Raw genomic sequence first — 72,089 nt, 5'->3', positions numbered from 1 at the left:
CTCAGAGACCTTCTCCTGGGGAAGGCAAGCCCTCCACAAAACGGAGTCCAGCTCGATCCCCAAGAACGTCAAGCAAGAGCTAGGCCCAGCCGTCTTCTCAGGCGCCAAAGGGACCCCAAAACTCTGCACCATGTCCTGGAAATGTGACAGGGCCCTGTCACAATCCCCTGCCTTCTCTCTTCCAATGAAAAGGAAATCGTCCAAGTAGTGAGTTACAGCCCGGTGCCTGCTAATCTGAGTAAAAGCCCACTGCAAAAATGTACTGAATACCTCAAAAAGCGCACAGGATATGGCACACCCCATGGGCAAGACCTTGTCCTCGTCGATAGCCCCTGCAAACTGCATGCCCAACAAAGAAAAATCCGCCGGTTGAATCGGCAGAAGGCGGAAGGCTGATTTGATATCACACTTAGCCATCTCCGCCCCCCGCCCTCTCCTTCGCACCAGGTGAATAGCATCATCCACCGACGCATAAAGGACTCGGGAGTCTACGTCCGCTATGAAATCGTTAACGGACAGGCCTTCTGGCCAGGACAAGTGATGTATCATCCTAAACTCCCCTTCCTCTTTCTTCGGCACCACACCCAACGATGAAACGATCAGGTGCTCCAAGGGCCATTCCACAAAGGGGCCCACCACTCTGCCTTCCGACACTGCTTTCTGTAGTTTAGCTGCCACTACCTCCGGCAATTCTTTTGCTGACTTAAGGTTATCTGCCCATCTACCTACTCTCGGTCCTTGGTAGCCCACTCTAAAACCCTCCGTGACCCCCCACTGCAATTTTAACGCAGCCTCCCTGTCAGGGTAACACGCCAGCCAGTGGGCCATTGCCTCTACCCTAACCGGAGTAGGCGCCCTTCATGCCAGGCTGTCCCCTACCCTTTGCATTGGAGTTTAGCCACTGCTCCGAAGGCGTGGCCAGGGTGAGACATTGAGTGACCGTGTGACGGCCGCCACACTTGGAGCACTCATGCTTGAACTTACAAGGGTATCGGGAGCAATAACCCTTGTTGTAACTCCAGCAGGCACCGGTCGTGGCAGTGCCTGGTTTAGCCCCAGGGGCAGTGTGTCCTGCCGGGGTAACCACCCCTACCACCCCAGATTGGGCGGGCCGCGCTGGAAAAGACCGATAAGGTACCGGCTAACTACTAGCCATGTTCGTCGAGGCGGACGAGTGCGTCAACGCCATCCACTGCATCCAAAGCTCCTGATCAATCTCCCCCCATGGCTTGTCAGGATTCACATTAACCCGCACCCTAAATTCTTCGTCATAGCTCAGCCATGCGAAGCCTCCAAACTGTAACTGTGCCTTCCTGATAATGTTCATGTACTTGAAAAGGGGGATAGCCCTATCCACATGCTTCTCGCAATAGATGCTGGGTATTACAAAAACGCCGATGTCCAATTTTCCATATTGACAGGGACCCGTGGCCTCCTAGTCAATTCCCACTCCTCTTCCTTGGAGCCCTCCTTGGCCTGCACCTCCCTGTGTAACAGCTTGAAAACATCGACATATTTGTGTTTCCAAATCCTACTCTTAATCTTCTCCGACAAGTGAGAGCCCAAAGGCATGGCCAAACCCATATAGGGCAGCTTCTTCTGGTGCTTGTCCCCCCCTTTCTCTTCCTTGTCCTCCTTCCCTTCTGACTTGTCCTGTAACCCCGGCTTGTCCATCTGCACCCCTGCAGTCACTACCTGCTTACCTGTCAACGCAAGCACCCCCACCTTAGCCCCTTTAGTCCCGTCATCCCGCACAGACCCCTCCCCAACGCCAACAGACCTACACGCCTTCTTTCTGCCACCTTTCTGTCCCTCCTCCGAAGCAGCCCACCAAGCACCCTCACCTGTCAGCGTGGCTTGCGACGGTCCCGGCCGACGGTCCTTACTGCTGGGCTTCACTACAGCACTACAGACCCCTTCGTCTTCCCGGTCTTCTTCTTAGAGGCCTGCAAGACACCAAAACCACTGTGGCCCATCACCCCGTCAGCCGTATTGTCCGCGTCATCTCGCACTTCACCTTCTTCCAACTCCTCACTCTCAGCTCCATAATCCAACTCCAGCTCCCATTCATCCTACACCGGCTTCCACTCCACCTCACGTACTGCAAGCGTCACTCCCTTCTGAACTGGCACACTGCTCCCCGACTCCTTCTCCACAACACGCACTGATGCCCGGTCCCGCGATGGAGGGAAAGCCGCCGCCGACTCCCCTACTGCTTCATGGCGGCGTCCAGGAGCTGTCTTGCGCTCTGCCGAACCACCCTATCCTCTGCTGACCTCCGCCAGCTGGGATCCCCCTTTACCCCCGGCCCGCTCCAACCCGGGCGAGCTCTAGCATTGCTGGCCTCGCTGCCATCCTGGCCATCCCTAAACGCCCCTGCCTGTCACTCTCGACCCCTTTGGGCCCCCCGAGCCCTATCCCTCCTCTCAGCCTCCTCTCAGCCTCCTCCTGTTCAGCCCAAAATTCCTCTTCCGACGTGGGCGTAGGCGGGCCCTCCAGGTCAGCCCTCCAGGCAGCCCCTGCCCTCATGTCCTCTAGTTCCAACCACCTGACGTCCGCGTCCTGAATCAGCAGCCTCGGCTCCCTGATCTTGGACTCCACGTCCATGGAATCCCACCTGCCCAGCAATGGAGGGCAGTAGCCCCGATGCCCCACCCCCTGCATAGACCTCCGAAGCAGAACCTCCCCAGGGCCCCCAGTCCCCCCAGGCCTCATCTCCAACGTCACCTGCCCAGTGGACGCCCCACCAACTCCCTGCAGTACCGGGGTGCTGGCCCTGGAACCTACAGACAGGTCCAGGGGGCCACACTCTGCAGAGCCCCCCCACAGCACCTCACACGCTGCCTCCTCGCCCTCGCTACCCCCCTCCCTTTCCAGAGCCTCCACCACAGGTCCCCTTTGCCCCACGCCTCCCAGGTCGCCCAGCCCAGGCCCACCAGCAGGCAGCCCAGGAGCCATGCTCCCTGTATGCCCCCCGAGTCCCCTCCTGTGCCTACCGCCATACCAGTTCCCGAGGGGGCAACATGCCCCCCCCCCGAGATGTCCTGCACCTCGTACACGTCAGCCGCCTCAAAAAACTGATCCTGGCCCCCCCCACCGGCCCGCCCCCCCCACCGGGCCCCCGCTCCTTGCTGATTTCGAGCACGGAGGCAGGCTCTTACGCCAACCTCCACACTGTGCTCCTCTCGCGCCGGCGCCACGCCCCCAGCCCGACACCGTCTTGCCTGCCGGAGCCGCATCCTCCTGGCAGGCAAGCACCGCAGCGCTAACGCCCGCAGCAGCCGCCCGTGTAGGGTGTGTAAAGCCCACCCAGGCCTGCTCCAGTATGCCCGGCCGCAACAGGTCCGCCCTCCCGGCCCTCCCCAACACCCGTAAGGCCTCCCGCACCGCCTCCGCATCCCCCGCCATACCTCGCCACTGAAATACTGCTGCCAGCAAAACCCCGGCCAACGACCAGATGGCCCATGACAATGACCGGCACCTGCCCAATGCAAACCACCGGCCGAAAACAAGCCGCCGCTGCTTCCAAATCCAGAAGGCCCTGACCTAAAAACTTTTCCCACAGAAAACTATCCCACCCAGCAATGCCAGAATGCAGGAAGAGGAAGTCGCCTTCCTTCCCCTGCATTCTAATACCCACCCCCCAACCACGCCCCCCACCCCAGCCTGGCCCTTCCCTGCGCGAAAGACCCCGGGGGAAGATTAGACTGCGTCTTCGCTTCCCCCGGGGCCCTCCATTCCGAAATACCGGTTCCCAGCAAGCCCCCGAGAGGAGAGAATGGAATAGTCCGAGGACCTGCGAAACAAAATGTTGGGAAAGGAGAATGAAAGAACAAACCGGCAGCATCTGTCTCTTCTTTGACAGAGCTTCCAAAGGAAACCTAGAAATGGAGGCACTCGCTATTTAGAGTAGTACCGGTTTGCCCCTGACACGGGCCTTTACTCTACCATTAAATGTATTGCAGAACTGCTGAGAAGAGCAGGGACTCTCCCTTTCAAATTAAAGAAGTGCAGGTACTCTCCCTTTCAAATTAAAGAAGTGCAGGTACTCGGTACCAAACAAGTACTCAATCCCCTGGAAGAAGAGGATGTGGCCAGTCACGTATATCCTATAGGGAAGAGGTGTGGTGCAGCGGCCAGAGCGGTTGACTTCGGAGCGCGATTCGATCCCGGGCAGCAGCTCATCTCAGCATCATATGACTCTGAGCAGTAGCTCACTTAGGGGCATATCATCAAGGGCCTTATCTCCGCTTTTCTTGCTTTAAAAGCCCGAAAAGCGGAGATAATGTTTTCCTCCTATCACCAAGAGGGTGCTAACATACATAATCGCATGTTAACACCCTTTTTTCCTGTGCCTCCCTTTGCATCTCTAATGAGATGCAAAGTGGGCGTTCCTTCCCAGAATAACTGGAGAAATGTCGCTAACCAACATTTCTCCAATTATCAATGGGCACGCTAAGCATAGCAATAAGACAAGTAGCGCTAACTGTGGTTATCGCTACTTTCCTTACGCCTGCTTGTAGTTTGACTTAACCATGATTCCAATGGAAGGTGGATATCATGGTTAAGTCTGCCCTGCCCTATCACTAACGTTTCGCCAATCATTGTGCGATTATCGCTAGATTTCCAGCGATAATCGCACAATATGTAGCTATTGCTGATATTTCTGTCGCTTTTGAGATAAGCGTCGCTGATAGCGCGCTATCTCAGCGATAGAAACCAGGGATGGCCGGCAATAAATATCCTAGTGCTAAGTGCGCTTAGCGATAATTATCGCCGGTTCTTGGTGATATGCCCCTTAATCTCTCCAACGTCCCCTAGCACCTTGAAACCCTGGAGGGGTGATATGTTTGCGCTATACAAATGTATTATAATTATAAATCTGCTGACCCCACAGAACTAGAACTCTTCCAGTGTTGCATATCTACACGCGAAGCACATTTTATTTTCTGATCTGTATGTAACATGCATCCAAGCACAATTTACATGCAGATCGACAGAGACAAAATAGCTGAAGGACACACAGAATGCTAAATGCAGAAAACATTGGACCTCATGTGGGAGGTTGGTAATTTGAATATTTACTTGCATTTTTATACAGCACAATATACCCATTGGGCATCAAAGACCTTTATGGTATAGAAAGAAACTCGGATTCTTAGTCTTACAATAATACACTGTACCGCTAGCATTGGTAGACTGCATTCCACTCTTTAAATATAATCAGTTTATCCGAATGGATGATTTAAGGTTATACGTATTTAGGAGCTTTATGTAACAATGGCATAGCTTAATGTATACCAGGGTTTAACACTACGTAGTCGGCCTTTAGATAATAGAAAACCAGAGTAATTGGCAATCGCTCACAATGCCTCTGCTTATGAGTTGTTCGCTGTTTTCCAAATCCTGTGCAAATCTCTGCTTGCACAGGGGTTAGAATTCCAACTTGTGAGGTATTTACCTCACTCGGTAATTATCGAATGCATTAAATAACTCACGTTTTGTTAGAATCTGGCAGGTCAAACCTGCCAGAATATGGGGGCATATTATCAAGGGGGTTTATCTCCGCTTTTTTGGCTTTAAAAGCCAAGAAAGCGGAGATAAAATTATCTCCCTATTACCTAGCTGCCGCTACCACCAGTTAGCAACAGCTAGTAGGAGATAGCGACCATCTTGGGCCCCACTTTGCATGTTAGTGATATTTATCACTAATGAGATGCAAAGTGGGCGTGCCAAGATGTTAGCGACTGAAAACAGTCGCTAACATCGCTATCTCCTATTACCAACATTTGGAGATATTCGCGCTAAGCGGGAATATCTCCAAAAGCTAACACCTGCCCTGAGCAGTTCTTAGCCATGTTATCCAATGGGAGGTGGATAACATGGCTAAGAGCATTAGCTCGCTAATGCATGAATATCGCTGACTTTTCAGCGATATTCATGCTTTGCGGCGATTTTTACCGCATTTGCGTTAAACCTTGGTAATACCAAGGTTTATTGCGGTAAAAATCGCCGCAGCAATGCGGTAAATGTTTGTCTCTAACCAAGCAATAGCGATAATTATCGCTATTGCTTCGTAATATGCCCCACAATTTGGAAAAACATTACAGTATTTACGGTTATTCTCCCAAACCTTGCAATAGATGCTGTTTATCACAACCAATCCATTACATTTCTACAATTGCATCTATGGAACTGCACAGTTGGGAATGAATGAAGTATAAAGTGCTGCTGTTACCCAGCAGCGTGTTCTGTTGCTCGGTTCTAGCCTGGAAAATAACAGACATCCAACACAGCACGGAATTATAGATTATTTCACCAATATGTTACCTTTTTTACATAAGTAAGGTTCTGATTCCATAAGGGGAAGTGCAGAGGCAACGATTTCCAGGTCATGGGAGATAAAAAGGCAAACAGGGTCCAGCTCCCTGGGTGTGCTTCCCTTTGGGGATGCAGAGCACAGAGATAAGGTTTGATCAGTTTATGGGTGTGAGAAAGACCTTTACTGACTTATGCTTTTAAAACTAAGCAAGTGGCCTTGAGCATGCATCCCTTGTGCATCCCTTGTGCATGGTCAACCAGTGTAGGTCCTTTAGATGATCAGAAACTGATTATCAGGAGGAGAGGTTCAATATTAGCCACGCAGCAGAACTCTGGACTACATGAAATCTATGAAATATGTAGCTTGGAAGTCGTAATTTCAGTGAATTCCCATATTAGAATCCTGATGTAATGAGGGTGTGCACCTTTTTTCTGTTTGAAAGAAGAATGAGTGGTGACTAGGTTAGCCCCCAGAGGGTTGTTTCACATATAGCAGACTCTCTGTCTCGACCATTTCAAGTTGAGACAGTTTCTATTCATCCATTTTGGCTCAGACGAAAGACAAGCACAGATGTTGCCATGAATGGAGGTTCGAGATGGCAACCACAAGTTGTGTGTCATCCATGTAGGAAATTATATTAAACCTATAAGCTCTAAATAATTGAACCATGTGAAATATGTAAATGATAATGAGGGTGGGTCCGAGAGATGTGTCCTGCATGACTCCCTTAGTAATCATAACCGAGGCAGACATGAAAGGTGGGAGAGAACATGATAGAGATTTTTAGGAAAGGAATGTAGCCACTTCAGATCAAAGTTGTAGAGAAGATGGAAAAGATTGGTATGGGGGATAGTGTCAAAAGCTGCTGATAAGTTTAATAATATCAAGGCAACTTACATACCTGGTCAAGAACAGCTCTTAGCCCTGCAGGGCAGTTTTGATAGCATATTGGTTTCTATCAAAATAATCATTGGCCTCAAGATATTGTGCAATTTGGGAATCTCTATGCTTTTCAATAATTTTCGCAGGAAGAGGGAGAATCGAGATAGGGCCATAATTGTTCAGCCAGTTTGGGTCTGCGTTTCCCCGAAGCGGTCACTATGGCCGATGAGAGACACAAGTTGAAAATGTTGTTTTCCACTCATGTATAAGCCTCTTCCATGTATGTAAAATTATATTTTTCTATATACAATAAAGAATTTCAGAAATAAAAAAAAAAAAGAAAGGATATTGATGCCCAACACAAGGATGTGCGAAGGACATGGATCAATCAGTGATTCTAATGTGTTAATTAAGATCACTACATTTGTTTCAGTAATAGACATAGGAACAAAACTGGCCATGGAAACTCCTGAAGGAAAAGGGGGGATAGTGTCATTGATTCAGACAGTCTAGTAAAAGCTTATCTGGAAAACTCGCGTATATTTCTGCAGTTTTACCATGGACAAACTCATCAAATTCTAAGTAGGTACTCTACTTTTGTTCTAAAGCTCTGCATTACATTTTAGCTAACAGCTTCAGTGAACCAGGGAGCTGAAGGCGCATTCCTATGAGACTGTGGATGTTTTAGAGGAAGAATCTAATGACTGTGTTATTGATTTTAGGGGACTGCGCAATTTCGATTTCTCTAACTGTTCTTGAAAAAATAGTGGTGTTTAAGGTGCACCACATCCTGATAAGTTTAGAAAGGTGAGTAATGCCCGTCAGGAATTTATAAAGGTAAATAGCAAGTGTTATTGCTAAATGGTTGCTTCAAGTCTTAAAAATCAGGGTATCAATGAGAATCCGTATAAGTGTGAAGACGCACTTGTGGCTACTTCTGGAGGTAAATGTCCACAGGATCCATGGCACTACATTGATGTGGAGGATAATCGTGGGTCCAAAATATATGAAATTACAGGACTATTAGGCAGAGTAACAGTGAGAAGAGAAATACTTGTGTTCTCTCTAAAACCGAGGGGCACCAGAAAGGAGAGCTCGCTATCCCCAATGCTCTCCGTCATTGTGATTGAACCACCGGCAGAATGGTTCAAAGTGGATGCTCAAGTGAAAGGACTTGAGCGGAAGAGAGGCATATGAGGCATGGTAGCAGAGGCACAGATGATGGCCTGCTGTTCCCTGCAAACCCAAAGTGGACCTGTCCCAGTGCTCTGCAGATTTATTGTTTTTATGGGGAGACCATGGTGCTACACTTAAATAAGCCGAGACACCACTCTACTCGATTGGCATTCACCCCCAAAGCCATGTTTGGGCTTGTGACTTGCAAGAATCAAAAGTGGCATGGGAAAGCAAGATCTAGCGAAAGGGGCTGATTATGAGTTTTCCGGTCCTCCTGTAGCGCTGCTACTACTCTGTCCACAGGAGTACAGCCAAACCCATAAAGCACCCACCTGCCGCATTCAGAGTTGAATCCAGGTCAGGTGGGCGGTGGTGCAGCAATCTCACAGCGGCAGCCGTGTTAGGTTCATAGAAGTGTATGAACAGCAGAACGCTGCCATGACAGTTCCTGCAGCACTTTTCTGCATGGTATGGTATGCACCATGTGGTGCATGCCACACCATGCAAGAACGGGGTGCAAATCGAGAGGGGCGCAACATGTGCCCCCCTGTGTGCACTCCAGTCCTAGGAGTTGCGGTGGGCCCTGTTGGGGTCCCCTTAGTTGCCTCTCTGCCACCCTTTTCATCGCATGCTCACTGCCATGAAATGGGCGGTGGACAGGCAACTCGCAATATGCTAAGCTGTCATGCAGCTGCACCACCAGCATATTACTGCCCTGTTTTCTCTGTACCACTGCCGGGGGATCCTGGATCCCAGGAGAGGTGGCAGTCCTGTGCTACCACCACACTAAAAATTCTGCAGGTGGACCCGCAATGGTGGCGGTGGTTGGACCGCCAAAGTGAGTACTGCGGTCGTGAGGACCACCGAACTCATAATGAGGCCCTAAGTGTTGACAAATTATGTGAGGATGTGAAATTCTGGACAATGCTCCTGCTGTCACTCCTGGGTAGATCTGTACTTTTCAAGATAGTCATCCCTCCCTCCCTTCTGTACCACCTTCAGAATTTCTCTTTTGGCATTCCCTGATCCTTTTTTTGGTACACTTACTCCATACATCGAAGTCTCTTGTGGGACCAGAGGTCCTCTGAATAGCTCTCGCAAAGTGTTGTAAGTTCATGCACAAAGAGGGAATTGCTGCTGATGACATTTAATCCTTCTACAGAGGCTAACACACCAACAGATCATTAAAGGATGTTGGTATGACACACAAGGGTACCCAGCACATGCATCAAACAAATTGGCTATGTAACGGGTATCAATCTCACATCTACTTTTTTTAGAGTGAAGATAGATCCCTGACTTCCATCAGATACCAAATTGGGAATAAAAATCTGTAAAGACACACTTATGAACTTGGGCTGTATACAAAGTCTCACAAAGGAAATGTTTCGGTGGGCTGGGCCTAAATTACAGCAGGTAGCAGCGCTGCAGGGTTCTAAACAATGGAACATGCTCAGGATTTCCTATTTGGCAGATGGGATGTCAGGATCTGTCTTGGAATCCCCCCAAGGCCTACATGTGGAGTACAGCCTTCACCATAGCCGATTCTTTAGCTACCTACAATTGCAACCTGCATTTGCTGTATATGTCTCAGAGCTGGAGGAATTACCAATTCCTTGGAGGCAAAACTATTGCTAGGGAAACTGGGTAACCATAAGATTACACAGACTCTCTGGTTTTTCATGACTAACTCGATCAACTCCTTTAAGATATTGCCTCAGGCGAGGTGATGGGATTTGGACACACTTTCTGATGAACACTGAGGGGGAGGCTAAAGCCTCCCAATGATAGGGGATTGTGTCAAGGTATCGCCTAATCCCTCTTAAAAACGTACACATTGTAGGTTGTGGAAGACGGGAGATGTGGCCAAAGGTGCACTTTTCAAGTTCTGGATTTACTGCATAAGATTTGGTATTTGGAAGGGGCGTGTTTAGGGTGTCACTTCCAAATAACGCATCTGAATGGGATGTATGAATGTTTTGAGAATTAACTATGGACCTCTCCTCCTTTGAGAATGGAAAACAAATGTTTTTGAGAGCAGGCAATGGTCCAGAGGACTTTCATTTTTTTCTTTATATACACCCCCCATTTTCCTTTGAGGAAAACGGGCTGCATTTAAAAAAAAAAGATTGCTTTATTAAAAAGCCATCATGGACACCATACCTGTGATAGCTGTGATTCCTGATGGCTCGCAAACCGAGATCTACCTTATTAATATTCATGAGGTAGAACTATTTGCCAAACCACTAGGAATCTCTAATGAGACTCAAAAGAGTTTCATTAATTTGCAATACAGATTTCCTCATTGCAATTTGAAAAGCACTGCAATTAGGAAATCGGTATTCCTACTGTTAGTACATTTGGCCCTTACTGCTATGGATTGTGGTTTGTGACTTGCACAAAATGATATAGTAATGAATGCGAAATGCTGCAGGTGACTCAAAAAGAGTAGTACATCTTCATTTCCAAGCATAATCCTGAAATGTTTGTATGGTTTCCGTTTTTAAAATGCTCAAATGTACATGTGCATTTACTCACATGCATTTATGCAGCAGTAAAAAAAGTATGATTTTTTTGGCTTCCTCGAACAGGAAGTAATTTTCCTCAAGGAGAAATCCTTTCCGCTGCACACCCCCCATTTTAGGTACGATTGCTTCCTTCTCCTTCGAACTCTGCAAAGGGATTTACTCCTTCCTGTGGCAGGATGGTTTACTTACATGGAAACCTCTGAGTAAATCCTTTTTTGAGTGGAAAACTGAGTTCTCTGAATAACAGTAGTTGTTTTGCAATATAAAATAGATTGGATAACATTTAATAGACTTTCCAAGTAACACAATAACTCACTGCCACACCTTTATGTGAATAGGTGGATGCAACAAAGGGATCTCCAGTTACATGGAAGCAGAAGAAAAGTATTGATAGAGGGGTGAGCAGAGAACTGTGGCCAGAAAAACCTTACACCAGCTTCCCCATCTGGCCAATGTAATCTGAGCTAGCTGTATTATTATTGAATATAATCTCTCTATCAATCCCCAGTCATGTTTTTTTGCTTTTTAATTTGAAAACATTTCACCTTGTCCCAACACAGTACGAGTCACTGCTGAGTCTGATTGAGATCTAACACTTGTGCGCAGGGTTGGTGCAAGGATGCTAGTTAGACGCCTGAGAGAAAGTGGAGAGAAATCTGACTAGTTTTGCTACCTGGTGACTTCCTAAGTGACTGTCCATGATTATTTTTGCTGTAAAAGTAGCTTTGTTTGCAATACTTTTCACTTCGAGTGCACCCATGGAGTATAATTTGACTCAGATTATAGTTGGATAGAAGGTGGCAAGATTAAAAAAGCACAAACAAGTCTGCTCATCCTTAGATAGACTGGACTAGGTATCTGTCAGACCATGAATATATTTGACGATACATAGGGCTTTTCATGACTTTGGCCTTTCTTCTCTGACGGGATAGTAAAGTATAGATATACAACAGAACGATACCCATTTCTATAGGTCTTTTACATCATCTGATAGAAGATTTGCATACATTCCAGGTTCTCAAAGGAAGTCGTAAATATGCACCGTTTGTTCTAGGACTATGCACGGGTGTAGATTTTCAATCTTCATAAATTCACTAAAGTTGCCGGAAGTAGACTTGAATCTTGCGATAGTAACAGGTTTCCAGGAAAGCATTTGGGCAAACTGTAAATTTCTTTTTATGCATGACCCACTATGCACATAAATGCCAGGAGGAGGACATCACCTTGGTTACTAATGATGTGTCTAACGCAGGATGTGGACTTGTTACAGACGGTGAGCTAACCTCCTCAGTCCCTATGAAGTGGATGGGTGCATGGTCCAATCAGGACAGATGTTGGTATGGTACTGGTGATTTTTACTTTTTCTTACTGTTATAACTTCTTGCATGAAGTACTGGCAGCAAGCAAGATTCATTTCTGTACTGGACAACAACATATGAAGAATGTCTGATTCAGGGGCCATTTACAAGATCTGATGGTCAATAAGTACGCTAAAAGGGGATTCGGATTTTGAATGTATGATGTCAAGTCAAGTCAAGTCAAGTCAGAGAATTTGTATAGCGCACTACCTACCCAGAGAGTCTCAAGGCGCTTAGAAAGGTGAGGAGCATTACTTGTCAAATATCCACGTTTTATTTAATTGCATCAAATACGTTGTGGGCCCTATGCAAGTAAGTTACTAAAAGTAATTTTGGAACAAATTTCACGGATACACCAATTGACAAATGTTTACGTAGCCAAGCCAGAAATCTCTGTCTTAGCTTTGGAGAGCCCTGAATGCTCAAGAATAAGGAAACAGCATTCACCTGAGGTACATTACACACACCTAACATATATAAACCCTGTATGCACATACATTCAGGGGAAGAGGGAACCCCCCCTCCCAAGCTCTGCCCATTTCCTCTTGGATTGGTAGACTTTCCTGATGCCACACTAGGACTTCACTTGCAGCCTACAAGATGCAGCCACCGCATACCAATGGGAAGATGAACTTCAATGAGCAGGAGACAGCCCTTGTGACACAATGTGCTGTACATCATGACAAAGTACTACTGCATAACATCTGCATCTATACACACTCAGTAGAGTGGAGAAGGTGGCCATATGGTAGGAGATCATAGACAGAAGTGGCAGGACAAGAAGAGGCAGCTGAAAGAGATGGTATTTACGAAACAAGTTGTCAAAGTTCTTCCTGGAGGTGTTCAGATCCAGCCTCTGTCCCCCCCCATGCAACACTAACTCATGAACATATTCTTGTCGGCGAGGTAGGAGAAGGATCTGCCACCGGAGGTCATTAGTTGGATGCGGCGGACAGTGGGGACGGCGAGGCTGGAGGAGCGGAGCTGGCAGGTGGGGGTGTAGAAGCTGAGTCTGCTGTTAAGGTAGGCTGGTCTGGCGTTGTGGAGTGCTTTGTGTGCGTGGGTGAGGATCTTGAAGGTGATCCTCTTGTCGACAGGGAGGCAGTGTAGGTCTCTCAGGTGGGGGGTGATGTGGCAGGGGCGGGGGACGTTGATGATCAGTCGGGCGGAGGCGTTTTGGATGCGTTGTAGTCGTCGTAGGTGTTTGGCTGGGATTCCAGCGTGGAGTGCATTGCCATAGTCCAGTCTGCTGCTGACAAGGGCCTGTGTCACCGTTCTTCTGGTTTTGGTCGGAATCCACATGTAGATCCTGCGGAGCATGCGGAGGGTGTTGTAGCAGGAGGAGGATGACCTGTTTAGCCATGGAGAGAGAGGAGTTGAGGATGAATCCTAGGTTGCGTGCATGGTCAGTGGGTGTTGGTGCTGTTCCCAGTGTGGTCGGCCACCAGGAGTTGTCCCAGGCTGAGGGGGTGGGTCCGAGGATGAGTACCTCCGTCTTGTCCTAGTTCAGCTTCAGACGGTTGCTCCTCATCCAGTCCCGTCGGACTTCATTCCATCGTGGAGGTTGGTTTTGGTGGTGTGTGGGTCCTTGGTGAGGGAGAGGATGGGCTGGGTGTTGTTGGCATAGGAGATGATATTGAGGTCGTGATGGCGGGCCACTTGCGCGAGGGGGGCCAGGTAGATGTTGAACAGCGTAGGGCTGAGGGATGAGCCCTGGGGGATGCCGCAGATGATATCGGTGGCTTCGGATCGGAAGGGTGGGAGGCGGACGCTCTGGGTTCTGCCGGAGAGGAAGGACGCAGTCCAGTCAAGGGTCATCTCTTGGATTCCGGCTTCTAGGAGGCGTGTCTTTAGAGTGCGATGGCACACCATGTCGAAGGCTGCCGACAGGTCCAGGAGGATGAGGGCTGATGTTTTGTTGTTGTCTAGTTGGCGCCTGATATCATCTGTGGCGGCGATGAGGGCTGTCTCGGTGCTGTGGTTTCATCTGAATCCGGACTGGGACTGGTCCTAGATGTTGTTGTCTTCCAGGTGGCGGGCCAATTGCCTGTTGACAATTTTCTTGTTGACCTTTGCCGGGAACGGGAGCAGGGAAATGGGCCGGAAGTTCTTGAGGTCCTTGGGGTCCGCCTTGGGGTTCTTGAGGAGGGCATTGATTTCGGCGCGCTTCCAGCTTTCCAGGAATGTCGATGTTTCGAAGGAGATGTTGATGACCTTCCGTAGTTGGGGTGCGATGGCTGCATCTGCTTTGTTGAATACGTGGTGTGGGCAAGGGTCTGACGGAGATCCTGAGTGGATGGAGTTCATAACCTTGCATGTCTCGTCGTCGTTGACGTTGGACCAGGAGGTCAGGCGGATGGCGCTGGTGGTGTTCACAGGGGAGGTGAAGTCTGGCGTAGTCGGGTGGTTGTGGTGTTGAAGCTGTCGTGGATGTCAGCGATCTTGCGGTGGAAGAAGATGGCTAGTGAGTTGCATAGTTCTTGTGAGGGTGGTAGGTAGTTGGTGTTGGCACTGGGGTTGGAGAGTTCCTTTATGATGCCGAAGAGCTCTTTGCTGTCATGTGCGTTGTTGTCCAAGCGGTCTTGGCTAATCTGATGAGGTGGTGATGTCTGCGGGTGGCGTCCTTGTGGGCTGCATGGTTGTCTGGTGTACGTTCGTGGAGCCGTATTTTCTCCAGTTTCCGGCATGCTCGTTTGGAGGTCTGGAGCTCATTGGTGAACCAAGTGGCTCACTTGCTGGCCTGGCTTTTTGAGGGTTTCTTGAGCGGGGTGAGGGGTTGGCACAGTCATCGATCCATTGTCTGAAGTTGCGGTCTGCGGCGTCTGGGTTGGTGGGGTCGGTGGGTGGGTACTGGGCAAGGGTGGTGATCAGCCGGTCATCGGTGACTTTGCTCCAGCAGCGGCGAGGCAGCTGTTGGGTGCGGTGGTGCGTGGTTGGTTTCTTGAAGGTGAAAGGAATGCAGCGGTGGTCGTCCAGTGGAGTTCGGCGGTGTGGTTGAAGGCGACGTGGGTGCCTGTGGAGAAGACGGGGCCCAGCGTGTGGCCAGCGGCGTGGGTGGGTGCATGATGAGTTGTTTGAGGATGAGGTTGGCGGGGTTGTCGATCAGGGTGGCGGAGTTCGCGTCGTTGTTGTTCTCGAGGTGGAAGTTCAGGTCCCCGAGGAGGATGTAGTCCGTGGAGGCGAGTCGCTGATCTGAGCCCGTGGTCCGGGGGGTCTATAGATGAGTGTTCCTCTGAGGGTGGTGTTGGGGTCGGTGTGGAACTGGAAGTGCAGGTGTTTGGCGGTGTTGAGAGTGTCGTCTGTGTGGGTGGTGACCTTGAGGTTGGACTTGTGGATGATGGCTATTCCTCCTCTAGTTCCATTGGTGCGATCCCTGTGGGTGACCTTGTAGCCATCCTGGATGGCTATGGCGATGTCGGGCGCCGAGGAGACGTTCCACCAGGTCTCGGTCAGGAAGGCTACGTCTGGGGCAGAGGTGTTGAGCAGATCCCAGAGCTCGACGGCGTGTTTGCGTGCAGAGCGAGTGGTGAGGAGTATGCAGCGGAGGTGGTTGGGTCCAATCCTTGGGGGTTTGGTGGTTCTGTCGCAGGAGAAACTGCAGGTGCAGCAGGAGAAGGGTCTGTGGGTCCGTTTGGGGGTGGCCTGGAAGCAGGTGTGGTTTCAGCCGGCGTTGAGTGCGACGGGCTTGCCTTAGGCGCTCCAGCGGCGTGGCCGCGCAGCTGCCGCCATCTTAAGGGGATCTGGGAAGGGAGGAGCTGCTGGGTGGCGGGAGGCAGGGGAGAGTGAATGGGGGCAGGGGGCGGGCCGCAGTGGCAGCAGCGACGGGAAAAGAGAGAGCAGTGGGCATGGGGGGGGGCGAGGAAAACAGCTCTCAGGGATAGTCAGGCAAACCAAGCAAGGGTGCAGGGCACAGCGCTGGTGGAGCTGCAGCGGGGGAGGAGTGACCTACCTGGCAAGGTCAAGGGTCGCTTGACCTTGCCAGTTTCAACACTGTCCTGAAAGAGCACATATCTACCCCCTCACAGATAGGCACACATCACACTTGTTAGTAACACACATTTTTAACTCCCCCTTTATAGTGAAAATGGATTATATTAATCTTCAGGCATTATAGGTCTCTTTTATGCATGCCCCAAGTCAGGTTCATTGCTCATGGCAGCGCAGCAGTAGCCTCTTCTGTGACAGTGGCAGGGCGACAACCAGTCCACTCTTCTATCCATATGTTACAAGTATATAATACTGCTGTCATTGTCTTTACCGCAGTCTAGTGAACAATATTTCTTAGTTTACTGTACTTCAGCACTGCCATTAATGTATCTTCTGTTCATATGATGAGTCAATGAACCCAGCATATACTTATAATGTATTTGAATAGTCCTCAAATATGCTCATCCACATCATGTCATCCTTCAATTTGGAGTGTCAGGCCATCTGCCACCTTCCAAGATGCCCAATGGTGCTTCGGAGCCTGTGCCGTTCGTATCAACTGGCCACAGGCACCTGAAGGATGCTTGAGTGTTGTAGATCTATACCCAGCTCTAACGTGATGTGTCTAACCATATCCCTCTCTGCATATGAGACAGGATATTAAAAATAGTATTTTATTACACAAAAGTGGATCCCAGGTTCATTAAGTCTCAATAATACGTCTAATGGGTGAATGTATAGTTATGATATCTTCATTCGTATGTCACAATATCAATATAAAACTTTACATTGTGCTATCTCATTGGTAGGAATATGTTTGTGTTTCTTGTCACCCTTTCAATCCACCCTAGTCCCTATTTTATTTTTAAATATTTCTTTATTGGAGTTTAGACATCATGGCAGTACAGCTATAATCAAGGCAGTGGCATAGTGTACAAGGCATATCGCCCACATAAGTACATGTAACATCAAGAACACCGTCTAACAAAATATACTTATAAGGTATCTCAAGGATCATATATAAAGAGCAATGTTCCAAGAACTCACATTTTGCAATTCGTTCCAACCTAGGGGAGGGGGCAGTATACAGTACATTTACTCTATATAACGATACCCGCAAATGGTACTCACATGGTCACCATGACCAGTAAGCTGTGTAAGACAAAACAAACAACAACAATCAAGGCAACAGGGGGCGGCCATGGCAAGCCAATAGCATTGGTCAGATAGAGGGTGGGGAGAGAGGTGGGGGACAGCAGGTGCCTAGAGGATGCCCAACCACTGCTTCTAAACCCTCTAAAGGTCCCCAGGTGGTACCAGCCATGTAAATAAGGATATTAGAAATGCTCTCTGATCCAGCCATATTCAAGCGGTGGCATCCATTTTATCCTGTAACTTAAGCACATAAGTGTCGCAAAGAGTGGCACCCCTCACCCCACCTCTCACACATTTTTCCTTGGCCATATAATCCGCCTCAGCTGACACCTATTTCAGTACAACCCTGAGCCAGCAGGTAATCAAAGGTGGCTGCAGGCCTTTTCATGACATTGCCCGCAGATCTGTATCGGCGGAGTGAGGGGTTCCCACACCATATGAATAAAAGTTGCGTCACGATGACTCCATCTAGGACATGCTGGATTCACCCCCAAGGACATTCTGTGGAGATATGGTGTGGAGTGAGGTAAGTGTGATGTAAGTAATTAAACTGGGTAAAATTCAAGCAAGCATTGCGGGAAGCCATTTTCACCTGTTTAAGTGCCATTCCCCACTGTTTAGAGGTCAACTCAGAACCTAGACATGCGTCGCACTTGGATCACAAATGTGTGCATACAAAAATGGCTTATAACAGCATTGTTTTTAATCACAACGTGTATCATACAAGAATCATTCATAAAAATAAATATGCAGTAAATCACATATAATGCCCCTAAAGGAAAAGGGAAGGGTAGTGCTGGGATAGTGAAAGTATAGATAATAAAATATGGGTCACTAAGACCAAGATACACCAGAAATAATGATAGGTTAGCACAATGAACCAATTAATTTAACAATTGATTTAGACAATCATACCTCTGATAAAATCACAAATGATGAGTCAGGGAAGAGGCTGAACATAAAAGGAAGTGTCTACGTTTCGACCCAAAATCGGTGCAGGCGTGGTATAAGCCTTGCTAGAGGGTCTTCATCAGGACAGGGGTTGCGGAAGGTGGGGCAATGGATCTTAAATTGATACTACAATGTAGTGGGTATGACTCAATAGTGGTAGATTTCTGAAGATGCAGTAGTGAAGTTACGTTCTTTTAATAAAAATTGCTGTCGATAATAGGGGATTCAACACGTGGCTGTATTAGATGGTGACTACTAGGCGCTGCCTAACTGTGAATAGCAAAAATGCGGCAGAAAACAGGGGGTTCAGCTGTGGTTTTAATCAAGAGCGGGCATGGGTCGCCACTAAATAAATTAGACAGGATGTCCTAAATGGCACTGCTCATTCTAGCGAGGAGCAGTGCCATTTAGGATATCCTGTCTAATTCACGACTTTCCCTGCAACACGACCCTCTCTTTCGACATTTACAAATCAAGGAAGCAACTAGCGGATATTTTTCTCCCGCGTTCCTTGACACTCCAGCGTCTGCTAGATTCAGCACTGTGGAGAACACTTTATTTAGCGGCGACCCATGCCCGTCTTTTGTTCAAAACCATAGTTGAACCTCAACTCTCCGCCCATTTTTCCTGCTGAATCTCTGCTTTTTGCAGCTGACGATGAACGCCACCACTTTCGATTCAGCCGTCAACTACAGAAGCTCTTGATTAAAACCACAGCTGAACCCCCTGTTTTCTGCCGCATTTTTGCTATTTACAGTTCGGCAGCGCCTAGTAGTCACCATCTAATACAGCCACGTGTTGAATCCCCTATTATCGACATCAATTTTTATTAAAAGTACGTAACTTCACTGCTGCATCTTCAGAAATCTACCACTATTGAGTCATACCCACTACATTGTAGTATCAATTTAAGATCCATTGCCCCACCTTCCGCAACCACTGTCCTGATGAAAACCCTCTAGCAAGGTTTACACCACGCCTGCACCGATTTTGGGTCGAAACGTCGACACTTCCTTTTATGTTCAGCCTCTTCCCTGACTCATCATTTGTGATTTTATTTGAGGCATGATTGTCTAAATCAATTATTAAATTAATTGGTTCATTGTGCTAACCTATCATTATTTCTGGTGTATCTTGGTCTTAGTGACCCATATTTTATTATCTATACTTTCACTATCCCAGCACTACCCTTCCCTTTACCTTTAGGGGCATTATATGTGATTTACTGCATATTTATTTTTATGAATGATTCTTGTATGATACACGTTGTGATTAAAAACAATGCTGTTATAAGCCATTTTTGTATTCACATATTTGTTGTCTTGATTGAGTTAATTGTGTGTCTATCTGGGACCGCTTTGTCTGTATCAATAGTCCGCCCAGGTCCCAGTGACTTCTTGGGTTAACCCGTGTTTCTGTAGCACATGCATCCCACTTGGGCTTACTTAAAGTAGGCTGAATGAATCTATTTCAGCACTTCTTCGCAATGCACATCAGTCTGTTCATTCCCCTAGGGAAACCTCCAGCTGACACCAACTACGCCAATATTCAGATGCCGCAGATTTCATCACTAATCAGTTTACCGTCGCAAACTGTGTTGCCCGCCAACCATCGCAGGGGCCATTGTAATTACATCGCAGCAAAGTAGCGTTCTAAGGCCCAGATGTAGGTAAATCTGATTTACCGACTCTAGAATACCAAATTTTACAGATTCGGTATTCTAGATTCGGTAAATCAGATGTAGGTAAAAATTCAGTAATTTTTACCGAATCTGTATGATTCGGTAATTACCGAATCGGTATTTACCGATTTGGTAATTGCCATTGATTCCTATGGGCCTACAGGCCCATGGAAATCAATGTCAATTACCGAATCGGTAAATACCGATTTGGTAAAATTACCGATTTTGCAAGGGTGACCGGGTGTCACTTTGACTCCCTGTTGCACCCCTGATTTTGCCTTGTGTGCCATGTGACACACATACATGCCCTTAGGGCATGTCTGTGTGCCACCTGGCACAGGTGTACATGCACAGATGTGCATGTACACTGGAATTCATTATTTTGCATGTAATAGTGTTACATGGTAAATAACGAATCGGTAATGGCCTGTGGTACTGTTTTCAGTGCCACCTACATCTGTATTTACCGATTCGGTAAATTTATCGATTCGGTATTTTACAGAATCGGTAAATTTACCGAATCCGTAAATATATTGTTTCTGTAAATTAAGCATACCTACATGTCAAATCCCAAATACCAGTCGGTAACGGCCGAAATCGGCCGTTACCGACTGGTAATTGATGACCTACATCAGGCCCTAAGTGTGGTACTCTCAAACTACCCTCCATCAAAGGATGCTGCAGTGTGCAAATGCGTGCCCCTCCCCATACTAAATCAGCCAGGAGACATCGACAGTCCCTAGAATGGGCCGTCGTAGGAACCTCAGGCACCACTGCAAAGAGATAAAGCAGTCACGGTAATGTTAACGTATTTTTAATAGAAGCCTGGCCCATAGGGGACAGGGGCAGGCAAGTTTAAAACCCCACCGACTGTTGTAAAGCTAACAAGGTCCTACCATGATTACCGTCGACGAGGTCTCTATATGTGTGATATACATTAACCTACAGGTACATGAACTTTACCGGACGACACAGGAGACGGCCATGTTCCATCTTCTCCATCTCCTCCTGGCCTACCACTGGCAGAGGAAAGATACATGACTTGCCCCAAATGAAACTGATGTCCCGTCATCTCCCAAAGATGTCCAACAAGCCAAAGATACCTGGGAGGTCCCGTACAGGATCCTGCGGATATACCAGAACATCGTCCACGTATAGTGATACCATGTGCCACTAAGGGCTCACTGCCCCACCCCAGTCCAGTCCCCTGGCTCGTAGCAGGGCGGCTAAGGGTTCCATAGCAAAAGCAAAAATTATGGGTGATATTGAGCATCCCTGCAAAGACCCCCTGCCAATAGGAAACTGATGAGAGATATAACATCCCGTCCTGTCCACACCCTGGCCCTGGGCAGCGCGTATAGCAGCCTAACCGAGCCTAAAAATTCGGGGGCCATCCCAGGGCCTCCAGAGCTAGCACAGATAGGACCACTCCAGGGTGTCAAAAGATTTCTCGAAGTCGAGGAAAACTGCCATCGGAAGCCCCGCGGTGCCCCCGACTGCCCCCATGATGTGACACAACCTACGGACATTGCTAGAGGTGGCCCTGTGAGGCATTAACTCCACACAAGTCCACATTACAGACAATCATTGAGAGATATATCTTTTGTCACAGTTACTAAGACTCACATAATGTCAATGTCTGTGAAAAATTGCAATTCTTGACCAATACCTATCACCCAGGAGAGGACTCTGTGGATGCGTAATTACTGCATAGCATTATCATGCTACCATCTGTTGTGATATTTCATTAGTCTTTATATTTTTTCCTGACAGCTTCAGGGATTCAATGGGCCCTGGTTTCCATACTACTTTTCAAACTGCAGACATTAGGGAACACCCTGGAAGCAGAAATTCGGCCCTCCGCCGTTTCTTGATCAGATATATCTGTAAGCAGACTACATTTGTCTCATCTACCACAGTTCTCCTCAGTCACAATTTTGGATTTGTAAAGTTTCATATTACTGTTTTCTGTAGCTGCTGGAGGAAGGGACAAATACTAAGGGGCATATTACCAACAACTAGCGATAATTTTTGTCTCTAACTTGTTTAGAGACAAAAATTATCGCCGCACATCGGCGATTTTTATCGCAGATAAACCTTGCTATTAACAAGGTTTATCGCAAATGCGATAAAAAACGGCCGAAATGCATGAATATCGCTGAAAAGTCAGCGATATTCATGCATTATCGAGCAAATGCTCTTAGCCATGTTATCCACCTCCCATTGGATAACATGGCTAAGAACTGCTCAAGGCAGGTGTTAGCTTTTGGAGATATTCCCGCTTAGCGCGAATATCTCCAAAAGTTGGTAATAGGAGATAGCGATGTTAGCGACTGTTTTCAGTCTCTAACATCTTGGCACGCCCACTTTGCATCTCATTAGTGATAAATATCACTGACATGCAAAGTGGGGCCCAAGATGGTCGCTATCTCCTACTAGCTGTCGCTAACTGGTGTTAGCGACAGCTTGGTAATAGGGAGATAATTTTATCTCTGCTTTCTTGGCTTTTAAAGCCAAAAAAGCGGAGATAAACCCCCTTGATAATATGCCCCTAAGTTCCATATTTGTAAACATCCCTTAACTGACCTATAGGGGCCCAGCCACAAAAAAGTACAATCGATGGCAGTCTCTGGTATAATGTTACTATATCTCACATGTATGAACAAGACTAAATCAATAAACACCATTATATACTTATCTAATGTTTTATTTATTCATGCTAAAGTGTCATCTGTGCCTTTGAGCTACCGTAAAAAATGTCTGGTTTGTCCGCTACGTGCCCTTTAATGTCTAAATAATAAATCAAATTAGCATTATCTTGCTGCATCTGGGGACTAAAAGCTTCAAAGTGGTGCCAGCTAGCCATAAGTGGACAATGGCATTCACTCCTGGAAGAAAATCCTGCCCACTTCCAAAGCTGCCCTCTCCACCGCTTCCATTGCTAAAGTAAGAGCCATATTATCAAGAAAATTATCGCTGCTTTAGCTGCCGTTTTCTGCCGAAAAGCGGTGATAATTCTATTGCAGTATTAACAAGGACACGCTAACAGGCTTTAGCGTGTGTTTCCTTGTGTTATCACCTGTTTCACTAACGCCCTGCATCTCATCGCTAATGAGATGCAAAGTAGGCGTTCCTCACATTCACTACATCGGAAAACATCGCTAATACAGCTTTGCGCTATTAACAACGCTGCCCCATACACGCGTTGCGACTATCAAATTCACGCTAAGACCCCATTAACGCTGGTTTCTAACGTCAGGTACATTTCTGACTTAGCCATATTGCCTTATCGGATGTGAATTGTCAGACTAAGTCTACCATGGCCTATTAGCAAGGAATTCACAATCGCTGACATTTTATCCCTGGATTACCAGGGATATTACAGCATTTTGCCGCTATAGCTGGAATTTTTATCGCTTTTGAGATAGCCGTTGACAATAACGCGGTATATCAGTGATAAAATCCAGCGATAGTGCGCTTAGCGATATTTATCGCTGTCAGTTGCTAATATGCCTCGAAGTAAGTAAGCGGTTTATAAAGCGCTCGATTACCGAGATGTGTTGGTGCTGGAATCACTTATATATGGGAAGAGCACAAGAAAGGGCAAGTTGTTACTGAGTGAGAAAGAGCCAGGTTTTCAATAAGGCCCGGAATTGTGTACAGACAGGTTGGGATCTAATTTTCATAAGCAACATTGTTCCAGGGCTTGGGAGCTAGATGGGAGAGGCATCTGCCTCCCCATTTTATCTTCTTGATTTTCTGGACATCAACAAGTGCTTGCTTTGCTGATCTCGGAGAGCGTGGGAGGGGAGGGAAATTGTGGCCTCATACAGGAGAAAGCCTTTAAGGAATATTTCTTAGGTAATTCTTCGACTCATAGATAACTCTTATAATTTTACGGCATCCTAGAGCCATGGGACAATCTTGTCCTCTGAGCAGATTCGTTTTTTCAACGATAGTCCTCACTCTATGAAGATATTTATGATATGGCATGGTCTTTAAAAAACATATCTACTCACCTGAAACAACTCCAAAAAGTTTCTAGATAGGCTGATCTGTGTCTTGGTGAACATGGAAACATGTCTCCAGGACATGAATAAATTTCACTGGTAACATTGCACTAAGTTGAGGGCATGACAGCCTTGGCCACAGAGCTTACACAGAACATGTAACCGAAGGGCCTGTCTCAAGTTGCAGGACCAAGTCAGGCGCTTCAGGCAACTGGGGATCAACAAAAAACTTCAAGGCTCGCCCCAAATGCTACCAATTGCCCACACACATCTCCCAACCCGACTGTTCACACTTCACACCCCGATCCTCCACCCGTCTGCTAATTATGAAGCTTTGTACATGGGAAATATCTCTTTAGTCATGGTCATCAACCATCACGCCCATAAACAATTCACCCGCCAGTGACTAATCCTTACGTAACAAAGACAAACATTTTAATAAACAAGTATTGCACATGCATTCCACCTATGTGTCATTTCTTGTGTGAGTGGCCTTGAAGATAGGTGTATACAAACAACACAATGGATTTTGTCAGAGGGTATGGGTAATTTACAGTTGATCCGTAGATCAACACATTCACGTCTGCCTACTGGCATGCACACACACTCAGAAAAGAGTGACAACACATTGGGCCCGATTCACAGAACTAACTTAAGACAAAATCCTAAACTTACTACTTTTGGTATGCACAGAAGTTAGGATTTTGTCTTAAGACAGACTTAAGACAGACTTAAGTTAGGATACTGTCTTAAGTCTGTCTTAAGCCAAAATCTTAACTTCTGTGAACACCAAAAGTAGTAAGTTTTGGATTTTGTCTTAAGTTAGTTCTGTGAATCAGCCCCATTGAACTTAGTTATAAAAATTAAATATTTTCATTTAAATCCTTTAAAAAAATGAAAATATAGGTTTTTACTTGGCAGTAAGTGATGAGAAGTCAACTGATCTTTGGAAGGAGAAAAAGAACACAAAGAGTGCATGAGTCTAGGGAGGAACAGTCAACCTGTACTTCTTCTCTAATGTAGGCACTGGGGTTGTGGGAGATGAACCACAAATGCCACAGTCCTGGCTCGTGCTGTAAGGTTTAATGACTCTCGGTGGTCTACACAGCCCGTACTCGGCATCTCTTGCTGTGCTGGGGTGCTGGGGTCTCAGTCCTCCCCCTCCGTTGTCGCTGTCTTGTGCCCACCTGAGGCTGACTTCATTTATGAAGATGAGAGAAAAAAAACATGTGTGCATATTTGCACTCCTTCATGTACATGAATGACATTTTTCATCATTACAATAGTGAGTGTGACAAGGAGTGATATTGTCACTTACCCCACCTCCCTGTCTCTTAGGTTCGAGACAACAGCTTCACACACACGCAAGGTCAGGACTTCCTCAGAAGTCCACGAACGTGGAACAAAGTCATTAGCATTTTGAGATTTTTATTATTGGTTTAAACGTCATGTAATCTGTCAACACATCAAAAAGTGCCTGTTTCATGGCAAAGGACCCACAGCTGCTAATTCTATAGAGCACAGCATTGCTACTGAGAGTTTTGTACAATTATGAGCCATATCTGACTTAGCCGAGGCTGAGATTGCAGCACCATGATCAGGTTCTCAACAAGAGGAAGGCCATGGAAACTGAGAAAAACACAAAATAACCCCATAGTTTTAGTCATGATGGTTATTTTAACCATGCCAAGGCACCTCAAGACAAAGCACAAAAAGAATTTGATGAACTCCTAACTGAGCCTCTCCAAAAGAAGACAGAGGAGAACAGGCCACCAGACACTGTTCCGACAGTGGGGTTTTAAAGAGAATTGAGGAGCCAAGCAACCCTCTTCACAGCATCTGTGTCTAGTATTGGATGCATGACGAAGAGCACTAGAAGAAAAGTCACCAGTAAAGAAATACATGTTGTTTCTAGTTATGAAGTGGCTAGAGTTCCAATACAGTGCAGCGCAGTAAACCGAAAAAGATCTATCTATCTATCTATCTATCTATCTATCTATCTATCTATCTATCTATCTATCTATCTATCTATCTATCTATCTATCTATCTATCTATCTATCTATCTATCTATCTATCTATCTATCTATCTATCTATCTATCTATCTATCTATCTATCTATCTCTCGCTCTATATCTATCTATCTATCTATCTATCTATCTATCTATCTATCTATCTATCTATCTATCTATCTGTATCTCTTAATCTCTCTATCTATCTATCTATCTATCTATCTATCTATCTATCTATCTATCTATCTATCTACCTACCTACCTACCTACCTACCTACCTATCTATCTATATCTATCTATCCATCTGTGTGTCTCTCTATCAATGAATGACGGATGATAAGTTTGTAAAGTACCCAGCTGCTCAGCAGAGTGTGCAGGCGCTGACATCGTCCAGAGGTCAGTGGCTATGTCACCCTTGTCTAATGCAAAAAGATAGGTTTTTAATTTCTTTCTAGATATGTGTTCCTGAGAGCTGGCGTTCAGGGAGCAGGGACGCTAATTCCATTCCTTTCTTGCATGCAATAAAACTGAGTGACCCCTGTATTTAACTTTCCGGAAGTGTGGTACCCTAACTCTGAGTGCTGACATAGAGTAATGCGTTCGGGGGCATAATAATATTATATCCTATTAATCAAGTACTGCAGGTCGCATTTTTTGAAGGCCCAATGGATAAAAGCCAGTTTATAGTAAATAATCCTCTGCTCAATTGGAAGCCAGTGCAACTCATAAAGGTCCCTGGTGCCCGATTCCCGTTTGAGAATGCCCAAAATAAGGCGCATTGCACAATTTGGATGGCCTAAAGTTTTTTTATCTATTTTTTAAGGGTACCCAAATACAAGACATTGACATAATGCAGCTTGGCTGGTATTAATGAATTGACCACTGTCATGGGAGATGCCAACAGGAGAGGATCAAGAAATGTTCATTTAGGGTGCAGTCAGGCAAACAGTTGCCGGCTACTGAGAGGTTCTGATAATGGAAAGAGAGTCTTTCATCAGTCCTGACTCCAAGGTTCTTAGTTACTGCAGTTGAAGAAAGAGGAGGGGGCGATCTTCAGGCCATCATTCATTAACCTACTTCTCACTCCCTTGTCCAAATAACAGAATTACAGTTTTACCTCCATTGTATTGTAGATGACTCTCTTGTAACCCTAGAGACGGTAACCTCCCCATGAGATTCCAGAAAGTAGCTAGAAGTGTCATATAGATGTTAAACATTGTAGGGCTGAGCTAAGAGCCCTATCCCCCCATATGGTAACTGCTTGCTAGATACCTCAAAAGGAGCCAGACAGATATCCTGCTACCTTTTTTCAAAAATCGATGTTATCCAGCTCCAGGCCAGCCCTGCGATGGCTACCTCCAACATACACTGGAGAAGAAGAATAAATGCCGCGGATAGATGGGACAAGATAAGTGCAGCATCCTTGCCTTCATCCGGGGTGATGTAATGACCTCAGTTAGCTCAAGCAGAGCTGTCTCCGGGCTGTGCTGTGGAGGAAAGGCCAATGTAGTATAATGGAAGGGCTAATTTTCATCCAGATAGTTGGATAACTGAGAACTCACCAGCTTTTCCAGTATTTTTGCACAAGCCAGAAGAAGCGAGATAGAACAAAAATTGGACATGATAGTCAGGTTGACTGATTATTTCTTCAAAAAATTAAGTACTGTAGCTCTTTTCCATCTGGGAGACCGGGCAACCATGTCCACAGAGCTATTAAAGAACTTTATAAGAAAAGGCAGTAGACCTTCTGCTGGCAAGGCTAGGAAGGCAGGAAGGCTGGGGTCACGGGGTAAAACCGGTTAAGTTTGTTGAAGGACTTATTCAGTTAAGTGGTAAAAAAAGGACCAAATGTGTCCAAGCAGCCTCCAGCCATCACAGCTGGCTATTGTGTCACTCCCAAAATCGGAACTGAGTTCGACTCTAGGGCCAGCAGCAGACCAGAGCAGTCGCTTGTGGTTTTTATCTCTGAAAAATCTAGCTTTCACAGAGAACCACCGAGTCTTGGCCTTAGGAGTCATATACAGTTAGTGATTTTAAAGATCGCCCTAAATGAATTCTCAACCCTACAAATTTGATGGCTGTTGAAAGTGTGTGTCACATTGTATTTTACTATGTATTTATTCGACAATCTACGTTTAATATGCATTTTAGAAAGTATTTTATGTGTAGTATTTATTGTATTAGGGTTAGGTGAATGCTTTTATGACAAATGTCGAATAAAGCTTTAAAAACTGAAAACTGTGTGTCACATTCTTGATCTTCTTATGGTGGACTTTCAGGGCTGTCTTTTAGTTCTTATTGTCAATCTAGCAGTATTGGAAGTACCAAATGGCACTCCAGATGTTTGCTGTGTTTCTTAATCATCAGAAGATGTGGGTTAAACCTGGGGGTTGTAGTACCTCTACTTTTCTTCGGGCCCTTGGGTTGCCGGCCTTAAGTAACCAGGAGGTAAAACTTCAGCTTCTTGAATGGTGGCATCAATAAAGCAGGATTGTATCTTGTAAGGATATTTTGTGAAGTTGAACAGGATGACTTTACCCCAAGCTTTGACTCCCTCACAAGTCCTCTTGCCTCAAATGTTCCCCTCACTAGCGCCGTGCCAGTTAATGGGCACCAGGTAGTGGTCGGACCAATGCGATGGGTCGGCCTGTCTACTGAGAGAGGGAGATTGGAAAAAATTATATCTAAAGTGTGCCCAGCTTGATGAGTGGCATGCACAAATGCCATGCACAAATTAGGTGTCTGGCAGGGGTCAGCTAAATCCTGGCCCAATATAGCAGCTGGCACATCCACATGCAGGTTAAAGTCACCTAATGCCATGAAGCAAGAATATTTTAAGACCACTGGATAAACTGTGCACCCCAAAGAAGTCCCAAATTCAGTAGCTTGACCCAGTAAATGATAAATCAGAGCTCCAGCGAAGGTTCTTTTGGTCGAAAGGGAGATAGAGACACCAAGGTTTTCTGTTCCCTTTAATTGATTGATTTGAAAAGTGGAGCAGCGGGAGTCGATTCGGACTATGATGTCAATCCCACCTCCAGATTTCAATCCCCAGTCTCAGTGCCAGCCTGAGGCTATTTCGAGCCCTGTGCAGAGTAAACTGACACAATTCAAATAGTTTTTCTTTGATACTCATTTTATATTAGTCCACTGCTAACAAGTGCAACCAGTAAAATGTAACTGTACAAGTGCTCTACTAGAATAATTTATAATGCTACTTGTTCACAAAAAGGGGACTTTCCTTGCTTTCTGTCCTGTAAATTCTTTCATCAATTCAATGTAGTCGAGTTTGTCCAATTTCATGTTCAGTTTATATCAGTGCCAAAACAGTTAGCGTTTCCCAGGCTACAAAGTTAAAACACCAAGATCTGCGTCATCCCGGATGCACGCTAAAACAAGTTGCTTAAACTTCTCATGTTTAGATACTGGCGAACGGGGAAATGTTACTGGATATGAATGATTTGAGAAATGCATTCATAAATTGGTCTGCCCCAGGGCAGGGTGCCATACCAGGGGCGGCCTTAGGCATGTGCAAGCTGTGCACCTGCACAGGGCCGCCAAACCCCAGGGGCCGCCATGCCAATATATATCCTTAATATAATAATCCTCTGAGGATGGTTACATATTTGTGTGGTGGCCCCTGGCAGGGATTAGGTGGCCTCCGGCTCTGTTCCACTTCCAAACACCCTGACCCCCCCCCCCCTTCAACAGGCCTCCGCGCCTGCGTTCCTCCGGGGCCCCCTACATATGCTCCCTGCCCAGGGCCGCCATGAGCCTGAGCAGCCCCAGGCCATACACATTGTGCAGCGCACACAGCCGCTTTTTTACCTGCTGTGCGTGTATTGTCAGATTACAACAATGATGTTACAAGCAGCGCATGAGCCAACAGTAACCCCCGAGTTACTGTGCCCTTCCTTACATTACCTGCTAATGTTCTGCGATCTCAGAGCTATCAGTGGCATAGCCAGTGCTTACAGAAACCATGAAAAGCCTCCTGCTATTGTGGGATTTATCACTTTACAGGGCTTCTGAGGCGCACACACTCCCTTCCACCTCCTCGCCACATTGTTGTTTTGCTGTCTCCATAGCTTAGGGTGACCAGATGTCCCGGATTTGCCCAGACAGTCCCAGTTTTCCACAGCTGTCCCCGCAGATTTTGGCAATTTTGGCTCATGTCCCGGTTTATAGAGGATGTTGACTGAAAACAGTGAGAGGCTCTTTTTTGGGTGTCCTATAGCTTTGCTAGTGAGCAACTGTTATAAGTAAGCATTTTAATTAATAGGTATGATTTTGGTTGTAGAAATTACATTTTATTTACTTTCTTAATCCATCTTCTTTGATCCTACGTTGATTACAGCTGTCATTCTGAGCCATTCCGTGGATGAAAAAGTGTAGTCCTTCTATTTTTCCCAAATGTCCCAGTTTTTGGTTCTCAAGGTCTGGTCACCCTACCATAGCTGTCTGGCCCAGCTTGTCTACACCTGGGAGTGCTGGACGAACAGAGCACCGGACTTTGAGGGTCAGGCACTCTGACGTCAAGGGTTAATTTCTGTGAAATTTTCTGAGATATTTTCAGGTCCCCTTAGTTGCGGGACCCTGTGCGACCACACAATTGGCACACCCTGACGGCAGGAAGTGCTTTTCTTCTCTGAAAATAACAAAAGCTGGTGGTACACTTTGACATATATCATGTTTACACTGTAAGCGTAGCCATATTTCTTTTACAAGAAAATCATCTACATTACTGTCCATTAGAAATTGTAAAATATGCAGGGCATGTTTTTGGTAGAGAACAAACATTAAAAGCCTTAGCTCATTTGTATCAGACTGAAATATACTGGTGAATGATACCAGTACCAGGGTTGGAATTAAGAGAAAAATTGCACTCATTACAAACATGCATTGCCTTTTGCTTGTCACATGAGATTCTAGAACAGCCTTCCTTGTTAACAATTACTTTTAATAGTTCTTAGTTTGAGTATACTAGTAAGGCTACCTTGCTTTATGACAAACAAGGAGAGGAGCTAGCGGTGGCCTTGGAAAAAAAATGGATAGGCACAGATGGGCAAAGCTTTGGTGCACATTTGGCTGCACGTCCGTGCCGCTTGAAGTAGGTCACGGAGATGCCAGATACAGGACAACTAGATTGCACACTAATACAAAATTTGATTTGATTTGATTTGATTTGAGATTTATAAAGCGCTCGATTACCCATAGGCATTTTGGCACTGTGTGACATGTTAGACCAATTAGATGCTATTAAGGGTTTAGAAACTTGCAGAGAACAACCACATTTTTATCTCTTTTCTGAAAGAGAGCAAAGAGGGGCTGTGTTTGATTGTCGTTGGGAGCAATAAATCTAGGCACCTGAATCATTTTTTGATGGCTTGATCTCAAGGATCTGGCAGGCTCATACCATTTCAAATGACTTTTCAGGAACTGACAACCAATGCCATGAAGGGCTTTATATATCAGACACAGGGATTTGAATTTAACTCTTTTACCAATTGGCAGCCAGTGAAGTCCTCTCAATCTGTGTGCTACCGGTTCAAATTTAGGAATCTCTAGCACCAGCCTGGCTGCTGCATTTTGTAAACGTTGTAATGTTGCTAGCTGCTTGGCCTGAATCCCCGCATAAAGAGTATTTCCAAAGTCCAACCTAGACAGCGCCAGTGCTGTAACCACTATTTTGCGAGAATCTTGGGAAATAAACGGTAAAGGTTTTCTGATAGTTTTAAGAATGAACCAAATGGATGAGGCTACATTGTTTATTTGTGCCTCGTATGTGAGATTATCGTCCAGGAGGACTCCCAGGTTTCTAACCTTGTTAACTGGGGAGGGACGTTGGCCCAAGCTATCTGGCCACCACTCCTGAGACCAGACTTGCATGTCTGTCCCCATAAGCATGACTTAGCTTTTGTCTCCATTTAGTTTCAGGCAGTTGCCCTGCATCCACTGGAAAATGTGTTCCATACATTTCTTAAATTTCTTGGCCATCTCTTTGATGTTATTTGTGATTGACACCACGATTTGTGTGTCGTCGGCGTAAGAGACTGAGGTAAAGCCGTAGTCCCTTATTATTGCCACCAGGGGTGCCACATATAAGTTGAATAGAGTGGGACTTAGTGACGACCCCTGGGGAACACCACACAGGGAACTGAAAGGTTTGGATTTTGCTTTTCCCTGCTCCACCGTGAACATCCTGTTTGACAGGTAGGAGTCTATTAGAGTTTGAGCAGACTCATACACTCCTGTATCTCTGAGGCAACAGAGTAGGATACTGTCGTTTACCGTGTCAAAGGCCGCCGAGAGATTTAATAAGATCAAGGCAGCATTTCCTCCGGCATTCAGTATATACCTTAGTTCATCTATGGCCATCAGCAGGGCAGTTTCTGTTAAATGCCCTTCTCGGAAGCCAAATTCTGAGTGGTCTAGGATATTAGTCTCTTTGAGAAATTGGGACAGCTGCCTGTTCTATAGTTTCTCCAGAACCTTATCTTTCAATGGGTCTATAGTTGCCCAGTTTGTGTGGGTCTAGAGTGGATTTCTTTAAAATTGGCAGTACTAATGCAGTTTTCCATGTCTCAGGGAAGTGGTTAGTTTTAATTATTTCTGCAAAGAGCAGCCCTAATTGCTCACCCAATAGTTCGGGAAAAAGGTGCATTACATTAGGTGGACACGGGTTGGAAGTGCCTCCTGACTTCGTTTGCCTAACAACCTGATGAATCTGATCAGTGGAAGGAGGGTGAAATTAGAAAGAATAGCCCATTATCGGTGATATGGGGAGGTCTTTCATTTCCATATTTAGTTGTTTAAAGGTACTATTAGCTGTAGTTTTGAAGGACTCATAATCACTACCTACTTTGTCTACGAAGAACTGGCCCAAGACATTGCAAAACTCTGTGCTGATTTCAGCAGGTGCAGAGGTGTCATTTTTTCAGCAGGTGCAGAGGTGTCATTTTTTGTTACTTTTTTAACTATGGTGAAGAGTCCTCTGCTCGAGTTTTTAGCTTCCTCTACTTTTTCGGGTAAAGTATTTACTTTTTTCTGCTAATATCAATTTCTTGTAGGTAGCTAGAGAGGATTTATAAATCTCTCGTGGTCCAGGCTCATAATTCATCCTCCATTTTTTCCCATTTCCTACAAGTTTGTTTTTGTATTCTTAACAAGTGTGTGAACCATGTTTGGGAGGGCGATTTCCTTCTTGCAGTATTTTTATTGTTTGGAGCTGCTACTTTTATGGCTGCGCTGATCCAGCTAGAAATTTGAGGCTATGCTACAATCTTTGAGAAATTCTGGAATTGAATTTGTTAAATGTTCCTCAAGAATCGAGGGGTTGATTTTAGACCAATTGGGGGAGCAAGTGTGCTTACCGGATGGAAGAGCTTCTGCTAATGATTTTCCTGTTTTTATAGCAAATATTATTAGCTTATGGTCTGACCATCGTACCGGTAGGATTTCTACTAGCGAAATATTCTTGTTGGATGTGAAAATCCCGTCTAGCATGTGGCCAGCATCATTGGCATTTTGTGTTACAATCTGTTTCATGTCTAAATTTGACATAGCATCTGTCAGCGTTAGTAGACTGGTGTCCTTGCTCTTTTCTAGGTGCAAGTTGAAATCACCCAGAACAGTCGAGTCCGGGTCCTTCACACTTGACTCCAAGAAAGGGCCCAGCAGTTGTGTTAGAGGTGTTTTCGCCCTAGGTGGTCTGTAGATAATTAAGTAGGCCCTTAAAGGAATCATTATTAGTTATATTTATTGGCATCTCTAGATCTCCACAAAGAATAAATATGGCTGAAAATGCACTCTTTCTGCAGAAACGAATACCGGACCAGAGAATGGAAACAGTGCCACAAAGTAAGTAGAAATTAAAGTTCAAGACACTGGCAGGAGAAAGGATTTGTGATGTAAGTCTAGAGAATATCCAGACAAATGAAACACCAAATCACACTTAACCAAATAATCCTGATTACAGGAAAAAACATAAGATCACGTTAAAAAAACCCATAAAAACAGGCAATGAAAGGTAATGACACTTGAACTTAGATTGACTGACTATCTATCTATCTATCTATCTATCTATCTATCTATCTATCTATCTATCTATCTATCTATCTATCTATCTATCTATCTATCTATCTATCTATCTATCTATCTATCTATCTATCTATCTATCTAATCTATCTCTCTATCATGCACAAAAGCTTGGCACAAAAGCAGTCAGGCTTAACTTAGAGGCAAAATGTTAGCATTTATGCTGCACTCACCAGTAATGAAGTGATAACACAAGAAAAATCCCAAACCAAGTTAGAAAACACAGTAAAGTTGAACCCCGTGCGTGCTGCCGTCTCTTTAGAACACCCGCATCGTGGCGGGAAAACCGCCGCGGTTAAGGCGTTAATAAATAATATAATTCCAAAATCCAAAATCCAACATGTAAAACCAGAGTTATGAATTTTTTAAGTTTCAGGTGAAAATAGTGACAAAAAGCACAACACAGCTCTAGTTGCGCTGGACCAGGTCAAAGTTGCATGGTCAGTCTGACTGCAATAGAGATCAGGTCGGACACAGGGACAAGGTTCTTCCTGGTGAGTAGTTTACTTCTCATAGTCCAAGACTTCACATGCAGCCTTAGTTGGAGCATTGCGTTGGTGGGATCGGCAAGGAGATCGTTGACGGTGAGAAGAGTAAGTTGCTGCTCAAGGTTTGCATTGGCACAGACATAGGCCTTAGATGTTGACATGAAGAGAAGGTTGCTGTCTGAGCTTCACATTGACGTGAGATCTGGCGCTCATTGCTGACGCAAAGAGGCCACTCACTGTTGAGAAGAGCGCAAAACATTTGCATTTTCACCTTTAGCTCAGTCTTTGCAGTTTTCAAACAGGAGTACACTCCAGTGCCAGCCAAGGGTCCAGGAACTGGTAGGGAACTTCTTGGGGCTTTGGACTCACTCCAGAAGAGACCAGGAACAGGCCTCAGTGAGGTCCAGTTGGTGCTGATCAGCTGAGTAGTTGGAGGGAAGGCCTCTGAAAAACGTGTTGTGCCCCTGTTGCTCAAACAGGATGTCAGCCACTTCAGGGGATCCTGGGTTAAAGGAAAGCAGAGCCAGCCTTCCTTCCTCAGGCAGCAAGACAATCTTTCTTTTGATGTTTTCACTGGCCCAGGAGTGTTCTGATGATAGGTTCTGAGGGTGCCAGTTTATACCCAGTGCCAGCCTATGTGTGTGGGGTCCCTCTCTATGTTTACCGCTAAAATGGTTCTGGTCAGTTCTGCCCCATTCTTGCTGGTGAATACCTTAAACAACAAGGAACAGGGTCCTGTTAAATCGTCATCCAAGTCTTTTCTTAGCACAGTTGTCGAACCTTAGTAAATAAGATATGGTTACTTTTTTGCGTGTTTTATGTAACCCCCACAATTGTCCGTACTAGTGTTCTAAACCCTTAAATGTTCTACCTATGATTAATTGGCTTTAACTTGAGGAGAAGACGTTTGTTGTTGGTGAAGAGCTTCATGTATCTTCTCTGAATCCTTGTTAGGCAGATGTGACCAAAGTGTAGGGAACAAAGGTTCCCGATGTCTGGTCTGTTGCTCCTTTCTCGGGGTCTATAAAAAAGCACTGTTTAGTGCAAAGTATACAGATAACATACATGGGTTATGCAGCAATCTTTCTCTATTGTGAACAAGCACACCAGCTTGAGTATGGTCATACTGCCTTTAACCCCTCCCATGCTCGTGAAGGAGCCGTTCCGTCCCGAGCCTCGGGTGGGCTGTCCTAGTGACGGAACTATATGGTCACGGCCCTCTCGCCGCGCCTGCGCAGCACGAATTCCGCACCTGCGCTAACGTTCTGAAACGCGGGCGGGCCGTGACGGAACCGTTCCGTCACAAGCACAGCTCACCCGAGTGCCGTGACGGAGCGGTTCCGTCACGAGCACGGGACCGCCGCGCGTCCCCTCACCCCCTTAGCACTGCGGCGGAATAGCAGCAACAGTGAAGGGCTTCAAGTATTTTGTGTTGCAGGAATATCCAGGTTTCACACATCCTCCTTGTGCATAGCTTTGCTTAAATAAATGGAATTTGTTACCTTGTCACTGTACTCAGTTTATTCCAAAATGTTTAACTCACTCTCTTTTCTTTTTGCAGGACAGCTGAGGCCTGAGAAGTGGTTGTGTCCAGGGCCGAAGATACGCCAGGAAGAGTTTTTTTGCTGAAAAAGTCATAAAATTCAGACACACAATAAAACATTGATTACTATCTTACAAATGTTTAGTTGAAGCTGGGGCGGGTTGAGATAACATCTTCCCAGTAGTCAGTATGTGGGCCAGGGGGCTGAGACAGGTGTGCTTGGACGATCGGCATGGGTAGAGGTGGGAATTACTCATCAGAGGCTGCAACATTGAGGAAGGCTTGAGAACACTGCCAGGTCAATGAGAGGCAGAACGATGAAAGGACAAGGCATGACAAAAGACACCAAAAACCAGGTTCAACAAATGAGGGCAACATTTGGGGTACCCAACGGAAAGGGCCTGGTTCAACAGATAGATGGATACATGGATAGACAGACAGACAGACAGATATATATATATATATATATATATATATATATATATATATATATATATATATATATATATATATATATATATATATATATATATATATTTATATATAATAGATAGATAGACAGACAGACAGACAGACAGACAGACAGACAGACAGACAGACAGACAGACAGATAGATAGATAGATAGATAGATAGATAGATAGATAGATAGATAGATAGATAGATAGATAGATAGATAGATAGATAGATAGATAGATAGATAAATAGATAGATATGAATTTTCTATTGATTTCCATGGGGAAAGAGCACATGATTTCTAATGTTGATTACTAACCAGACATTGATGAGTGTGAACACTGCCAACATCATCCAAAAGTCGAACAGGCTCTATCAAATATAAAGAAGAATCCATTCAAATAGAGCATATAACAGAAACTATGGGGCATATTTACAAGGGCTTTATATGCCCCCTAGAGAGTAAGGGGCATATTATCAATGGCCGTGCTTAGCGATAATTTTATTATCGCAGGCTAGCCCTGGTAGCTCGGTATTAACAACGCGTTACTCCGGTGATAAAAATTCCAGAGATAGCGAGGTTATCGCCGTTTTGAAGGGAACATCTCTGGTTTTCCATCGATGTTCCCTGCAAAAGGGCGATAATATTGCTGATACAACCCACAGGGTCGTATCAGCATAATCCACCCCAATGTTAGGGATAGGTTAGTCTGCATTTTAGTAGATGTTAGTTTTTGGAGAAAACATCAGTTTTCTCCCAAAACGAACTTGTGCTAAAATGCTGGGGCTGCCTTTTAAATATCGCGATGTGAACATCATCGATATTTGCAAGGTTGTCCATCCGGGGTACGCCCAGTGACGCCCACTTTGTATCTCATTAGAGATGCAAAAGGAGGTGTTGGGAAAAAGGATGCTAACATGCGATAATGCATGTTAGCAGTTAGCACCCTCTTGTAAATAGGGTGATAGTTTTATCTCCGCTTTTTGTCTTTTTAAGTCAAAAAAGCGAAGATAAAGCCCTTGCAAATATGCCCCTCTGTAGGTGTAAATGTAAATGTAAATGTAAATGTAAGGTGTTTTGTAGCGCGCTCAATTACTACCGGAGTATCCTGGCGCGAATGACCGCTGGGGAACCCGTCCTGGCTTTCCCTGTGAGATGGTCCCATGCTGGGTATCTCCAAGGTGAAGCCAGGCATCCCCGGCGTCTGTGGGGGGCCGTTGTAGAGATGAGGCAAGCTTAATGCCCAGAGTTACCGAGTGTGATCACTGCCCAGAGTGGGCACCGAGGCGAGAATTATCAGTCCGCTGACCCTGGTCCTCGACCCTGCCGCGTCGGGAATCGAACCCTGGTCCCGGGCCGTTCTCAGCCTCCGGGTCTGCCGCCTCTAACCAGTGAGCCACACCTCTCCAAAAGAGGTTAGCTTTCAAGAAATTGTGTTTGGCTTTCAAGTCAGCATTCAAACAATATTCGATTTGGGCCCAAAGGCACAAATCCAATTAGAACATCAGTAGATAATCTTAGCTAAGCAAGTCATGTTTCCCCAAAAAAGAATATTATTCACAAAATATTGAAAAAGAAAAACATTTCCACTCGAAAACTAGCATTTGTAAGCCAGTCAAAACAGGATTCCACATTATATCCTGCGGAGCTAAATACATCAAAGTACAGTAGCAACTCCTGCCCAGAACAAACATTTTCCAGTCGGTCCATCAATCAGTCCAGTGGAGACAGAATCAATAGAATGTGCTGGTGATGTGACATTGATGTAGTGTTTTTCAAAATGTAGCCCTTTTTGGCAGAGTTTGAAAGGCCGTAGATTATCCCCCAAAGTCTCTGGAAATCGACCTAACATTAAGTATGCTTTTATTTTTTGCAGCGCTGCAGAAAGCCTCCTACATCTGTGAGTGGCATCCACTTATAGAGTCAGTTCGGGATGTGGCAGCCTTTCTTCCACTGTGGTAGGCAAGGGGCAAGCAAGTGCCCAAAATTAACACAGCGCTGCAGCAACCATTACTTAAAAGACAAAGGGCAAGATGAAAGAAGCAGGGAATTAGATGCTTAAAAGCACTAGTGAAATTCATAATGCTCGGGTAATATTGCACTTCACCATATGTGACAATAACTGCTTCCTTTGCCGTCACTCAGATGCTGTAAATACAAGGACCTTGCTCTTTCGCGTGAGTAGGTGAAGCTTGGTCATTTACCCCTTGGGCGTGGCCGCGATTCTGCACCTGTGTGGCCGTTTTGAAGAGTGTGCGGGTTCATGACGGCCCCCAGCCGTCATCAGCACACCAGCACCGTGATGCATGACGTCTGGAGGCCGTCATCAGTATGGAAGGGGTTAAGATTGGGGGTGGGAGGGCGCTTCAGATTTTCCGATAATCAGGCTGGCATATAATGTTAAAATACATTACACGACAAGCAGAGTGCGCAAGAGTGTCTTAAGCAGGACCGAACTGGAAACCTAAAGCAGCTCGGGCAACTTTGTTGCTCCCCCCCTTCCAGAGGGATGCAAGCTCGAAGCACTGTAGCTTTTGTCACATGCGGCCGATATCGCAGCGCTACTGAAAAACCACCTCCCAGAAACAAAACCGACCCCCACCACTGCAATACCGGCCCTTCCAGTCTCCCGGGGAAATGCCCACTGCCCACTGCAGCCAGTCTGGCCCTGGGCTTGTGGGGCAACAAAAAGAGAGAGGAATGTGGATTGGTAGGAGTACTAAGTGAGAGAAACAGAGTATTTTGTAAAATAATCAACATTTGTAGGAGTTTGAAAACAGAGATGAGAGTGCGGGTGTGAGTTTTTGAGTGAGTGCATGAAAAATCCCAGATGAAGTCTTCACAGATACCCCACTATACCCAACTGAAGGCACCTGTAACCAACTATTTGTCAGAAAATACTTTTCTTAGGGGGTGTAACACCCCAAACACCCCCTGAATCTATGCCCCTGATGGTAACAAGATTGACTACCACAACCCCAGCGCCTACCGCTAGCGCTCCAACGGTTTATACCAAAATCATCAGGTTCTGGATTAGTCTGTGTGCTGGAAGTCATTATCCATTACGGCCACAATGCCTTACCATATCTGAATTATCTAAGCGGTACTTAATACATCCTTGCCCACTCCAGATGAACCATAGTTACATCAGCTGTCATCACTCTAGATTCTCTGGAGAGTCTCCACTGTGCGGAATTCCTTCTTCCTCTACCTAAGACTTGATCAACATTTTCCAAAAGTTAGAAAAGGGTCTGCAAACCTACTTGTTCATCCACACATTCAGCCTCAACAAAACTTAGGGCCATATGTACTAAAGCATTTTCCCATAGACACAGAATGGATGAAACCCTTTCATACATCTGGCCAACTTGAGCGCCAACAAGGTGAATCTCTGATTCCCCGGCAGCTTGTCTGTTGGATTCTGCCTGTTCTTCCCTTGAAGACACCCCCCCCACTTCAAATAAAAAGCACTCAAAGTGGTAACAGTAGGTACAAATAATTATATCCGATAGGCGCAGCAAGGGACTTTTGCAATTGCACTATCACAAAGTCTATAAGGGCAACACTATTTCCTTCATTTCTACTAGTAAGTTTGGGGCCACATACCCTCACATGTGAGTGTGATGTAATCTATTCCCCTGTCATCAATCAGCCCCAAGCCACTGTGGGGCCAGGCTGGTAGGATGTGTACCTACTTTGGTGTTTCTACTAACAAATATTTGATTTTCCTTAAAATGACTCTCTCGTGCCTTTCTCTAAATGGGAAATGAACAAGCACCATGTGGGGAACCTGACTATTTACATCCTGAAGCCCATGCATGCTTCTCTGGCACTGAGGAGTTCATGAAACTGCACCTGCCTGATCCTCTGTGTCCTACAGTTCTTCACTCTTTCTTATTGTGTTCACGTTCTCATACTCCATTGTGGTGAAGGGTATAAAGTTAATTTCTAGATATGGACCCTCATCCCTGTAACTCCTTTAGGATTTAACCAGCTCCCACATCCACCTCACATTCCCTGGCATTCCTTGTGGTCTTAATTTAACTTGTTGTTCTGATCCTTCCACGTTCTCAAGAGAATTCTGAACTTCACACTCATTACCAGAGACAGATGGTCACTTCTCATTCTATCATGGAGAGCAGCAAAAGTGGAGCGTCAAATTTGAGAAGAAAAAAAACAAACGTAAAAAATGAAAATTCAAAATAAATGTGGGACCAACAATTACGCGGGTCACTTGGGGCATCCATTGCTGACAGCACGTCTAGGGCTGCACTTCCGTCAAATGTTCCTGTGAGCAGATTATGCCCGGGTGTAGTTCAGGCTCTGGAGCATGCTCTACATCCCCAGGAGTGTTTGTCAGGATTCAGGGCAAACGCAGGGAATACAGCTGTGTTATATTGCCTCCTATATGTTTTAAGTAGATCTTCGTTATTCCTATATTTGTCCCTTTCCCCTTAAAGTACATTGTGTTTTTATGACTGTGGCATATGCTCTTCAGTTGTCCTCATTCTGTTTAGAATGTGTATCTTTTCATTCTGCAACTGGACTTTGAACATACAAGTACTGTGCCTTCAAGATTAAACTCTCATCTTGAACTTAATCTCAATTTGAATCTTTTGTTCCTGGATTTAACACTGGCGACGAGGCAAACCCGAACCAGCTACTTTCTAAAGGCACAGGAGCGGTAATACAAGGAATTTTACTAAATTTTTATGAAAAATATTGTTTTCTACCTTGATATCTGCTGTTGGAGGATTTAATTTGCATGTACCAAAGCTGGGATTTACCACCGTGATATTTACAAATTCCTGTCTATCTGTGAAGTTCATTTATGGATTTTTAAAGTTTTTCTCAAGTTTTTACCAATTACATCTTTTGAAGCCATCGCCGTTTGAACTCCGGGGTTGCTGACACTCCTCGTGCTGCCGCAGCGTCATTGGAACATAGCGTCTTTGGAGCCATCATCGTTGTAAGGAGCGCCTCTGTTAAAATTAATGTAACAGCCGAATGTCTGTCTAGGCTTCCTTGTAGAGTAAGTGAAGAATGTGAGGTGGAAGAAATTGTTGCTGTATTGATGAAATTATTTCTGGTAGTTTTAGATCAATTTCAGAAGAGATGTGGAACAAAGCAATACAAAGGGATTCTGGCTTATCCGAAGTTATAAATTATACTAAGGTTGGATGGCCTGTTAAGACCAGTGGCCCTACTGAACTTTCTCCTTACTGGAATGTTTGGTATGAGCTTGTAGTGGAGGTGGATTTAATTTTCTGTAAAGGTACATTTATTCCTCCAGTGTCACTGCGTGATCATATCTTAAATGTGAGTCATGAGACTCATTTAGGTATGTCTTCCATGAAAAGATTAATTAGAAATTATTTTTGGTAGCCTGGAGTAGATAGGTTTGTTGATAGAATTGTGAGAGAATGTTCCGAGTGCGTGAGTAGTGAAAAGATGCTTAAGTGTAATCCTGCTCCCTTGATAGCAATTAATTGGCCAGATTTTCTGTGGCAAAAAGTGGGCTTTGACATTTCTGGTCCTTTCAATTTTTTACCTCAGGATTGTAGATTCTCTCTTGTCATGGTTGATTACCATTCTAAATGACCTTAGGTGAAGTTGGTACCACATACTAATTCTATGACAATTATTTCATTTTTTAAAGAAATCTTTGCTCGTGAAGGATATCCTGAGGTGCTTATTACCGATAATGGTGTGCAGATGAGATCATGTGAAATGTCTGATTTTCTTAAATTTCTGAACATTCGTCATATCACCACTGCATTATATGAACCACAAGGCAATGGGCAAGTGGAGAGGTATTATTGAGGATTCAGCCGTAGTCCTCTGCTCATCTACAACTTGTCTAAAGTACAAGGGTGTGAATAGAATAAACCAACAAACCAGATCACAAGATGTGAAGAACCAGTAACGTGAGTCCCCACTGGTGTAGGATTCCCATCAACAGTCTTGTAATGATCAATATTATCATTTGGTAGTCCTAATCGGGTATTGTGTCTCTAGATCATTGAGACCGGCATACCCCGATAACCAGATATGGGGTAGCGACCCACAATCACTCGGTACTACCACATGATGTTGATGTGATGGGGAGTGCAGTGTAAACAAAGAAAAAGTGGTGATCTTAAAAAAGGATAGGGAGCTCAACCCAGAAACCTTTAATAATTGTTGGCCCCTTCCTTCCTAAAAACAAGAACAGTGTACTATCATCATCGCAGTCCAAACAAATAGCTGCGAGGAGACCCCGCTCTCATATATCCTGAGCCAGGTCCAGGAAGAGGTGAGGTCCACTCCCCGGACACACTGGGTGAGTAAATAAGTTAGTATACACCTGTTTGAACAATATACTATGTTCTATGCAGACCAGTGTAATAGATTGTGTTTTTCCTGCACGTTTGTCCCCTCTAAACAGTACATACATGACCAGGTGCCGAAGAGAGGAGTTGAAACAGCTGAGGGAAAATTATATCCTTTACTGGTTTTTTTACTTGTGTGTTTTTTACATATATATTTTTTTCACACTTTAATTCACAATTAATGCAGTAGTATTGTTATAGAACAGAGACCCTGACGAAAGCCGAAGGACTCATCCCTGAGTGGCTGAAACATGTTGGTCTCCTCGCAGCTATTTGTTTGGACTGCGATGATGATAGTACACTGTTCTTGTTTTTAGGAAGGAAGGGGCCAACAATTATTAAAGGTTTCTGGGTTGAGCTCCCTATCCTTTTTTAAGATCACCACTTTTTCTTTGTTTACACTGCACTCCCCATCACATCAACATCATGTGGTAGTACCGAGTGATTGTGGGTCGCTACCCCATATCTGGTTATCAGGGTATGCCGGTCTCAATGATCTAGAGACACAATACCCGATTAGGACTACCAAATGATAATATTGATCATTACAAGACTGTTGATGGGAATCCTACACCAGTGGGGACTCACGTTACTGGTTCTTCACATCTTGTGATCTGGTTTGTTGGTTTATTCTATTCACACCCTTGTACTTTAGACAAGTTGTAGATGAGCAGAGGACTACGGCTGAATCCTCAATAAGACCCCTAAGTTTGTAGTTGTCAGTTGATTCCTATGGGGGATAATACTTAGGCTAGGTCTATAAACATCCCTCTAGCCCTGCATAAACTCGTGTTTTTCTAAGTGGAGAGGTATAACAGAGTTCTTAAACAAGACATTTTGTGGGCGAGGAATTTTGGATCTTTGTGGCAAGATAAATTGAGAGAGAAATTGTGGTTGTACAGAATAACACCCCAATCCACTACCGAAGTTTCTCCTTTCCATCTACTTAAAGGAAGAGAATCTGTTTCAAAACTATGTCCCTGGTGGTTTAAAAAAGTTGTGGAAAACCAAAGGGTTGTGATTGATAAAGAAATTGTAGCACAGAGGGTTGGAAGGAAACAACAACAAAGTAAACTTGGGTATGATGTTTGTATGAGGGTGAAGGAGCCCAGTTTTGTAGTGGGAGAATGGGTTAGGATACGTAAACCTGGAAGCTTACTGAAGGGAGAAGCAAAGTTTGGGAGACCTATGAAAATTATAAGAGCTTATCGTAACAGTGTGGTCACACAAGATGGAAAAGTTTGGAAGGCCAAACGTGTTGCAAAATGTTTAAATGTGTGATGGATAAAATATTTTTTTCTTTTGTGCTATGTTCCTGACTGTATATTTTCCTCAAGGGAAGAGATGTGTTATATTGCCTCTTATATGTTTTAAGTAGATCTTCGTTATTCCTATATTTGTCCCTTTCCCCTTTAAGTACATTGTGTTTTTATGACTGTGGCACATGCTCTTCAGTTGTCCTCATTCTGTTTAGAATGTGTATCTTTTCATTCTGCAACTGGACTTTGAACATACAAGTACTGTGCCTTCAAGATTAAACTCTCATCTTGAACTTAATCTGGATTTTGAATCTATTGTTCCTGGATTTAACACGCATGCTTGGGGGCTGGAAACAGTGGAAGACACATTAGTGGAACCTCATGAGATCCGGAGCATTAGAGCGCTAACTGCATAAATTCACATACTTCCTGTTGTTAAGGCCATATCCGGGTCAACAGTGACCCATGCTGAAGACAATTCATGGCACAAAGTCTTTGCCTGAGAACATGTCATAAGTTGTATTATCTCACGTTGTTAATGTACCTGTTCGCACATGTATCCATTCCTCACTTTTGTTTTTATTTCCCTTTTGTGTTCCTTTCTTGGTTCCCTAGTTTCCTTTGCCTTACTATTTTATGTTGGTATGTTTGCCTATTTCAGTTTTCATCACTACTGTCTTTGTGCTGGCATCATAGGCAGTGGCTGGCACCTACCGGAAGGGGGGGCAGAGGGGGGGGTGCAAATAACATAAAAAAATAAACACTTACCGACCTTGACAGGATCTCCTTGCTCCAGACTTCATCATTGCCACTGCAGCACCTGGCAACCAGAAAACTCCCTTGACCCATCCTGGCATTGCTCACCAGCATGAGAGCAGCACCCTGATTGGAGGAATCAGTCTCACTCAGAACTCCTTAGCGCCCTGGAGGTCTGTACTTGCTCTAATCTAGATGTCTTAAAATGGCTGGGTTAGAGATGTTTAAAGTGCGCAGTGTGGCTGCTTTTCGCTAGATGGCCGACCAATAAGACATGCACGCTTTAAATAGTGCATACGCAGCCCACCCTCCGCCCTGCTGCTGTCACTCAGCAGGCCTCGCCCCGTCCCAATACTCTGTTTGGGACGGGCATATAAAAAAAAATATTTTATTTTTCATCTCAGGGCATTTAAATTGGGCAACGCTCCTCCACTCTCTTTAGCTGCGTGTATGAATTTTAACGAAAGATATAAAAATATAAAATTAGCATTTCAGTGTAAAAAGAACATCTGCTAGTTTATTACTCAGCAGCCACAGCCTGTCTGTAAGGGTGGAGGGCCCACACCCTTCCCCCAAGAAGAGTGTGTATCAGGCTGAGCAAAGGTCAGCCTGCCAGACACTCTTCTTGTGCAGATATCTGGATGTTTGGGTTGAACTTTGCCAGGCTGAGGGTTTCACAGCTCTGTGGGCATGACCTCTCCAGCCTGGCAAAAATGGCTCGAGGTGCAACCCCTTGAGATGAGGCGGAGCATCACTGATTGCCTCAGACCTGGGCGCTCCAGTTTCAAACCCTGAAATGTCCAGGGCCGAGTGTCAATCAGTGACAGCTCGTCACAAAGTGGGGTGGGGTCAGCAATATCACTGACCCCATCCATCTATTTTAAGAGTGAGGGACTGCTTCCTGTTCTCATCGGTTGACCTAAGCATGTGTGTGTGTGCGCATTTGTGAATGCATAGGTGTGAGTTAGTAAGTGTATGTATGTGCGTGTGTGAACCGTCCATCCCCCTCTCTGCTAAAATTAACAACCGCCGCTTTTACTCAGTGCACTGTGTTGTGTGCATTACAATTTGTAGGCTCTGTCATTGGGTATCAATGCAGATTCCCAATCAAGAAGTCCTGGAAAAAATCTGCATTCTCTGTAATTTTTATAGAATTGATTGGCGGACCCAAATACACACTAGTTCCATATTTATTGTGGGATATGATAGGAAACCAATAAGGTTCAACCATTTACCCAAGATTGTTTCTGACTGCCTTAGAAGGGGTCAAAGAAGTTGTCATGTTATATATTCATATGTCTGGTACCCAGTTGCCTGCTTTGGCATCTAAAGTATATTGCCTTTTAATCTGATCACTTGAATCAGCCGAGGCAAGCTTAGTAGCTATATTCAAAGATCCCCACTTCTCGTGTGTGAAATTTCCCCAAAAGTGCTCCTGCCAACCCGTTTCACAGTTTGGGTGGCACTGACATGCCAGCTGTCACTGTCAAGCTGTCAATGCCTTAGAAAATTTGAGACTTCAGACGCCATAGCAATGGAGGTTCCGCGGTGGCTGGACCCGCGCAAAGAGAGTTCAGGCAGTGGAGAGTATTAAGGGTCAACCATTGGAGAAGGAGTCGAGGAAACAAAGGGCCACATGTACAACAGGTTTTAGCTGTTGCAAATGGAGAAGCGGGCTGTTTGCAACCACTAAAGAGCCTTTTGACATGTACTAGCCCTAAGTAAAGTTTGCGCGTTGCTATTAGGAAGGGGTGTGTCAAGGGCGTTCCTTCCTAATAGCGAGTTGCAGGGGGATATTTGATTGTTTTGCGACTGGAATGCATTTGCAAAACATTCCCAGTTTACCGCTTACTTCAAGTAGATGGTAAGCCATTCACTAACTGGAAGGGGTCCCCAGGGGATTCCCCTTTGTTAATGGTAGTAAAAACGTGTTTTCAGAACAAGCAGTGGTTCCAAGGACCACTGCCTACTCTTAAAAAATGAAACTGAAACTTTTCTTCTTTTTCTTTTTGAAATGCATCCCATTTTCCTTTTAGGAAAACGGGCTGCATTTCCAAAAAAGAAGTTGATTTATTTAAAAGCAAACACAGACATGGTGGTCTGCTATCCCCAGCAGTCCACCATTCGTGTATTTTTAGCTCTTCCCAATGGATCACAAATTCCGACCTACCTCATGGATACTGATGAGGTAATTCTTTTGTCACTGAATGTGTCCGAGACACATTGGTACATCGCATTTTGTGAGTTGCAAAATGTCGCAAATAGCAACTTGCTAATTGTTTCCGTCATACATGAGGCCCTGTGGTTCATATGGATAGAACACCAATAGAGTTTTGACAGATTCCCTGATACCAGCCAACTCTTAATATTATTGGTTAATTAATAATCATTGAAACTCCTTAATAAAATGGAAACGAGTCACAGCGTATTCAACCTTTAAGAATTACAAATAGCAGATGCAGTTATAGAAATATGGGTCATTTTAATTCATCGTGAATATTGTTACACATCTTAATAGAGATGAACAGTTCCTACATGACTCATGGTTTCTCCATGTGATTGCAGCCATATTTATATAGGGATTTGATGGTGTACAGAGAACTATCAAAAGCTTAAAGGCAATAAAATTAAGATTGAATGCTGATATAAATATTACGATCAATATGATGATTGATGGGACCAATAATAGGGACAGGAGAGTTTTCAAAGGGATGTGGAGTGGGCTCATCACTGTGGCAGGGGAGGCATAGGACGAGCGAGTGGGCTTTGACATTAAAGTGCAAAGCAAATATTGATAAGTGATCAGCAGAGGACACCACTGCGGACGAAGAAGAAATGAGATGACGGGGAGACTGCAGGACGCAATAGCAGAGGGGCCTAATGGAGTAAAAGGGTGAGAGACACAGGGGTATATTTGCAAGGCCAAAGCGCCAACAGAACATCACTTTTAGCGATGTTCTGAAGGCGCTATGCACTTCTCCATATTTACAAAGCGGTGTTAAGCCACTTTTGGTGGCTTAGCGCCATCTTGTAAATGTGGCCCCTTTACACGCATCACTTAGCACGGAAGGGGCATGCAGTGGGTGTTGCTGTGGGCGTTCTACCGCAACACCTATTGCTTTTTAATGCTGCCCCAGATTTACAAGCATCTGTAAATCTGAGACAGCACCAAAAACTAACACCATGCAAGAGCAGGCATTAGAATGGTACAACAAGGAGAAATACTTTTATTTCTCCTCGTTTTTGCTTTTTCTATGTGTGCTGAATTTAGCAACACACATAAAAATAGAAAAATGCCATTAATGATTCTTTATGTGCAGGAAGGGAGAACTTCCTGCACATAAACAATCTTTAAATAATGACAATTTGCTGCTTGTATGTGTGCTGCCTTCTGCAGCACACCAATAAGTAAGAAATCACCATTATAGATTATTTATGTGCAGTAAGGCGCACCTTCCTGCACATAAACAATCATTCTTTGCAATGCAGACACCCTTGAGCTATGGTGCAAGGGTGCCTACGTTGGCACTTAGCGCCAGCACTAGGGAAACAGAGGGGTGCACAGTTATGTTGTAAATACAGCGCATCCCTGCGTTTTGGATATGTCAGAGCACGGCGCTGCCAAATTCGGTGCAGCTCCGCGCTCCAACATTTATTTGTAAATATGCCCTACAATGTCAGAACTTGGGGTGGACACAACACCAGCTTGAATTTTACCCATTCCAACGCCTGAAGAGAGTGCTTTGCCTTTTTCTGTTTTCAAGGCAGGCAAAGAAACAGGTAACCCCAAAATCACAGCAAAAAAAAGATGGTGAGGCAGCAGATGTAGAAAGAAAATCATATGTAACTTTATGGGAGCAACATGAACCACAGTACGCAAACGACTCTTGTTCACAACAATTATGTTTTTTGAGTCCTCACGTGCATTTCACGCTAAAATATAATTTTACATAATTGCAAGAATTTTTTTAACGGAATTATCACACACCCTTATCCCAAGATCTCGGAATGGACCAGCCAACCCTCTAAGTACCTAATGTAGTAGGGTTCTACAAAATGCAATTAATACAAAGGTCGAAGTGGGCAAGGGAATGGGGGAATGACGTTCCCAAGCTTTATTCATTTGATCAACCCAGTTTCCAAAGTTTATGTTATTAAAAAACAACTGTCCCTGATTGGTTGAGTTGCTGCAGGTTGAAAGGGGATTCGCTTGGTCTTCTCTACTGTGAAGTGAGAGAAGAGAGTGGCTGCTGCAGAAGAAGAAGCCTCCTGTCCAGTCCATTGCTCTTGAAAGAAATGTAAATGTGTGCAATTGGTTAATCAGCAAATCTGAAGGCTGCTTGGGAGCCAGTGCAGGCTTTAATTGATGGAATCTGGAAATTATCCGTTTAATGGAAAACAGCAAAAAGATTTGTACCAGTTACAGTCGGTGTATTATTAAAACATACGTTTTGAAAGCACTGTAAATGTTTAAGGAGAATGTTTTTGAAACAGTCCGTTTATACAGTGTGTAGTACATTTTCTAAACTAATGATTTACGTATTCACTCCACTTTCTGTCACAGGTGTGAACCCCTATTTCAACAGACATCCGAAGTGACTGCATTAACACACTGAGCTTTCCTACCGGAAACATAAATTTCCCAGAGGTTAATTTAAGAGGAAATAATTTTAAATTTAAGGTGTGTGCATTATATTTTAAATGCAGTTAACTGTTAGTGAAAGGCCAACAAAATAGTCAAAGATTACTATGTTAATTTGAGCCGCGCCCTTTACCCCGCCCCTTGACTCACTGACCCCGCCTTCATTATACCCAGGATCACAGTACAGTTCCCATAATTGTCATTATGCACTTCGACCGCTGCCTGAATGAGCGAACATTCAGAGTATCACAGTTCACCGGCACAGGCACATTCTAGCATTTGAGAAATGGAACCTAACTGCGTCACTGGCTCGGATTAATGGCGGCCACAAGCTGTGAAGAGAATCAGATTCCCTTCAGACAGCAGACGGGAAGGCAGCTCTTTCTTCCTCTCCCCAACACCGATCTGGAAATGTAATTGCCTGTTTTATTCTCCGCAAGCTCCAGACCCCGAGAAGAGAAAAAGTCGCTCATAATGATTTCAGGATTGACTGTGGGGGGCAAACATTTAAGCTTCCATTTCCCACCATGAATATTAATATCGGGTGCTGCAGAGACGGTGTGAAAGAGTGAGCGAGAGTTAACGGGCATGTTACAGCAGTAGTACCAGCTTCTATCACCCAGTGGCGTAACGACATTTAAGGGGGGGGGGCCTGCAAAGCTCAGAGGCACCCCCCCTGTCTACACTCTGGACCAAGACAAGAGCTTTAAGGCCAGGAACCCCGCTGCCCATACACAGCGTCAGAGATGCCCCCCCTGGAGCTCCTTGCCACCCCCCCCCTGCCCCCCCGCACAGCGGGGGCTATTGTTACGCCACCCACCACCCTTTTTCCGGCTCTTGTGCCTGAAAAGGAACAAAATACTCAGGGGTGTAACACAGGACCCAGCGATGTGGGGAGTAAGATTTATGGGGGCCCCTCAGCCTTCCAGGAGACCCCTATTCAGCCCAATGCCAATGAATGACTGTGAGATATAGGGGACTCAAGGGCCCCTCATCACATTCTGTAGGCGGGCCGCCATCATTGTGCGCCACCGAATAACCTCATCTGCTTCTTGCCTACATTCTATAGGAGATCATCACTCTAGTGTGACCTGGTGGGCAGACATCACCCAGTGAAGGACATCTCAAGGTCAAATACTCAAGAATAGCAGATGATTAGAACCTGGGATAAGTCATTACAGTGATCCCATTTAAAAAGTCAGCAAGTCATCTGTGAGTCAGCACATTGAAGGCCTGTAGGCAGCTGCCAGCTGGACTTCAAGGCCATATTACAGATCAACATGTCTGGTAAGCAGTGCCACACTTAGTCTCAAAGGCATAATAGGGCCCCTCTTCACCCTGTGCAGAGTTAAAAGGCATCAAGTACAAAAAAGCATACCAAAAAGATGCAGTGCATGGGCAGGCCCAATATAAGTGCCACACTGTGTAGGAAGTGCAATCCAATCCTTTCAATGAAGTAATTGTCCACAAAATGCTGAGAAATACACTCTCTACACACTGTCCACAACAAGGAACCAATTCTTACAGAGTGATTTTATGGGCATGTGAACTCCTTGCCTCTACTCAAAAGCCCTAGACACAAATGGATATGTATTGTTTGGCCTAATAATTGATAAATAAATACTATGCAGCTTGATCAACTCAAGAAGCCCCCCCCCAGACGTCAAACTTCAGGGGAACATCGTAGAGTCCTCACCCTTATGCCATACTCCTAACCTACTGCAGCTCCTGTGGTGCTGCGCCAACCCTCGTGCGCATGTAGCCTCCTGCTACCCTCACTGCTTTGTTATAACACCCTCTGTATCACGCCCTGAGTGCTTAATTTGAGCCTGTTGTTTCCAGTGCACAGCACCGGCACTTAATTGCCAGCTGTTGTTCAAAAATTGAAAAGAACTAACACATGTCGCCCATACCCTTCTTTGAGCTTTTGGGGCCTCTAACACTCTGACATGCCTCAGTTGTAGCAGTGTGATAGTTAGTAGTTGTTTAGGTACCGTCATCTGCAGCGTTGGCAGGGGCATTAGGTGGTGCAAGCTGCAGCGGCCTTCTGACAAGGGCCCCAACACTTAATTTTTTACAAATTAAACAATGCGGTCCTCTATGTCAGCTCCCCTATTCCTGCCTTTCGACTGCTGATCTTGATGCTTTGGCTCACGCCGCACCCCTGTTTGGACAGTACCACATTGGTTTGTAGCTTGTTTTACACTTGAAAAGTCCACCAACATACATACACAAACATAACATCGGTAAGAGAGGACTAGCACACACTGATAAAAACCGAAATCACCAAACACACTACAGGGTTTTCCAATATAAGCACCATGGACGCTGAAGATGGAGGGTAAAAGACATCAAACATCCTAAATTACAGAGCACACAGTCAGAGGCATAATCTTGGGCTGACCTGTGAGGGCCAAGGCTCAAAAATATCCATCTTAATATTCTAATGAGGTGGTGTTTACATTTTTTTTTATATCTGATTACATACTTTGGTAAATTATGAATTATTCGGAATAAAATAAACCAAAAAAGACTAGACTTTATCTCTCTGGGCCTCATCTTTTGTTCCAATGTGTATTATGCAAGAAAATAGCATCAAATATATTGAAGGAACTCAAAACTCTGAGTCAGACTGAAAACCATTTTGTATTGTGTTCCCCCTTTGTCTCTCACTATGTCAGTCTCTGTCTCTCTCTCTCTCTCTCTCTCTCTATATATATATATATATATATATATATATATATATATATATATATATATATGTATGTGTATGTATACACACACATTTCACCCAATGTTCACATACTGTCAAAACAATAAGCGAGGTACATTAGCACATTAACTCCATGTAGCCCAGCTTCATATAAGCTCATCTTCATAAACCTGCAAACTAAACTAAACCATGCCAGCGTCTTAGATTATCTGGTACAAAAAAACAGCAAATTCATCTAGATGCTATACGGGTGATTATGATGGCAAGCGGATCGCCAACGCCTGGTCGGCATTGGTGATCCGCCCGCCCTCACAACCACATTTACCCCAACCATATTACTATGGCAGGGGGTACTGCGGCAGACGGAAAGTCCGTCTGCCGCTTTTCCACTGGTCGATTCAGAAAAGGGGGTGGTGATGAACAGAGTGTCTGAATTGAGCAGACCACTCTTACCCAGTCCAAAGATCAGAGCTTGATCCATCACCATTATTTATCTCACTGCCCCATCCCAGCTCAGAACCTGGCTATATGCAAATCAGTCTGTCCCTGGCCCAGTGCATCATGGGAACAGGGCAGACTAAACTACCAAGCCAATTCTTCACCAGAAAGGAGACAAGCTACCGGGGACCGGTTTCTGGCATTTCAGCCGTCTTCGGCCCGGCTTGCTTGAATCCTGATGGAGCAGTGAGAAAGGGACTCATGTCTGAGTATACCCTGCCACACCTAAGGTGGCCAAAAACGATTCAGAAAAGGGGGTGGTGATGAACAGAGTGTCTGAATTGAGCAGACCACTCTTACCCAGTCCAAAGATCAGGGCTTGATCCATCACCGTTATTTATCTCACTGCCCCATCCCAGCTCAGAACCTGGCTATATGCAAATCAGTCTGTCCCTGGCCCAGTGCATCATGGGAACAGGGCAGACTAAACTACCAAGCCAATTCTTCACCAGAAAGGAGACAAGCTACCGGGGACCGGTTTCTGGCATTTCAGCCGTCTTCGGCCCGGCTTGCTTGAATCCTGATGGAGCAGTGAGAAAGGGACTCATGTCTGAGTATACCCTGCCACACCTATGGTGGCCAAAAACGATTCAGAAAAGGGGTTGGTGATGAACAGAGTGTCTGAATTGAGCAGACCACTCTTACCCAGTCCAAAGATCAGGGCTTGATCCATCACCGTTATTTATCTCACTGCCCCATCCCAGCTCAGAACCTGGATATATGCAAATCAGTCTGTCCCTGGCCCAGTGCTCAAGGATCCAAGCAAACCGGGCCGAAGACGGCTGTAATGCCAGAAACCGGTCCCCGGGAGCTTGTTTCCTTCCCAGTGTAAGAATTGGCTTTTGTAGTTTGGTTTGCCCTGTTCCCATCATGCACTGGGACAGGAACAGACTAATTTGCATACAGCCAGGTTCTGAAACTGGGATGGTGCAGTGAGCTAAAAAACGGTGTTGGATCTAGCCCTGATCTCTTGACTGGGTGAGAGCTTTCTGCTTAATTCAGAGACTCTGTCCCTCACAACCCCTTGTTGTAAATATTTTTGTCCACCCTAAGCGTGGAAGGGTATTCTCAGATGTGAGACCCTTGCTCATTGCACCATCAGGATTCAAGCAAACCGGGCCAAAGACGGCTGTAATGCCAGAAACCGGTCCCCGGGAGCTTGTTTCCTTCCCAGTGTAAGAATTGGCTTTTGTAGTTTGGTTTGCCCTGTTCCCATCATGCATTGGGACAGGAACAGACTAATTTGCATACAGCCAGGTTCTGAAACTGGGATGGTGCAGTGAGCTAAAAAACGGTGTTGGATCTAGCCCTGATCTCTTGACTGGGTGAGAGCTTTCTGCTTAATTCAGAGACTCTGTCCCTCACCACCCCTTGTTGTAAATATTTTTGTCCACCCTAAGCGTGGAAGGGTATTCTCAGATGTGAGACCCTTGCTCATTGCACCATCAGGATTCAAGCAAACCGGGCCGAAGACGGCTGTAATGCCAGAAACCGGTCCCCGGGAGCTTGTTTCCTTCCCAGTGTAAGAATTGGCTTTTGTAGTTTGGTTTGCCCTGTTCCCATCATGGACAGGAACAGACTAATTTGCATACAGCCAGGTTCTGAAACTGGGATGGTGCAGTGAGCTAAAAAACGGTGTTGAATCTAGCCCTGATCTCATGACTGGGTGAGAGCTTTCTGCTTAATTCAGAGACTCTGTCCCTCACCACCCCTTGTTGTAAATATTTTTGTCCACCCTAAGCGTGGAAGGGTATTCTCAGATATGAGACCCTTGCTCATTGCACCATCAGGATTCAAGCAAACCGGGCCGAAGACGGCTGTAATGCCAGAAACCGGTCCCCGGGAGCTTGTTTCCTTCCCAGTGTAAGAATTGGCTTTTGTAGTTTCGTTTTCCCTGTTCCCATCATGCACTGGGACAGGAACAGACTAATTTGCATACAGCCAGGTTCTGAAACTGGGATGGTGCAGTGAGCTAAAAAACGGTGTTGGATCTAGCCCTGATCTCTTGACTGGGTGAGAGCTTTCTGCTTAATTCAGAGACTCTGTCCCTCACCACCCCTTGTTGTAAATATTTTTGTCCACCCTAAGCGTGGAAGGGTATTCTCAGATGTGAGACCCTTGCTCATTGCACCATCAGGATTCAAGCAAACCAGGCCGAAGACGGCTGTAATGCCAGAAACCGGTCCCCGGGAGCTTGTTTCCTTCCCAGTGTAAGAATTGGCTTTTGTAGTTTGGTTTGCCCTGTTCCCATCATGCACTGGGACAGGAACAGACTAATTTGCATACAGCCAGGTTCTGAAACTGGGATGGTGCAGTGAGCTAAAAAACGGTGTTGGATCTAGCCCTGATCTCATGACTGGGAGAGAGCTTTCTGCTTAATTCAGAGACTCTGTCCCTCACCACCCCTTGTTGTAAATATTTTTGTCCACCCTAAGCGTGGAAGGGTATTCTCAGATGTGAGACCCTTGCTCATTGCACCATCAGGATTCAAGCAAACCGGGCCGAAGACGGCTGTAATGCCAGAAACCGGTCCCCGGGAGCTTGTTTCCTTCCCAGTGTAAGAATTGGCTTTTGTAGTTTGGTTTGCCCTGTTCCCATCATGCACTGGGACAGGAACAGACTAATTTGCATACAGCCAGGTTCTGAAACTGGGATGGTGCAGTGAGCTAAAAAACGGTGTTGGATCTAGCCCTGATCTCTTGACTGGGTGAGAGCTTTCTGCTTAATTCAGAGACTCTGTCCCTCACCACCCCTTGTTGTAAATATTTTTGTCCACCCTAAGCGTGGAAGGGTATTCTCAGATGTGAGACCCTTGCTCATTGCACCATCAGGATTCAAGCAAACCGGGCCGAAGACGGCTGTAATGCCAGCAACCGGTCCCCGGGAGCTTGTTTCCTTCCCAGTGTAAGAATTGGCTTTTGTAGTTTGGTTTGCCCTGTTCCCATCATGCACTGGGACAGGAACAGACTACTTTGCATACAGCCAGGTTCTGAAACTGGGATGGTGCAGTGAGCTAAAAAACGGTGTTGGATCTAGCCCTGATCTCTTGACTGGGTGAGAGCTTTCTGCTTAATTCAGAGACTCTGTCCCTCACCACCCCTTGTTGTAAATATTTTTGTCCACCCTAAGCGTGGAAGGGTATTCTCAGATGTGAGACCCTTGCTCATTGCACCATTAGGATTCAAGCAAACCGGGCCGAAGACGGCTGTAATGCCAGAAACCGGTCCCCGGGAGCTTGTTTCCTTCCCAGTGTAAGAATTGGCTTTTGTAGTTTGGTTTGCCCTGTTCCCATCATGCACTGGGACAGGAACAGACTAATTTGCATACAGCCAGGTTCTGAAACTGGGATGGTGCAGTGAGCTAAAAAACGGTGTTGGATCTAGCCCTGATCTCTTGACTGGGTGAGAGCTTTCTGCTTAATTCAGAGACTCTGTCCCTCACCACCCCTTGTTGTAAATATTTTTGTCCACCCTAAGCGTGGAAGGGTATTCTCAGATGTGAGACCCTTGCTCATTGCACCATCAGGATTCAAGCAAACCGGGCCGAAGACGGCTGTAATGCCAGAAACCGGTCCCCGGGAGCTTGTTTCCTTCCCAGTGTAAGAATTGGCTTTTGTAGTTTGGTTTGCCCTGTTCCCATCATGCACTGGGACAGGAACAGACTAATTTGCATACAGCCAGGTTCTGAAACTGGGATGGTGCAGTGAGCTAAAAAACAGTGTTGGATCTAGCCCTGATCTCTTGACTGGGTGAGAGCTTTCTGCTTAATTCAGAGACTCTGTCCCTCACCACCCCTTGTTGTAAATATTTTTGTCCACCCTAAGCGTGGAAGGGTATTCTCAGATGTGAGACCCTTGCTCATTGCACCATCAGGATTCAAGCAAACCGGGCCGAAGACGGCTGTAATGCCAGAAACCGGTCCCTGGGAGCTTGTTTCCTTCCCAGTGTAAGAATTGGCTTTTGTAGTTTGGTTTGCCCTGTTCCCATCATGCACTGGGACAGGAACAGACTAATTTGCATACAGCCAGGTTCTGAAACTGGGATGGTGCAGTGAGCTAAAAAACGGTGTTGGATCTAGCCCTGATCTCTTGACTGGGTGAGAGCTTTCTGCTTAATTCAGAGACTCTGTCCCTCACCACCCCTTGTTGTAAATATTTTTGTCCACCCTAAGCGTGGAAGGGTATTCTCAGATGTGAGACCCTTGCTCATTGCACCATCAGGATTCAAGCAAACCGGGCCGAAGACGGCTGTAATGCCAGAAACCGGTCCCCGGGAGCTTGTTTCCTTCCCAGTGTAAGAATTGGCTTTTGTAGTTTGGTTTGCCCTGTTCCCATCATGCACTGGGACAGGAACAGACTAATTTGCATACAGCCAGGTTCTGAAACTGGGATGGTGCAGTGAGCTAAAAAACAGTGTTGGATCTAGCCCTGATCTCTTGACTGGGTGAGAGCTTTCTGCTTAATTCAGAGACTCTGTCCCTCACCACCCCTTGTTGTAAATATTTTTGTCCACCCTAAGCGTGGAAGGGTATTCTCAGATGTGAGACCCTTGCTCATTGCACCATCAGGATTCAAGCAAACCGGGCCGAAGACGGCTGTAATGCCAGAAACCGGTCCCCGGGAGCTTGTTTCCTTCCCAGTGTAAGAATTGGCTTTTGTAGTTTGGTTTGCCCTGTTCCCATCATGCACTGGGACAGGAACAGACTAATTTGCATACAGCCAGGTTCTGAAACTGGGATGGTGCAGTGAGCTAAAAAACGGTGTTGGATCTAGCCCTGATCTCTTGACTGGGTGAGAGCTTTCTGCTTAATTCAGAGACTCTGTCCCTCACCACCCCTTGTTGTAAATATTTTTGTCCACCCTAAGTGTGGAAGGGTATTCTCAGATGTGAGACCCTCGCTCATTGCACCATCAGGATTCAAGCAAACCGGGCCGAAGACGGCTGTAATGCCAGAAACCGGTCCCCGGGAGCTTGTTTCCTTCCCAGTGTAAGAATTGGCTTTTGTAGTTTGGTTTGCCCTGTTCCCATCATGCACTGGGACAGGAACAGACTAATTTGCATGCAGCCAGGTTCTGAAACTGGGATGGTGCAGTGAGCTAAAAAACGGTGTTGGATCTAGCCCTGATCTCTTGACTGGGTGAGAGCTTTCTGCTTAATTCAGAGACTCTGTCCATCACCACCCCTTGTTGTAAATATTTTTGTCCACCCTAAGCGTGGAAGGGTATTCTCAGATGTGAGACCCTTGCTCATTGCACCATCAGGATTCAAGCAAACCGGGCCGAAGACGGCTGTAATGCCAGAAACCGGTCCCCGGGAGCTTGTTTCCTTCCCAGTGTAAGAATTGGCTTTTGTACTTTGGTTTGCCCTGTTCCCATCATGCACTGGGACAGGAACAGACTAATTTGCATACAGCCAGGTTCTGAAACTGGGATGGTGCAGTGAGCTAAAAAACGGTGTTGGATCTAGCCCTGATCTCTTGACTGGGTGAGAGCTTTCTGCTTAATTCAGAGACTCTGTCCCTCACCACCCCTTGTTGTAAATATTTTTGTCCACCCTAAGCGTGGAAGGGAATTCTCAGATGTGAGACCCTTGCTCATTGCACCATCAGGATTCAAGCAATCCGGGCCGAAGACGGCTGTAATGCCAAAAACCGGTCCCCGGGAGCTTGTTTCCTTCCCAGTGTAAGAATTGGCTTTTGTAGTTTGGTTTGCCCTCTTCCCATCATGCACTGGGACAGGAACAGACTAATTTGCATACAGCCAGGTTCTGAAACTGGGATGGTGCAGTGAGCTAAAAAACGGTGTTGGATCTAGCCCTGATCTCTTGACTGGGTGAGAGCTTTCTGCTTAATTCAGAGACTCTGTCCCTCACCACCCCTTGTTGTAAATATTTTTGTCCACCCTAAGCGTGGAAGGGTATTCTCAGATGTGAGACCCTTGCTCATTGCACCATCAGGATTCAAGCAAACCGGGCCGAAGACGGCTGTAATGCCAGAAACCGGTCCCCGGGAGCTTGTTTCCTTCCCAGTGTAAGAATTGGCTTTTGTAGTTTGGTTTGCCCTGTTCCCATCGTGCACTGGGACAGGAACAGACTAATTTGCATACAGCCAGGTTCTGAAACTGGGATGGTGCAGTGAGCTAAAAAACGGTGTTGGATCTAGCCCTGATCTATTGACTGGGTGAGAGATTTCTGCTTAATTCAGAGACTCTGTCCCTCACCACCCCTTGTTGTAAATATTTTTGTCCACCCTAAGCGTGGAAGGGTATTCTCAGATGTGAGACCCTTGCTCATTGCACCATCAGGATTCAAGCAAACCGGGCCGAAGACGGCTGTAATGCCAGAAACCGGTCCCCGTGAGCTTGTTTCCTTCCCAGTGTAAGAATTGGCTTTTGTAGTTTGGTTTGCCCTGTTCCCATCATGCACTGGGACAGGAACAGACTAATTTGCATACAGCCAGGTTCTGAAACTGGGATGGTGCAGTGAGCTAAAAAACGGTGTTGGATCTAGCCCTGATCTCTTGACTGGGTGAGAGCTTTCTGCTTAATTCAGAGACTCTGTCCCTCACCACCCCTTGTTGTAAATATTTTTGTCCACCCTAAGCGTGGAAGGGTATTCTCAGATGTGAGACCCTTGCTCATTGCACCATCAGGATTCAAGCAAACCGGGCCGAAGACGGCTGTAATGCCAGAAACCGGTCCCCGGGAGCTTGTTTCCTTCCCAGTGTAAGAATTGGCTTTTGTAGTTTGGTTTGCCCTGTTCCCATCGTGCACTGGGACAGGAACAGACTAATTTGCATACAGCCAGGTTCTGAAACTGGGATGGTGCAGTGAGCTAAAAAACGGTGTTGGATCTAGCCCTGATCTCTTGACTGGGTGAGAGCTTTCTGCTTAATTCAGAGACTCTGTCCCTCACCACCCCTTGTTGTAAATATTTTTGTCCACCCTAAGCGTGGAAGGGTATTCTCAGATGTGAGACCCTTGCTCATTGCACCATCAGGATTCAAGCAAACCGGGCCGAAGACGGCTGTAATGCCAGAAACCGGTCCCCGGGAGCTTGTTTCCTTCCCAGTGTAAGAATTGGCTTTTGTAGTTTGGTTTGCCCTGTTCCCATCATGCACTGGGACAGGAACAGACTAGTTTGCATACAGCCAGGTTCTGAAACTGGGATGATGCAGTGAGCTAAAAAACGGTGTTGGATCTAGCCCTGATCTCTTGACTGGGTGAGAGCTTTCTGCTTAATTCAGAGACTCTGTCCCTCACCACCCCTTGTTGTAAATATTTTTGTCCACCCTAAGCGTGGAAGGGTATTCTCAGATGTGAGACCCTTGCTCATTGCACCATCAGGATTCAAGCAAACCGGGCCGAAGACGGCTGTAATGCCAGAAACCGGTCCCCGGGAGCTTGTTTCCTTCCCAGTGTAAGAATTGGCTTTTGTAGTTTGGTTTGCCCTGTTCCCATCATGCACTGGAACAGGAACAGACTAGTTTGCATACAGCCAGGTTCTGAAACTGGGATGGTGCAGTGAGCTAAAAAACGGTGTTGGATCTAGCCCTGATCTCTTGACTGGGTGAGAGCTTTCTGCTTAATTCAGAGACTCTGTCCCTCACCACCCCTTGTTGTAAATATTTTTGTCCACCCTAAGCGTGGAAGGGTATTCTCAGATGTGAGACCCTTGCTCATTGCACCATCAGGATTCAAGCAAACCGGGCCGAAGACGGCTGTAATGCCAGAAACCGGTCCCCGGGAGCTTGTTTCCTTCCCAGTGTAAGAATTGGCTTTTGTAGTTTGGTTTGCCTTGTTCCCATCATGCACTGGGACAGGAACAGACTAATTTGCATACAGCCAGGTTCTGAAACTGGGATGGTGCAGTGAGCTAAAAAACGGTGTTGGATCTAGCCCTGATCTCTTGACTGGGTGAGAGCTTTCTGCTTAATTCAGAGACTCTGTCCCTCACCACCCCTTGTTGTAAATATATGCTTTTCCACTGGTCGGCATTCGTCACGATTGACGGCCGGGTGGAACCCAGGCATAATATGGTGGCAGGAATTGCTTTGGGGGCCCGTTGTGGGCCTGTGGGAGTGGGGGGCTGCACTTCGGGGGTACCTATGGTACCCCCAACATTGCCATGCCCAAGGTGGCAGGCACCGCGCGGTGCCTGTCACGTTGTGCATGGCAATGCACAACAGGCCCCTTTTGCATTGCAATAGGGTGCTGCTTACAGCACCCACCGCAATGTTAAAGATGAGGGATGCAACTCCCAGGGTGGAGGTCTCATCCTAATTGGTGCTGCAGGACCGCCACTCCCCTGGCGGCCGGTCCCAGCACCGCTAGGGTGACGGGCAGACTGAAGTCCGCCTGCCATCCTAATGGGGCCCTTAGAGAGGATAAAGATGGAGTGGAATATATGAACAATGAGCAGTAGAGATAAAGAAAGGAAAAGAAAGAGGGGGCAAAGAGCTTGGGTATAAAGAACGAAACAAGCGGAAAAAAGAGGGGTAGATGGAGGAGTGATGGAGAGTGGAAAAGAACAATTGTGTAAATAGAAGAGCAGGACAAGGACCTGGTCAGAGCCGGTGGCTCCACCCGCCTCGTACCTGACCCCCGAGTGCTGCTGCCTCCACTGCCCGCTGTGCCTCTAGTGTGCCCCTGAGCTGCTGTGCCCCTGAGCTCCCCAAGGATCTGGTCTTGTGCAGTATTTTGTTTTTCATTATTGCCCTGTATTGTAATTGTTGTGCCTGTTTCGTTTTTGCTCTGCGTCCAAATTGTTGTGCCCCCTGACTGCTGGCGCCACCGCTGCCCGCTGTGCCTCTCCGGTTTCGGTTTTGTTTGTGTATTCCAGTTGTTGTGCCCTGTGCCCCTCCACCCCGCTCCCTGCCGCTGCTCAGCCCAACCCCCGTTCCCTCCTGCATCACCGCTCCTCCCCTCCCCACTTGCCACCCCGCTCCCGCCTCGCAGCTGCTCCTCCCTCGCTCCGACCCCCTCCACTCTCCACTTATGGCAGAATGGCAAACGCGCAGCGTTCACGCGCAGCGGCTTCAGCGACCTGTCCGCTCCCCCTACCTTTGAACTGAAGCCCCCTACCACCACCCTCCGCGCCTGGACCCCAATCAGCACCGAAGACACCATCCGCATGATGAACTCCATCCACTCCGAATCTCCAACCGACCCATGCCCCCACTGTGGAATTTTAGTTTGCGAGCTAAACATCATCTGTGCCAGCTTGTCACCCACGTACGACGTGCACGACAGCCATTTTAGGTATCATGGTCTCCCTGTCCACGATCGATCGCCAGCGCGCCCCTCTGACCCAGCAAGCATCCTCCGCGCACCCTGGCTCCCCCTCCCTCCCTCTCATGAGCCTAACCCTTCTGCATGACCCTGTCCTTGGGAGTCACGCCTGCGCCTGACCAGCATCTCCTCTCCTCCCATGAATGCCCCTCTGTTGATAAACCTTCCCTCCGCGCTCGATTGTCCACGCGGCATGAATACCACTCCTTTGATGACCCCTTCCCCCGTGCCCAGCTGTCCACCCAGGTCCGAGGCCATCGCCTAAGCCGGGAGATATAATTTACTGCCCCTTATTGTATGAAGTCACTCTTCTTCAAAGGACCCTCTATTGATCAAGGCCTCCCCACCTCCCGGGATATGATCAGGCGCACACATCCTAAGACTCGGCGGAATACACAGCTGCGTGATGACCCCCTCCTCTTATCAGCAGGTTGAGGACCTCTATTGTGGAGGTATATGGGGGTGGGATTGACACGAGGATTACGGGGATGTCTTCTTCCTTACTTCACAATGTTCTGATTGTAATAAAGAAAGGTCACATGCCATAAACCAGTGTATAAGAGGCCAGGCCTCCGAGAGGCTGGCAGAGCACCTCGAGACGATACCTTGTTGTCTGATCTGATGTGTTCTGCTCCGTCGGAATAAAACTTCTGTTTCCTGCCTTCTGGTCTCCGGTGCCTGCCTCATTGCTTGATAATTTGAATGGTACAAAGGCGGTTAGCGCCGGGCAAATCTTGAAAAAGGTCATAGCCCTACCTTTTTCCACAATTGGCGTCCCAAAGCGTGGGGCCCATCAGCGACACGTGGATCCAGTGGGAGAGGTCCCGACGACAGAGTGAATGACTGCAACGATCGGGAGAGCTCGTGTCCGATAGACCCTCGTCTGACAGCCGATCATCCGACCTTCACTAGTTCCGAACAGACCTCTCTCGAGTGATCTACGGTCCTGACTGGGAACCATCAGGAGTGCCACGAACATCACGAAGAAGAGAGGACGATCGGGCGCTGGATTCGGAAGACAGGAAACCGTCCATGCGGTCCGGGTAAGGTCGTGTAAACACGACAAATTGAGAAATGATTGTTTGGTTTGGATAACACTAGTATTACGCTTTGTTGATCCCTCTGGAGATTCACCGTCTGCAAACGGAGAAAACAACAGGCTCTCTCTTTGCAAACAGAGAAGGATAGGTAACGCAGACTTTTGTCCCTATTGTAATCCGTCGTGCCTATCTTCCTCCCCCACTGTTTTCCCGAACTATCGTTCGTGGATTGTTGTCTGGAGATTCTCTGTCTGCAAACAGGGAAGAACAAGGTCTCTCTTTGCAGGTAGAGAAAGAGTGGGTAACGCAAAACTTTAACACGTCGTACCCACTTATTCTCCCCATTGATTGTTTGGTTGACCGTACATTAAGTGTTCGGTATTGGTTCTTTTGAGGTATTCACAGCCTACAAACAACGTAGAATAGAAATATTCTGTCTAGTCTTTGTCCGCCGTGATAAGATAGGTAGTGCAGACCTTTGTCCCCGTTGTAACCCGTCATGCCTATCTTCTCCCCACTGATTGGTAGCCTGTTCAGCCCGGACCGCTTATTAGAGATGAACCATCCAGCTCCACTGGAGGGCACCCCTAATAAGGACATGTTCACTAAGCATGGACTAGTCGCTATAGCTTATACTAAACTATGGCATAAATATACAAAGAAGAACCCTGAAAGTCAGTGGCCACTGATAGGTTCCTTTGATGAAAATAAAATAAAAATATTGGAAATAGCGCTCCAGAAAAATAAGACCACGCCCACTATGCTCGATAGTATAGGCATGTGGCGCAAAGAAACGGAACAACGAAAGAAAAGAGAAGAAGCAAAAATAGGGAAAGAATTACAAAAGGCAGCCCACCTAGCCGCTAAGCAACTAGAAGAAGAAATAAAAGAAAGAAAAGAAGCTGCACAAAACCAAGAATCAGGGTCGACAGGTCAATGTCCTGTTAGGACCCCCTCTACGCTCTACCCTGAATTGCCCTCCAAACAGCGGGCGAACGATGAGTTACTGCTAGGTCCCCCAATCATCTATATGCCCCCTCCATATGCCCCCTGCCAGCAAAGCTTGCAAGCCCCAAGTGCGAGCGAAAGGGACCTTAGCGTTAGTGCACCAGCCCTCACGGCCTTCGCGCCAGCCACATTAACAACATCGCCAGATGGCCCCGAGGCTAGCAAGCTACCACCAGCCAGACCAAATAGGTTGAGCAAAGATGAACGGGATGGGATTGACAAAATAGCAAAGACATTAGTAGAACGAAGGGAGAGCGAAGAATACACAATGAACATGTATAACTCGCATGCCGACAGCCATAGACGGCATTTCATTTTGCGATTCAGCTACCACACCCTGAACGCATATGAGGATAGGTATCAGAGCAAGGGCCCCGCTAACCTGACAACGCTATATAGAAAGGTTGATGTTGGAGATGGGACTGAATGTGAGGCGACGGAGCTCTTCATGCAGATGCTTGAGGTCTTCCGCCACCTCACGGAACAAAAACCAGAAGCCAAGGTTACAGTCCCTGAAACAACCTCAGCAGAAGTAGCCAATACTATGATGCCCATCAGAGAAGCGGCCCCTTACTGGATCCCGCCACGTGGCCAGGGAACAAGCGATGATATTAATCACGCAGATGCAAAAGGGAGGGTTGTGTACAATTGGGTTTACCAACCATGGGACCGACAAGATATCCTAACCTTTAAACAAACTCTGCCCGATTTAAGAAAGAACCCGACAGCATTCTATACCGAATTAGGCACAGCCTTGGGTTCGACAATAATGACTTTAGCGGACATTGACTTGATTTTCGGGTTATGCCTGCCAGCTGACGTGTGGAAGCAAATCCGGAAGGCTGACCACACGGATCTGTTTGGACATACCTGGGACCAACTCAGTAAACTAGATAGACAGCGAGAGCCTGGAAGGAAACCAGTAAAGGACATATTTGAACTCCCAGACAAATTAGTTCAGAAGTTAAAAACACTGATCCCAGAGAAAAAGGTAGATTGGTCGATAGTCACGGCCTGTCGACAGAAACCCCAGGAAGATGTGTCAGAATACTTCTCCCGATTCGCGACAGTGTTCTCTGACTACAGTGGCCAAGACATGACCACCGCAACCGGACAGCACCTGTTTGTACAAAATTATGTAAAGGGCCTATCACAAGAGGTCTCCCAAAAACTGCAGACGAGTGAGAGTAGTTGGGGGGCCTCCAAACCCGCAGCTATCCTTCAGATGGCTCAGTATTACGAGCACCAAAAGAATGAGAATGATAGGGCGTCCGAGAAAAAGAAGAAAGATTTAAAAGAAAGGGTAATGATAGCCCAGATACAAGGTATAGCGGTAGGACGGGAACACCAAAGGGGGAACTACCAATCGACCACCCCCAGAAATCTACCTCCTAAAGATCACGCCCCAACACCCCACACTGGACGTAGAGACATTAGCAATGACCAATGCGCCTTCTGCAAAGGATTCGGCCATTGGAAATCCCAGTGTCCGGTTCTGCTAGAGATGAATAGAAATAGGGACCCCAGGGATGTGGCAGGTGGTCCGAGAAATAGAGGACAAGGACGAGGGCACACAAACGACACCAACTATGACAGATCAGGGAGATCGAACACATTTGACCGCCCCCGACAGAACCAGTATCAACTATCCGACGGTGAGAATGCCCCCGATTTTGCATAGGACTGCCAGGGGCAAGGGAGGGATCCAGTCGAGCTCTGTGTTGACCAGCAAGGTCCTTATGTCACCGCTAAGGTCCTGGGTACAGAGTCTCCATTCTTGGTAGACACTGGGGCGACATGTAGTGTGTTATCAAAACGACTGATTCCAAGGGCACCCTTGTCTGGCTCACACATTACATCGATAGGTTTCGATGGGACGCCCTCCACTAACCCCCTGTCCGTGCCTATCACCTTTGACCTAGAAAGCAACACCACTGACACAACATTTCTGCTCTCCTCCAACTCCCCTGACGCCATTATGGGCATTGACTTACTGAAACATTTTCGAGCTACCATTACGTGTTCCCCAGATGGAATCCGAGTCATCCTGTACGACAACCCAGACATACCCAAATCCTGCCCTGCACGGCACATGTGCTCCATAACTGATGCTGACCTATCCTTGCTCGATACCCTGCCTCCGTACCTATGGGCCAAAAATGACTCTGATGTGGGACGAATGATGATTGACCCCATTCATATAACTGTAAGACAGGACGCTATGCTCCCGAAACTCCCACAATATCGGATATCCCCCGAGGGCGAGAAGGCACTGGTAGCGATCATTCAGTCTCTGGTAGATGCAGGAGTGGTTGAAGAGGTGGTTAGCAACGTCTGCAACAGCCCAATCCTACCTATTGTTAAGAAGCAAGGCGAAGGAGATGAGAAAGCATACCGCTTCATCATCGACCTGCGAGAAATTAACAAAGTGGTTGTACCCCAATACCCCGTAGTCTCCGATATCACCACCATTCTGACCCTCATCCCGTCCACTGCCACCACCTTCACTGTTATCGACCTTAAGAATGCGTTTTTCTCTATCCCCATCCATCCAGACAGCCGTTATCTCTTCGGCTTCACTTTAAAATCCCGCTCGTACCGATTTTGTAGAGCTCCCCAGGGGTACACTGAAAGCCCCAGCATTTACAGCCAGGCCCTCAAAAGACAGCTGGATGCTTTCCAGCTACCAGATGGAGTGGTGTTGATTCAATATGTCGATGATATCCTTTTGGCGGCCGACACCACCCCACTTGCAATCACAGCCACTGTTCAACTCCTACACTTTCTTGCAGAAAATGGCCATAAAGTTTCCAAAAAGAAATTGCAGTTCTGCCAGCCACAAGTGACATACCTAGGCCATCTCCTGTCCAAAGAAGGGAGGAAACTCACACCCGACCGAATCCAAACCATCCTAGACACCCCCGTCCCAAAAACACAAAAGCAAGTCCGCTCTTTGGTTGGCCTAACCTCTTTTTGCAGACAGTGGTTACCTAATTTCAGCCTCATTGTAAAACCCCTACTTGCCCTATTAACCAAAGATGCCTCCTTCCCGCTCCCTTGGACCCCTGAGTGTCAAGCATCCTTTAAGGAATTACGAGATGCACTCTGTTCAGCACCCGTCCTAGGAACCCCGGATTACTCCAAACCCTTCTCCCTCTTCACCCACGAAAGGGAGGGGTGTGCATTGTCTGTCCTAACTCAATCAATTGGTCCTAAGCAGCGCCCTTGTGCCTACTTCTCCGCCACTCTTGATCCTGTAGCCAGAGCTTTGCCTGCCTGCCTTCGAGCGGTAGCTGCCGCTGCCGTCTCTATCGGTCAGAGCGAAGGAATCGTACTTTCAAACTCTCTGACCGTGTTAGTACCCCATGCTGTCGACACCCTTCTGAACCAAACCAAGACTCAACATTTGACTAGCGCACGACTGACAGGGTACGAACTGACGCTACTTGCACCCCACATCACACTAAAGAGATGCACGACTTTGAACCCTGCCACATTACTGCCCTTGCCTGAAAATGACCCCGACGTTCCTCCCATACACGACTGTGTGACCCTCACGGACGAACAAACTAGGAGTAGAGTTGACCTCCGAGATACTGCTTTCACTGACCCCGATGGAGAGCTCTGGGTAGACGGCTCATGCATCAAACTCCCAGATGGCACCACTTCAGCTGCCTATGCAGTCACGACAGCCCGAACAGTAGTTGAGACAGCCTGCATCACACAACGATCTGCCCAGGCAGCAGAGCTGATAGCCCTCACACGAGCATGCATCATAGCCACGGGGACCACCGCGAACGTATATACAGACAGCCAGTATGCCTTCGGGGTGGTTCACCATTTTGGGCTCCTGTGGAGGGAGAGGGGATTCCTGACGTTCCACGGCACCCCTATCCTCCACGGAGATCTAGTCTCCGCCCTGATTGAAGCAGTTCTCCTCCCCAAACGATTAGCGGTGATCAAATGTCAGGCACACAAAAGGGTGACAGACTTAGTCGGACAAGGGAATGCACTGGCCGACATCACTGCACGAACCACAGCTGAGAAAGAACGATGACACGCATGTATGTGACCAGGTCACAAGCAGAGAAATGGACCGACGCAAGGGAAATGATCAGAGACATCCAGTCGGCCAGCACCCCTCACAAACTGACTAAATGGGCAGGGGTGGGTTTGAAGGACGATGAGGGGTGCTGGCGAACAAAAGATGCAAACAAGTGGTTGCTGCCTGACTCATACCTGATCCCCATACTGACAATGGCTCATTCCCCCGCACACATAGGATCTGCACCCATGATCGAACTCATTTCCAAAGTCTGGCACAATGATAAAATCCCTGACTCAGCCAGACGCCTAGTCCAGCAGTGCCTTATCTGTCTACAGCACAACCCCGGGAAAGGAGCTGTGGTACCCCGGGGAGGGTTCGGGACCCCCAATCACCCCTTTGAGGTCCTTCAGATGGACTACATCCAACTAGAGAGATGCCAAAGCTTGAAGTATGTACTAGTCATCGTATGTGCCTTCAGCAAATGGGTAGAGGCCTATCCAACCCGTGACAACACTGCCATGACTACTGCCAAAGTACTACTGAAAGAATTCTTTCCTCGTTATGGCCTTTGTCGAATTTTATGGAGCGACAATGGCCCCCACTTCATAGCTGAGCTTATCCAACTAATCCTAAAGGGATTGGGGGTGAAACAGAGATTTCACACAGTCTTCCACCCCCAATCCGCCGGCCTGGTGGAACGCCATAATGCCACACTGAAGTTGAAATTGTCAAAAATAGTGGCAACCACCGGACTTAAATGGCCAGACGCTCTCCCTTTGGCCTTGCTATCGATGCGCTCTACTCCCACCAAACACCATTTGACCCCCTACGAGGTTGTATTCGGGCGACCGATGAACCTCTGGACTGCTCCCAAGCCAACCTCCATTCATGACGTCCCGGACGTCCTACTGTCTGATTATTTGTGCAAGTTAACTAAAACGTTGTCTGTCATTCATCAACAGGTGCAGCAGGCCATCCCCGATGCTGCCAGGGGCCCCGGCCACGACATCCATATGGGAGATTTCGTTCTAATACGAAACTTCCAGCAGACCAAGAGTCTGGAACACCGGTGGACGGGCCCCTGGCAAGTGCTTATCACCACCCGGACAGCTCTTCGAGTGGAGGGGAAGCGGCACTGGCTGCACGCACACCACTGCAGGAAGATCTCCTCGACCCTGGCCACGACAGACAACGTCAACACCCAAGAAGAGCTCCTGAACAAAGATCGACCAACATTGAACTGTTATCCCGATACTGAGGCACTTGAACTTGCAAATTCTCTGACCCCACTGTGCCAACCAGAGAAGGGTATTTCCTGCGTCGAAAGGAGGGAGCTTCGGCTAAGTAGGCCACGGACTAAGTTGAATCTCAGAACGGTGACCTAAACACAACCAAGGGTTACCGGGAGAGAAGCTAAACAAAGTCTGTGGTTCTGCCCGCTACCGAGCCCCTTGAAGATGATGGAAGCGCCAGATAAGAAGATGATGGAAGCGCCAGAAAAGAAGATGATGGAAGCAACAGGAAATACCCACTACAGAAATCCAAAGACTGACAATTTGCACAAATCAAAGACAATTGCCATCTTTATTGTCTTCCTCTTCTGCCTCCTCCTCATGACCTCCTTCTGGCTTCTGGAGGAAAGCACACCGGCTCATGAGGCATTGCTGCCCACTGCATGACCGACCCCTATGAAAGAGCATCACCTAATCTCCCTGTCGCCTCAGCTCCGAGAAAGACGCAGGGAATTTTGGAACAATTCCTTCGTGCAACTGTTGCACCAACACAACCTTGCTGCAAATGCTACGAACTGCTGGATCTGCGGGTTGCTCCCGCATGCCACTGGACACTCCATCCCCTTCATCCCTTCTCCTTTCTCAGTTCACGGCTCCTGCCTCGCCTGGTTGATCCTCATGCAAGAGAGCCACAAGTACAACGCCACTTGCCGCCAGACGGTGTCGCACTTCTACTCTGGGTTCTGGCTGAATAAAACCGGAAAGACCTCTGCTCCTCTGTGTCCTGCGCTCACCGGCGCCACCTTCCTTAAAGACGTTCCAGCCAAAGAACGTGTCGAAGTACAGGTGCTCCACAATCCAGCTAGATCCACCTTCTCTCATCTGCAAAAACAAACTACCGCCACTCTGACTGTGGCTCTGTCTGTTATCAATGTCACAGGTCTTGTGTGTCTCGAAGGCCAGGGAACACAGCTGGTGGGTCGCAGTTCCTGCCGGGTCATCAGAACATTGGACTCAGTCGACCCCCCTTCCTTTGTTGCTTCTCCAAACATGTACTTTGTGTGTGGCACCAGAGCTTACACCTGGCTCCCGAAAGGTTGGAAGGGTATCTGCTACATTGCCTTCGTTCTTCCCCCAACGTATGTAGCCCCTGCTACCCATCACCGGCAGAGGCGTGCAAATGACATTGAACAAGCCGACTCCACGGGAGCACAGTTCCTGGATGCCGCAAAGGGACTTGTTCCTCTGTGGGGCCCAATGGCAAACAGCTGCGCTATCCGACACCTGACCCAGGCTGTAGAAACGACGATCAACATCACGGCTGGCATACTCGCTAACAACACGGCTGAGCTTCAGGCGGTCCGCCTTGTGGCCCTTCAAAACCGCCTTGTTCTAGATGTTGTTCTAGCCGATCGAGGAGGAGCATGCCGCATCATCGGATCTAGCTGCTGCACCTACGTGCCAGACAACTCGCCTTCAGTCTACAAAGTAATTGAGCACCTCCACAGACTTTCCTCGGAGGTTCACCAAGGACAAGAAGGATGGTCGCTTGGGAGCTGGTTTTGGGACACTTTGAAGGACTGGGGTTGGAAGTTGTTTTCCTTCATACTGATACCTGTTGTGATATTATGTGGGTGTTGCTTGGGTATTCAATGTCTACCCTCCTTGTGCAGCTTCGTTTCTAACTGTATGTGCCCAAAGACTTTGGACTTCCGAACTGAGCACATGAGTCCCCTCTACTAAGTAGAAATACGTGGCCTTATGGGGATAAATCCAAACTGACAAGTTGGCGAGACATGTTAAAAGGGAGGACTGTGGAATTTTAGTTTGCGAGCTAAACATCATCTGCGCCAGCTTGTCACCCACGTACGACGTGCACGACAGCCATTTTAGGTATCATAGTCTCCCTGTCCACGATCGATCGCCAGCGCGCCCCTCTGACCCAGCAAGCATCCTCCGCGCACCCTGGCTCCCCCTCCCTCCCTCTCATGAGCCTAACCCTTCTGCATGACCCTGTCCTTGGGAGTCACGCCTGCGCCTGACCAGCATCTCCTCTCCTCCCATGAATGCCCCTCTGTTGATAAACCTTCCCTCCGTGCTCGATTGTCCGCGCGGCATGAATACCACTCCTTTGATGACCCCTTCCCCCGTGCCCAGCTGTCCACCCAGGTCCGAGGCCATCGCCTAAGCCGGGAGATATCATTTACTGCCCCTTATTGTATGAAGTCACTCTTCTTCAAAGGACCCTCTATTGATCAAGGCCTCCCCACCTCCCGGGATATGATCAGGCGCACACATCCTAAGACTCGGCGGAATACTCAGCTGCGTGATGACCCCCTCCTCTTATCAGCAGGTTGAGGACCTCTATTGTGGAGGTATATGGGGGTGGGATTGACACGAGGATTACGGGGATGTCTTCTTCCTTACTTCACAATGTTCTGATTGTAATAAAGAAAGGTCACATGCCATAAACCAGTGTATAAGAGGCCAGGCCTCCGAGAGGCTGGCAGAGCACCTCGAGACGATACCTTGTTGTCTGATCTGATGTGTTCTGCTCCGTCGGAATAAAACTTCTGTTTCCTGCCTTCTGGTCTCCGGCGCCTGCCTCATTGCTTGATAATTTGAATGGTACAAAGGCGGTTAGCGCCGGGCA

The sequence above is a fragment of the Lissotriton vulgaris genome, chromosome 1_2 (assembly GCF_964263255.1).
Source record: "Lissotriton vulgaris chromosome 1_2, aLisVul1.2, whole genome shotgun sequence".
NCBI classification, from domain to species: Eukaryota; Metazoa; Chordata; class Amphibia; order Caudata; family Salamandridae; genus Lissotriton; species Lissotriton vulgaris.
This window is presented reverse-complemented; position numbering follows the sequence as displayed.